The following is a 71,690-nucleotide window of genomic DNA, read 5'->3' as shown; positions in this document are numbered from 1 at the left end:
CCCAAAGAAATAAATGTCTTTTTCGGGAATAAAGCCTACCCACACAGAGGCTACGAGCTTCAGCCGGGGGAGAAAAAGGGCAGCACGGAGCCAGAGGCAAAAGTAGGGATCTGCTGCTGCCTCGTCCATTTCAGACCCACTGCTCATCACAAAAGGTTTTCATTTGGCCCCTGCTGTACGCCCACAGTCCCTGTTGGGCTGATCTCCCCAGGCAAGCAGTAAATTACGTGCCCCCACAGCCAGCCCCTCCGCTCCCCTGCCCATATGGTGACCCTCAGCACTGGTGAGCGGGGCTCAGGTGAGCCCAGGCTCTTGCCCTGAATGTCCCTGTGTCAGCTCCTTGGGTGATTTCAAGGTACATCATCACCGCTGCCTCCCAGAGGTGTTATTTGCCATCTGGAGCTGGGCACGCATTTCAGATGAAGACATTAGCCATCAGCAGGAATACTTCTCGGCAGACTCCAGTTGTTTACATTTGAAATGTAGCTTGGTCGCAAAAAGTGTCATAAAATAAAAATAGTGGTGCTTTCAAAACAAAATACTTCAGTTTTCTTTTGAAACAGTGTCCAGAAGTGAGAACAAGCTTCATTTATAGAAAGAATTTGAAAGGATTAAAAACTTAAAGCCAACAGAATATTTTCTGACTGACTCAGGACCAGATGGCTGAATAAGAAAAAATTTTAAATCAAATCAACCCCATGGCCTTCATTTCCTTCTTTTTATATCCAAAACAATTCAGATCGATCCTGTCCAGATTCAGTAAATCCCACTAAAAACAAAAACCCACCTTCCCACTCCCCCCTCACCAAAAGAGCCGTGGATCAGACGCAGTTTGTGTAAGGGACCTTAGCTGAGGTGCTCTCAAATCCCATTTCTCCCTCCCGGGTGCCCCATGGCTGATATTTGCAGAGCAGCGACACAGTTCCCATTGTTTCCATTTCTTTCTGTCTGGTTCTATGTGGTCTAAAACACATTTGGCCCTGAGTTTGGGGGGAAAACCCAGCATTTTACTCCAGGCTAATCTACTCCCTTTGCATGGAACACAACTGCTATACAAGGGTCTAATATCTATCCTAAAAGCCTTCCTGGCCCATTAGCCCTGATGTTGGCCACCCTCCCTTCAAAATTAAGCTTTGCAAGGACCTAGCTTACAGCTGGGCTTCGCTGTAAGCCACTCTAGATCCTGCAGAAGCCCAGCCCATTGTACCCGCACCCTGAGCAAACCTTCCCAGCACTCAGAGCACTGCAGAGCAGGTGCTCCAAGACAGGGAACGCATGCATGTTACGACTACAGTTTGAGACGTTTTTTTCCTCATTTTCTACAAAATGAAATCATTTTGACTCCAGGCTCTTTACAGCTGTCACATCTGAAACAGATTTTGCCACTTTTGTGTCCAAAGGCTGCCTTTGCAAAAGGAGACATAACACAAAAATCCCTAATAATGAGGAGGCAAATCATTTGTAAATTGAGCCATAGTATCTTTGGTTGTGACGTTAATTCAATTCTCTAACTGCCACACTTAGGCAGAAACATTCCCTACCTAGTTAGTGATCATAGAAAAAAACAGTAATAAGCATATAACAAGAAACCCCAGAAACAAATAACACCGGCCTTTTGCAGGGATTGTGTTTTGGAGCATTTGCATTTCAATGGGACAGAAAGCATTTTTTCTCAACTGTGCTTTGCCAAACTCTCTAGAGCACCCTTTTCTTTCTGTTTGATTAATCATTTCATGCTCAGAGTCTTTAAAAACACTGCTGCTTCTAGCAACCTGGTAAGCGTGCATCTCTTCAGATAAATGGTGAACATTAAAGCTCTCCTCTGGCTAGTTCTTTTCCTATTCTAGCTACTTCAGCTCCTAAACCTGCAAACATTAAACATGTTTTCTAGCTGGGTACAAAATGTGGTGGATTTGAAGGACTAAAGCAATGCAGGTCCCCTTGCCTCAACTGGGGCTGGGAAATTACGAAAGCCAATCTAATAAAAAGGTGAATTTTTCCAAGTGCGCAGCATGATTAAAAATCAGCCAATTAAAGTTTTGATTCAATATAAAACCTGAATGTTTCCAAATGCATAAAGCAGTTGACACCAGCCTGACATCTGCCCTTTCCCTGCAGCTCTCCATATGGAAAAGAAATCGACCTGCCTTCCCTGTGCTGCTCTGTAGCAGAGGAGCAGGGAGTGAGCTAAACCAAATTCACCAGCAAAGTCTTTGCCCCGAGCTTGGCTCCAACATGCAGACCTGCTTTGTTTCTGCACAGCTCCTGAGGCTGCTTCATAGCACATAAAAATACTGTACTGGGTCAAGCCATCTCATCCTATATGTTCATCTGTCTCTGACAGTGACAACAGGAGATGTTTGGGGAGAACATGAGCCCGGCCACTTTCTGCAGTCCCTTCTTTTTGTACCAACAAAGTGTCCACAAACACCAAGTATGGGATGCTGGAAGCACACCCATGCCCCATTGTTTTCGTGTCTGTTTATGGTGCTGCTGTATATGACTTTAAGAAAAAAAATTCCCCCTTTGAACCTGCTCATTTCACCACTTCTATTAAACTTCCTTTTGTTCTTACAACATGCTGCTTTACTGACCTCCACACTTTGTGAAAAAGGCGATTCTCACACGTCTACTAACCAGATTAACTCATGAGTCTGCACAAACATTCATTTGCAAAGCCCACAGGAACTGCTGTTGTTTTTCAAGAAACCCTCTGGGGTTTGCAATTCTCTTCAGTTTGGACAGCAGCATGGGAACATTGCCATCCCAGCAAGTTACCCAGGAGCTGTGCAGAGGAAAAATTTCTGTAGGAAGAGGTCTCTTAACAGACACAACATGAAACAAACTGCTATTCCATTCCATGTCCTTCTCCAGCAACCCCCTGCAGGTCTTCACCACACTGGGTAGGTAGGACTTGAGGAGCACCTGCATCACCCTGGCATATAATACACCTCTGTCATTCCCAGGGTCTTCCTGCCCTTCCACTGAGGGGATTCTAGGTCTGTTCTGGCTGAGCAGCATTTCCTGAAGCACTTGAACATCCAAGTACGAGGTCTCACTTCGTACATAACTGATCACAGCAATGAATATATTCTTTAAATAATTTATAAAAATTTCACACTAGGAAGGGAACAAGAGAACACAAATGGCAAATGCTAGTCCTGCTGCCCAGAAGGTACTCAGACACAGGCATGGTTCAGCACTGAGAGTGTGCCCAGGATAGGACATTGCTGCCTGCAGGAGGAGGAAGAGACATGTACTTATTCCTCCACCCTCTTCTGAAGCTCTGTAAGTCCTCCTTGGAAAAGGGAACTGGAGAAACAGGTCCATTTTGATGCTCTTTTATCTTGGAGAAGCCAAAGAGCTGGTACACCAAAGACACTAGACATCTCGTTTTTAATGAGGCCATTGATTCAGCTTCAAAAAGATATGTAAGAATTTTATTTTTAAAACTGAAGCCAGATCTGTTTCTGCCTTCACCTTTGTTGCTTTAATCTTAGCTGAAATATATTACAAGAAGAGCATTTCATAGACAGCAGCGAGTGAAGCCCAATTCAAGGGAAACCCATCTCTCTTTACAAGCAAACACCACCCGTCCTCTTTCAAACACATCACATTCCTTGTGGGGGGATCAGCGCTGGGAGCTGCACTCCTCACCTGCACGTGAGCCTTCAGCTGCAAGGAGGGTGGATAACAGGGCCCAAAACTCCGTGTAAAGCAGACCTACTCTTCTGGAGCATGCACAACTTTTATGTGCAAAGAACTGCTATAATACATGGTAATAACAATTGCATTGCAGCCCAGTATTATTTTAATCATAAGCCTGTTTTATAGTATTTTACATCCAGGTGATCTCTAATGACCTATTTCTCACGGAGCAGCTATATCCCACTCTTAGTGAAACCTCTTCTGTTTAACATCCATGCTGCAGGTTAATAAATGCCACAGTGTCATTTCCTCTATTTTCTGGTTTTAGCAAATGTCAAAGGGCAACCTCATAGCAAAAAACAAGCATAGAAAAGGGAAACAGCAGCTACCAATAATCTCAGAAAGGTTTACCATTCTTCATCCAAGTTCTTTTAGGTTTACTTTGTGTTCATGTTTACTTTGAAGAAATCAGAATTTATTATCACTGTCCATACCACACTTTGCACTGAACACCCCAGTGGCAACTTGCTGAACTAACAAATCTAGAAGAAATCCCTCATTTTTGACACCCCAAAGAATCAGATAGCCTCTCCTTTTCTGTAGACATACTATAATAGGAGTAGAAAAGTCAGTTTGATTCAAAGCTTGCCTTGAGAAATTCATAGGCCCATCTGGCATTTCTTTAAAAAAAAAAAAAAGTTTCTATTTTCAGTAGTATTAAAAAAAAAAAAAAAAAAAAAAAGAGAAACTATTAATTAACCATAATTCTCAGGTTACTGAGAGATTTATATAGGGAACATGAACTGTCCTTCCTCTCCTGCACTTTAGTCAAAACAGTATTATTAAAAAAATACATTACATGCATTAAAAAGGCACTGCATCCAAGGCAACGCACTGCAGGGTGACTGGGTTTTTGGAGTGAAAAGTTGAATGGGCAAAGATATTAGCAAAATTGCATTCAACCTAAAATAATTTAGGCTGAAGTACATCTGGGTGACAAATCACTGCCCCAAACTTACGAGCCCTACACACATAGCAGGAGTGAGCAGGCACTGCATCAGCCCACACATCCATGCAGCACCAAAGGCCTCCATCCTCACGTAGGAGGACTGTACATTTCTGGAAGCATTGCTACAGAGGGAATGGTTCTACACATAGTTTCAAAGCAAAAATCCAAACAGGCTGTTTGAATCACTCAGCTCCTATCACAGGGTCCCACACTGGGTCCATCCCTGCCAAGGATGCAAGTCCATGTACTGACCATCACTGCCTGAACATTTTGTAACCACAATTTGAGTAGGAGATGGCTGGTTGGTGAACAGTAGCAAGTCAGGCAGCACAGAAGGGAGGAGATAAGGCTCCACAGTGATAAACTGGCCCTGAAGCAAGGGCATCCCACGAGGCTGCTCCACCTACACACTGTCAGTCGTCCACCCCACCTGCAGGAAGGCTGCACCAAGACAAATGGGTGCAATGCAATCTCATGCAAGAGATGGGGGTTTTTGCCCATTTTCCATCCTGTATCCATTGTGGCAGGTTGAGGAGAGGCGTGTGATGGATGCTGCCCCAACCTCACAGCAGTGAGGCCTCCAGGCCTCGACCCACACAGGTCCCAATTAGCCAAAATTAGCCAGCTGTGGCCAGGGTTCGTCTTCCCTTAAACCCCTAACTGTGTGAAAGCAACAGCCCCTTTCTCCAAGTTGCCCACTCAAGCCTTTGTGGCTGTACACCCTTCCCAGGCAGCGTCCTCCGCTTTTATTTCCTCTCTTCGTGAGCCGTGCCAATCATTAAAGTCTTAGCAGCCCCATTATCATCCTGGGCAATTCTTAACTTAACTCATTAAGCTTTAAAGTTGTTGAACCGCAGGAGGAAAAGAGAAAAAAAAAAAGAAAAAAAAAAAAGAAAAACACCAACCAAGCAAATGCTTAAGCACAATAAAAGGATGTTAATGTTTTACCCCACTGACAATGACTGAATCTGTAGGACAATTATTATGGATATTTCCATGGGTTTAGTGTTACTTTTTACTGGCATGAGGTCCTCTGTGCAGCGACTAATTAAAAATGGAGTTTAATCTGCAGCCAATCTCAGAGGTTGATTTGAATTCTCCCACTGTGAACTTTCAAACATGGGAGCACGTCTGTTTGCACCGACAGGATCCAATATCCTGCCTTTGCAATGGACGTTTTACATTTTGGCAGGCTGCATGCCTATGATTATGCCAGACTGTGGCATTAATAATTCACCACCTGAACTAATCTTTCAGCATGAAACACAAGTAAAGACGACATTAAGTGCTGCTTGGATTCCCTTCCTCTGCTGTTCTCCTATTGTGTCTTCAGATTGTGCTTAATCTAGTGGGAATTTAGTACTAAATTAACAAAAAAAGACTTCTTAAGGGGTCAAACCCACATCAATTGCTCAAGAGAGAAAGCAGTCTTACCTGCTGAGTTTACATTAATACCATGATTTTTATTTTTATTCGAATCTCTGCATCAGAATGAGATAAATTGTGTTTAGATTAGGATGCACAAGATAGAGGAAATTTTAACCACTTCCTAGTGAACAGCTTACTAACATTTTCCCCTTCTTCCCCCACTCATGTGAAAAAGCAGGTTACCTGCAGAGACGAGAGCACAAGAGTAACGCTTTCTAGTTAAAAAGTAGTTTCTGCAGTGAAACAGAAGAGAAACCTCTTCTAGGAAACAAAATCATGCTGAAATACTTTTATATGGTTAAAAATAGCCTAGACCATTTCAGTATGCTCAGATAACTGTCAGTCCCACGTTCAGTTGGATGGGCTCAAGCAAGGGAGCCATAGAGCAGGTTCTCCTGAAGGCTTTTTGCAGTGGCACTGTTTCTGACATCTGCGTCCTCTGAACCTCAGGTGCCTTGAAAGCTTTAGCAAGCTACACACATTCCAGGTCTTCCCCTTCTCAGGGACTCTTATTTTCTTAATTTTAAATAAAAAGATAAAGTAACAGAGTAAAGGAAGATACTTCTGTCAAAACTGAGGTTATCTTTCAGAGCGTTTTGTAGAACATGCAGTTTTCCCCCATAGCCCTGCATACTTCCCCTTGCAGCCTTAATTGTTGCATCCCAAAAGCTATTACAAGGAAGGGAAAATACTGTGCTTTCTATTCCGAAGTAGCCTGTGTTGCTATTTTACACATATCCACAGTTCTGGTGCTGTTATCACATTAACACATCGAGATTCCAAGTAAGGTCAGCGCCTTCGTCAGCCTTTGTACAGTCAAGAGACAGTCCTTGTCCCAAAGACCTCAAAATATAAATAGATAAGACTGACAAAGGGAGAAAGAAAGAGAACATTTCTATCATTGTCACAGATAGGAAAAAGGAAGATAAAATGGTTTGCTGAAGGTCAGTGACACAGAGCTGAGGAAAGAACATTCTCAAGTCTCTGCCAGGCATCTTTACCCATGAAGCTGTCCAAAAAAAGGCTCCATTTGCTCTGGTGCTTCATTCAGGTCCCTGAGTGATACCCCAAAAGAGGAGCTGTAAGGAACCTTTGCAGACTCTCAGAGATGCTGAGTTCTCAAGAACTCCTGGAAGAGGTCCCAGCAGTACTGCCTGAAGTTTGCCCAAAGCCAGGCCCAGAACCAGAGGCTTGATATCCCAAGTTTGGAGCTGGCCCCTAGGAACACCAAAACTCGACAAAAACACAGCCCCAGAGCTGCTCCTCAGTGCCCATCAGCAGAAGAAACGGGATGCAGGGTTCAAGAAGTCATCCTCCAAGCAATTGGGGCAAGAAAATATGAAAGACTGGAGAGAGTGCAAGAGACTAAACTGACCTGCCTTGTGTCAACCACAGCACTGTGATGGGGAGAAGGTGCCCAGCTTAGGTTTTAATATATCAGCTTTTCTGGAGCATGTAAAAGACAGACTTTTCCAACAGGAAGGAGGAAGTTCACTACTATCCTTTTCACTTTGATAGGAAGTCAGGAAAAACAAAAACAAAACAAAACAAAAAAAAAAAAAAAAAAAAAAAAAAAAAAAAAAAAACAGACCTTATGGCATAAGCCATTCTGCAGAATAGTTTGTTCTTCAGCCCCATTTAGCGGCTGGTATATGCCCTGTCATCTTAGATTTCCCATCCTTTACTCATTTTGTCTGGATGTCAGAGAAAAAGCTCTCTCACAGGCTTCACGTCCCTGCATATCTCGTGGCAGCTGGCTCTGTGATTAACTGCGCTGTGTGGTGGCTCTCATCCCTGGCTAGGACATGCCAAGCAGGTAATATTAGAAGTCTTATGTTGAAACAGAGTTTAAGAGTGTGTTTAGTTAACCCAGGTTACAGTCTGCAGTTTCTCTCTGCTTTCTCTGCCTCCCCCCGAGCATAACCAGGCATAGAAATTTGCAGGTTTTTGGTTTTTCTTTTCTTTTTGAAGCCTTTGTCTTCACAGAGCTGTTAGATACACCACAGCAGGGACCTGTGCTGTAACACAAAGTAAGCAGCAGTGCAGAAAAAACTTGCAGCTGCATCACTAATGGCTTTCCACATGGAATCTACACACAGCATTGTGGCTGGACTGTAAGCTCTGACCCAGGTAAAGAAGCTTCATTGTAGAGTCAGACTGCAGTGAGTGTCTGGGCCAACACAGCCATGAGAGCCAGTCCCAGCTCAGGCTCTAGCTTCATCCCTGGCCCATAACACTCACACAGCGATGCTCTGACCTATAACAGCATCTTTAATTGCCACTATATCCCAGCTGACCAGAAGAGCCCATGTTTTACCCAAGCCTCTGACTCTTTCCAGTCCTACAACCCACAAATCACCTTGGCTTTGCCCCTGAGCTTCCCTTTGGAAACCAACACCTCCCCTGCTGTCTCCCCAAACCCAGTCCTTCCTGTAAACAACTGAGCACCGACTGTTAACGTAGCTCCTGCAGCCATCCGGAGCCATTACCAATGTTTAAAGAAAGCTTGAATTACTGATGGATGAGACACTCCAGCTCACAGTTGTCTTTGCTGCTGGCTGGTGTGTGGCTGTAACTCTGCTTGCACAGCCTGAAGAGGGTTGTGCTGAGCTCTTCCAGGAAGAATACAGAGCTATGGAGATCCTTGGTCTTTCCAGGGGGAAGGATCCTTCCAATGTGCATGGAACAAGGCCCAACCAAGACAGAAATAAGAAAGCTAAGAGAAACTAGTGCAGAGCCAAGATCAGAAATACAGCCTGGCTAAACAGGACAGATGTGTTGCCTACTACCAAATTGTCCATTCTTTACCCAGCTCTTGGAACACTTCACTTTTTTTCTTCCTTCCTCACATCTATTAACTTTCTGTTATCTATGGGAACTGTGGAGCAATGTCTTCCAGTTTCTTCCTCTCACATTTCTCTCCCCAAACACCCACAGCCAAGCTGGGCAGGTAACGGCAGCCCCACTAATTGGAACAGTTATGGGCATAGCTTGTCCTGCAAACCCACAGGGCAGCAGGTTCTTGGCACCCCATCCTGCCCGCAGACCCACACCTGTCCTGTGTCACAGCCGGGCTGCCCAGACCTGGAATCTAATCCCAGGAGGGAGGTTATTTTATCTTCAGAGAAAGGCAAACAGGATGGGCACTCATCGATCTTGAGAAAGAAACATTAGCCAAGGCAAACACACTGGGCTCTGAAGCAGCAGAATGTCCATGAGGTAATGCCCGGATTCACCCTGCCATCTCCTTTTACACTAAGGTTAGACTTGGAGGGAAAGCAAAGAGATGTGAGCACAGGACACAGAATCTCTATGCATTTACCAAACCTCTTCTAAATCAGCGCTGGTTCCTCACAACACAGAGTTCAGAGGTAGTACTGGCAGCCATCACACAGTGCTGTCAGACCTAGGAACCTACCACCAGCTGTCCAGGTTGTCTACCTGAGCTGGGTCCCCACATATCATGTGCATTGCCTTCTACTGCTTTGAGCCATTCAGCCACGCACGAGGATGCTTTCTCAGGGCCCACTGTAAAAAGGTTTCCCTCTTATTTATTCTGTGGTAGTTTCCCCAGTGAGATGGTGATCTGGCTGGAGAAGAGCCCAGGCATCTCCAGTTGCAGCCAGCTGTGGCTCAGCACGAGCCAAGACAAAGGCACCTTGGCAGGAGAGAGGAACAGCAGGACACCAACTTTCCCCCACATCACATGTGATTTTGTTCTAGAACTGATGCAAGAACTCCCACAGAGAAGCTCCCGCCGACAAGCTTACCTTTATCCAAGGCTATGAGACTGTATTTTTAGTTGTTGGCTCAGACCTTCTTACTTCTGGCCAAAGAGCAAGCAGGAGGCAACCCAGAAAGCCTGTTGTGACCAGCCTCATGCTGTCCCCTTCTGGAGCCAGCTGACAGCCATCCCAGATCGGAGTTTGGTCAGAGCAGCAATAGGATGACACGGGGACAGCAGGAAACGAAGCGCTCCAGGCTCAGCCACAAGGCCATCTATCAGTGGCTGAGAATTACTTTGCCCTCAAGAATGTTCTTTAGATAGGTGCTGTTCAAAACAACCTTTCAGCACTGGTCTTGGCTTCCCAATCCCATATCACAACACCTAGTGGCCAGCACACTCAAGCTAAGGAAACTGTTGTGACTGCAAACCCCAGCGTGCAGTGGCCAGGCTTGCAAGTACTCATGGAGAACCCAGGGGTCTCTGTTAGGATTACAATCAACTGAAGCATTTCTGCCCTTGATGAAGGCTTACACTATCCCAAACCCAGTAAAACAGAAGACGACCCATTACTCTTCTGCAAAACCTAGCTGCCAAGGAGCAGACAAAAAGCTCCCAGGAGCAGTCAGAAGAGAGGCTCTGATGCCTAGGTCACACCGCCCTGGCTGCAGCTTCAGCATTTTGAAGTCTCAGGTGCTTCCCAGGTCTAACTGGCAGAGATGGCACCAGGAGGAACCGTGGACCTTCCCCTGGAGCCAGTTTCTCTCGTCAGAGAAATGGGAAGAACAGACATAATTAAAAAGCATTGGGGGAGAACTTAATGGAAAGTCGGCAAAATGGGTGGTGGCTTTGTTTGAGCTGCAAGTCAAAGTTCTGTTTGATCTGCTCATTTACCAGAGCTAGTTCAGAGAGCTAACTACTGGCATGGACCTCAAAAGTTTATTTCCTTGCCAGTATTCACAGGCTTGTATTACCTCCTTTAACAATAACACCATAAAATTAGAGCTTTGTTAATGCCGAGTTCCACATTAATCCACAGAAGACAGTAAACAGACCTAACGTGACCATCCAGGCATTGACTAAAACAAACACCTCAGAGGATGCTGTAAGAAAGACTCACATTTAACAGCGCTCACCATCAGAGACGTGTCATTTTGTAATGATTTGCCTCATTAAGCCCAGCACGACAGACCTGCCTTCCCTGCTCGGATGCTTTCTGACACCCAAAACGGGTGCAGGTGGGAGGCAGCATGCATCCCACTGAGGCTCCCCTTGACCCAGCCTGCCTCCTGTTTTTGGTTAAGAACTTTCAGCAATTATTTTTAATGCCAAAACACAATGTTTCACAGCTGATAGGAGATCTGAACTATTCCAATGGGAAATTAGAATTTGTTTTAGAGGGCTTTCGATGGAAGTACGCATTCAGTAAGTGGGGGGTCTTCCCACCTCTCGTCTTTCCTGAAGAAGCAGAAGTTCATATTTCCCTTGGAAGTTTTAATTCTTTCAGTAAAATATAATTTGTTTTTAAGCTGGAAGTTTCAGCTGATTTGGCTGAAGTGGCATGTTGCTGCCTCTTGGGCTTTAATAGTTTAATTTTACTTTTTGGAAAAAAATAGAAAAAAAACTTACTTAAATGGGAGCCTTTGTTAGAAGAGGTTATTAAAAGTTTTGGAGAAACTTTTGTCTAATTGAAAATTGTTCTTAATAACACTGCATTCCATTTCAGATTTAATTTCTCACTATTTTATTTACTTTCTGCACCACAATCCCTAGTAGGAAATTTGAGCTAATCCCAACTTTGGAGATTTTAACAACCCTTTTTTTGAACATGCTATCAGAAATCTGTGAGAATCAGCTTTGATTTAACAGACCTCTGAAGTGCAAGCCTTTTAAATGGAAGAGTTCTCAAAAAAAATATCTCTGTTTAGTATCAGCTACTGGTAAATCTGCATTATCACTATTGATTCTGACAATTCTTCACATTTCTGTTGAAAGTGGAAAACATTTCTCAGCAATTATCAAGAAATATTTTTAAAAATAGACAAGTTTATGGAAGTGTATCTGATTCTTTTTTGTGTATATATATAAACAGGCCCACTTTTCCCTTTAAAAGTCCACAGAACATAAACAACTGACATAAAAGATTCCCACCCCAAAGCCATCCTATAGTGATTTTCCATTTCTGACCAGCTCTAGCAGCCACTCAAACCTAGCTGCACAGAGAAAAACAGAGAAAAGCTGTTCCAAGCCAGTGCCCCAGCCCATCTCTGCACCCCACAGCACCTGATCCCATCACTGCCTGGGCTGAGCAAGAAGCCACGGGACTCTGGCTTGGCTTAGCACAGTAGGAAGAAAAAAAAAGTCTTTCCTTTAGAACTTCTGTTTTTTCATAGCCTGCAAAAAAATAAAGACCTGAAATCAACCTAGCGATCCGACAGCAGCCAGCCTTACACTTTATTCACGTGCCACGGTGGAACCAGCCCAAGTGTAGCACCAGAGAGAAGGAGCCAGGAGTAATTCCCTGTGTTTATTTTCCCTTGGTGTGTGAAGCTGGCTGCCAGGCAGAATCACTTACCTCATGGGCACACGGCACCGCTGTGAGCCGGGCTGGGGGCAGAGAGGAAGGCTCCAACCTTTGATGCTCAGGGGTCTCACATCTTCCTTAAAACAGAAAGAAAAGAAAAAAAAAAAAAAAAAAAAAAAACAAAACACAACAATTTAGGTTCCCAGCTGAAAAACAAACAAACAAACATACATAAGTATGCCTACCGAAATGACCTACCTGACCCCTGTGGCTCTGAAGAGAAGCAAGATACCAAGTATAACAGAAGTTTCTTCCACAATAACCTATTTCCATCCAAAACGACATGCCCTATTAGAAGCCCTGGCATATCATCAGGCACTGCAGTGACTACAAAGGCTTCAATTCAGACATGGCTCTGAATAGCAGCCACATTTTGGAGGCCTGCGAAGGCTCTAGCAAGGCTCAGCATGCTGTCCTCTTCCCCCTTGGCAGCTCCACAGCAGCCACCTACAGGGCCTGAGCAATGGAGAAGGACTGCTGACCACTACCCACGCCCCAGCAGGGCAAATCACCCCTCCTGCACAGCTCAGAGCAACCAGCACCAGCCCACAGGAGCAGTACACATACCCCCCTCCCCAGGATCTTCTGCAGGGTTTGGCTGCTCAGAGCTCCTTGCTTCATCCTCACCTCCACAAACTGCTGATTTTCCCTCCTGTAGGAGCCCAAAAGAGGTTTCTCAAGTGTCTTTTGAAAGGCAGGCTGCTGAAGGGGCTTAGAGGCTCCTACAGCCAGCTCCAGGACGTGACACTGGTTGGTTTTTAGCGCAGGTTCTCTGCAAATCCATCCCAGAGAAAGAAATGAAGAATGAGAGGTTGGTAAAGGGGGAAAAAGCCCTTTACCTGACTGAGCACCTCAGCAGAAGAAAAAAAAAAAACAACTCAGAAAAGCTGTTCAGAAACGGCTCAGAAAGCTGTTCTGTACAAGAACTTCAAACTGGGCTGGGGACAGCTCACCAGCCCTCAAGCTCTGTGAAACTCACTGACTGCAACCCCTCTGCCTTTACCAGTGCCCCAGCCCCACTGGCAGTTATGTGCCCCCTGGCACCCCGCGGTGTCCCACAGCTCTTTAGGCAGCTGCATGGCTTTTCCCTCAAACAGCAGAGGCAGAAGCCCAGAAGAAGATGATGGCCTGAGGATTTCTTCATCTCACCTGTTGTTTTCCCACTTTTATAGTTATTGTAGAGCTTGCAAGTGCTCTGGGACTTGTGCTCCTAGCAATCACCTGCACTGTCACAAGGATGGGCTTTGGCTCCATGGTGAAACGGCCGAAGGGGGGCTGTGGCACATCCCGTCCAGCAGCACTTCACCCAGTATCACGCTGATCCGCCTCCACTTCGGTCTTCTATCAGTGAAAAAAATACATTGTGAGAGTGACATTAAAACCTCCAGAGCCAAACGAGGCTCCCATTGTGCTGCCCCACACCACGGGGACAGCAGCTGGCCCCAGCCAAAGCCATGCCCTCGTCCTGCAGCACTGGGGGCTCTGCGGGGTGGAGGCTGGATGGAGGTGCTGGGGATGCTGCTGGGCGGGGGTCTTGCAGAGGGCAGAGGTCTCCACATGCCCTTCCTTCCTCTCCAGTCAGTGCTTTTCATCCCAGCCTCTTTTTCAATGTAGAACATCTCACTGCCACAAGAAAACTTTTTTTTTTCTTTTTTCTTTTTTTTCCTTTTTTTTTCTCCCCGACAATGGTACTTGAAAGCCCTCAAAGCTGCCACTTTTCTGTGCTTTGGTTTTGTTCCCTTTTTTCTCCTGCTGGCTCTCTGTCCTGCCCTGCAGATGAGATGTCTGTTCTTCCCCCATAGCTACCCCACTTACCTCTGAAAAAGAGAGAAGAAAGCAGAAGAGAAGAACCTGAGAAAAGAAAAGCAGAAAAAAGACAGAATGGTTAAAATAAAAATAGGGGACAACTTGGGGCCAGGTCCCTTTTCCTAGTGTTATTCTTCCTCAGAATATTAGTAGTTTTTATCACTTTTTTTTTTCTCTTTGACAATTAATTTTGTCAGCTCTATCTAAGGTTGTTGTAGATGTAAATGGGGAACTAAGGCGTGGGCTGGCCAAAAAAAGAAAAACATATTTTTTTTAATTTCCATTTTCAGAACCAATCTTCATCCTCACAGCCAAGCAGTGCTTCACAATCCTTTCACTCTGAGATTTCTCCTAGGAGTTGGGGTCTCTGCTACTTTTCTGTAACTTTTGCTAACTGCATTTATTTTCCTGTTCGCACACATTAGGGTTCCCTTTACCTGGATGCAGAGCTGATCTCGCACACAAACTCCAGCCCACAGCCACCCTGCTGACCACAGCCAGGCTGCCAACGATGATCAGAGACCTGGTCTTCAAGAGGGCTGCAAATACTCCCCTAAGCAGCTAAATCACCTGCTCCAAGCCAGAGGAAGCCTGCCAGATTTAGCTTATTGGTTTATTGTGACTAGAAGAAACCCTGCAAGGAGGCAGGGCAGTGGTAGGACGCAGGGCAGGACATTTTCAGGCCAGCCCAAGATGCCCACACTGGCTGGGAAGAGGCTCTCGAGCCTTCTGGTCTGCCCACAGAGCCTTCGAGTGCTCTAACCCAGAGCGCTGGGGTATTTGAGATCTCAATTATTTATGTGTTCATGCTGTGGGTTAATGCTGACTGACACTAAAACACTGCCTAGATTTAGCTTCATAAAATTTTTATCCCCACTATGAACTGCAAGTCTTTCTCCAATTTCATTTAAAGGAAACAGAGTATTGAAAAGCCTACTGAGGAATTCATGAGCAACCAGCTACAACCTCACTATTCCTCCTAGCCAAATCCTGGGACTTGATTACCATGGCAACATATCATGATTTTAATTCCCTTCCTGATTGACCCTGCACACAGACTAGTACATCTGCTTGCTTTCCTAGGAGCTTGCCATGCACTTTGGGTGTAAGGTGCATGGTACTTGCTCCTTAGGGCCTGTGAGGGATCCAGGAACAGATGCTGTGTCCTTTTAGGGGTGAAACAACCAGAAAAGGTCAATAAAAATCAGCAAGCCCAATGCAGTCAATGCTGTTGATGCGCTGACCTTCGAGCATCACAGACATCCAGGTGTAGCCCGTGCAGTGGAAGCTCCTGGATGGAACAAGTTTGGGGTATTTTGTGGGGTTTTACTTATTGCAGCAATCAGGAGTGGCAGCTTCCACCACTGTGATGAGAACTGGATGAGAAGTGTCTACAAAGATGCAGCTTCTCCAGGGTTGACAAGTCTCTGCTTTTAGATTTGTCTTATTTCAGCAATCACTGCACTCAGAGGCATTTATAGGATTATTTTCTCCGTTTGTCTCACTAGGGCTGACACTGGAGATGCCTTTCCCAATCCATTCACTGTACCTACACAAATACAGCATCATCACTGAGAACAGACAAAGCTCAGTGTGTGCCCATGTTGGTGTCACCCTCAGAACGGTGATCTCAAGCACATAAAATCAATGGCTTGAGGTGGAAAACCCTCGTTCAGACTCAGAGCCCATCAGGGAGCCCCGGGTGTCACAGACATTTGGGTGCTCACTTCAATGCACTTCATACACAGAAAAAAATAATCAGAATTCCGATTCTCACATTAAAATCTGCATATAATAAAAGAAATGTGGGCACACGCTTCTTATGAAGCAGACACACAAACCATTGTGACCAGCACCGACAAAGCAGCTTTGTGCATCAGTCACTCATCCCTGCCCATGGAGAGGACCCTTGTGGTCTGGACCTGCCCTCTGAACTCCCTTAGCTTGTGTTATACATCCATATATATATTTATTAGCATGTTTTATATATAATATAAGTAATGCCCAATCTTGTTGCAGACACCCGGAGACTCACAACTCATTTAAGCACAGACAATACACAGGAGATTCACCTTTCTCTAAGCCCAGGAATGAAAGCCTCATTGAAAGGAGCAGATTGAAACCTTAGCAGTCCGGATGTAGCTACCAGACGGCATGTTCCTCCACCTCGAGAGATCCAGCCCTTCCTCCTGCTGAAGGGTTAAACTTTTGAACAGAAACCACAGTATTTTCCTTCTTTCTCCAAGCTATTTTATTTAGTTACCCTTTCATTATTGTTTTCCTTCTTCTAAAATAAAAGTAATCTAGGTAATCACAATCATAAAATGGACGTGAGCAAAATGGGTACTGCGGGGTTTATAAAATACAAATTTCCCTTTTCTGGGAAATACGGTCTCTTCTGCACTTAAACTTTTCAAGCCCTGCCCAGCTCCTAAGGTGGCATGGACCCCATAAGGCTCGTAAGCCCCTGAAGAGGAAATCACTTAAATATCCAGCCCTCCTCAGGACCCACTTCAGCACATGCAGGGGAGCTGCAGCCTGGTTTAAGCGTGGGCTTCAGCACTGCCTTGAACAGGGATGCTTTCTGCATAGGAGCAGGAAAAGGCCGTCATTAAGAATAAATTAATGAATGTCTAATAGATGAGCTGGGTACCGCTGAGCCTGCACAGCAATGCCGTCAGCAGGGGCGAATCGTGCAGCTCAGCTAAATGTGCTCGAGCCGAGGGACTGCCACCGGGCTGAAAATCTGACCTGCATGAGGTAACCCAGACACAAGCAGGAATCAGCTCCTTCGCCAACAAAGGAGCCCATTGGGTTTGGGTTTTCTTTCCTTTTTTTTTTTTTTTTTTTTTTTTTTTTAAACTCTTCTGAAAATGACCCAAGAAAAACCTTCCTTGATGTCAGCCAAGCAGTTACTGGCAAAATTTCACTGACACGAAAACAAGGAATCTTTCTTACAGGTTGAATGTATCCAAATTGCTCCAACCCAGTCAAGCCCTCTCTTTATTTTATTTTTTTTCCATTCCTTTATTTATTTTTGAACTGATAACTGTTCTGTGCATTTAAGTCAGCCAGAAAGGGGGAATTCCACTTTGATTTAGGAAAGGAAAACACCAGTTATTAGCTTGAGACATCATGTAATCTCCTCTAGAAATTAACTGCTATTTCCAAATGACTGGAAAATCCTCAGAGAAGGGCAGGTCTGAATTCTGGGTCTCCTAACCCCAGAGAAGCTCCTCAATACCCTGTGCAGTGGCAGGTAAACAGCTCAGAGTCTGCATTTATGTTGAAAAGCCACATCACTTCTTTCATTGTCTGTTTTCGATATTAGTGCTGGGGCTTGAACTATATAGCAGATGGTTGTGTTTGCAAATGAGGTATCCCAGATCTTCTTCAGTGTCTGAAATAGAATCCAATACACCCCAAATAATTACCTTAATGGCTTTTCAGGTGTATGGACCCCAACTTTTGCTGCACATCCTTCCAGAGCTGTTATTTTGCCCAGAACAATCAAGATTTTGGGGGGAAGATGCTGCTTTATAACCACTGATTTTATCAACAGCAAGAAGGAAATTCTCATTATTTTAAATGAATCTAACTCATTTTAAAATAAGTCCCATATTATTTACAAACTGGCAGATCCACCTTTATTTGTTACTGCTTCATAGAAATGGGGGAGATGGGCAAAAGTTCAGATTTTACCCTTCTGATCCTGCCCGGCGTGAGACGCTCTGGTTTCACACAGACGGCCACCTGCATATGAAGTAAGGAGCTCTGGGTTATCTGACGAACTTCCAGCCATAAATACTTACATCTCTGCTGCCTGATGTAGCCTCACAGTGTGATTGTTATTATCTCCCCATGCATGCTCAAAGCCACAGAGAATTCGCATGGTGCATGGTGGGCACCCATGGCATGCACACATGCAAAATCACGAGGGGAGGCATCTGTTCAAGGCCCTACAGCAACCCAGGCTGAGCCCAGTCCTTAATTTCCCAGGTGTACCCATATCACTGAGGATTGCGGGAGCTTCCTCTCCCTGTTTTCTTATGCTTGGAGCAGCTTTGACCAAGCTGCAGAAAGAGAGGTTGATGGAAGGGCTTGGGCTCGGTGCAAGCCTGAGCTGTCATCATGGGCTCCTTGCAGTCAGGGCAGAGAAGCTGCCACTGCCAGAAGATGGTACGGTTCACACTAAGGGAGCTGCCCAAAGCAGAAAAATTTCCATCCTACCTTACACACCACTGAAATTCAGTCTACATCTACAGAAGACTCACCTGCAGCAGCAGGTGAGCCAAGTCCACCTTGCCCTTTCCCTGTATCCGAGCTCTCCTGCTGGCTGTGGGCTACCCCACTCAGGTCCCTCTGTCCTGTCTCAGGGCAAGGATCATCCTGGTCTGACACGGGACAAGTGGCCTCACGGCAGGCAACAGCAGGAGCCTTCCAGGAAAGGATGTAGCCCCCTGCCAGTGCTAGGAGGAAGGTAAGACATTCTTCTGACCACAGCTTGCCAGGCTCCACAGCAGCTTGATGGGGCTTTGCTAAAGACATCTGTGATCTGGTTTTCTCCCCATGTTGACCCAAATCCACAGCCAAGTGCAGGATCGACTCCTGCGCACACACTTGTTGCAGACCTTGGTGAAACTCTAGGAAGACAGATGTATCACTGGCGGCCCTGTACAACGACGTACATTTTAATGCTAAGTACCATTTTTTTTTTAATGTGCTGATTTTTTGGCAACGTGACAGCAAAGTTAATCAGACCTTTCATTGCTTTAACCAGTTTTAAAGGATTTGTAATATTATACTCACTTATTAGAGAGCAGAAGGAAATTGTTTGTCTGATTCAGAATCCGTTATTTATTGTGCAGTAAGAGCACAATCACCTAATACAGTCAACAGCAGCATATTTTATCTGAGTTTTAGGGAGGTGGGAGTGGAAACCCACTATCCCATCCTACCAAGTGACATAAACCTACTGTGATCTCAGAAGCCACCTCCTGAATACTAAAGAGCTGAGACATAATGGCTTTTAAAGAATATAGTTTCCAATTAGGTCATTGGTTTCAAACACAGGGTGTACTAAATTAGTAACATTTGGTGGTAAATTTCTTTGAAGTTCTCATTAATCTTGGTCTTGGATTTGAACTTTTCTTGGCCATGTTCCTTATAGAATTTGGATCCCGGTTATGTCAAAACAACTGATTAGCCCCACAGTTTGAAGGCAAGGGGGATTAGGTAGGGCGGGTGTTAGATTTCATGAAAGGCCTATTTACCTAGTCGTTTAGCATGACCAAATGGGAGGGCAGCCAACAGGGGCGACGTGCTGGAAAAATTCCAGCGTTCCTGGCTCATTAGAGATCTCTGCAGCAAATGGTAGCGTTGCACTTGTGATAGCAGCCACTGTTCACATCCAGCTGCCTGCTGGGCCCAGGCGAGGGCCGAGGATTTCCCCTGCCCCATGAGGGCCCTGCTGCCTGGTCAGGCTGCCTGCTTCTTCATCTCTGGGGAGATCAGTGGAGGAAGCACTTCCCAGGAACATCTTCAGGTGGTGATGCTTCTTCTTCATGAAAGGCCCAAAGCAAAGTTCACCTGAAAAATCAGTCGAACTCTTTCCATCAATTGCAACACATTCAAAGCCAGGCTTCTGAATAGATCAGTCAACAAAACCAAGAACTGTTAAGAAGCTCACAGGGATGCTCTGACATGGCTTTTATCTAAAGAAGCAATAAGTTTAATTCCTGAATTAATGAACCAGAAGAAAATACATGGTGAGTCATGGCAGCGGCAAAGCTTGGGAAGTTCTCAATAGGACATGCTACAGTGAATCCAACCTGCAGCACACTTGTGTCCACGGTGCACATCTCCTTCCTGAGGGCTCCAATTAGTCAAGGAACAAAGGAGTACACCCGGAGGCCTTTCCACGAGATCACAGCCCGGTGACAGGGACCTGACAAGCAGAATACTCAGAAGTTTCATGAAGAAAAGTGCTCTCACTGGAGCATTCAGCGACTGAGAGCAGACCGAGAGCCAAGCTACTGTCTGTCCCCAGGGGACTTCTGATCTCGAGCCAAGACAGAGTGCCAGCCCCGGAGGGTGCAAGGCCAACACCACTTCCAGGTCAGGTGGATGCACGCTGCCTTGGCAGAGCTTCAAGCCCCGTCATCTCGTGCAGTTACCGCTCACTGCCATGGGACCAGAATGGGTAGAGCAGCATTTCCAGGTGGTAAAGCTGCACGAGACACCAGCCAGCTTTCACGCTGCTTGGCTGCTGTCAGCAGTGCCCTGTGAGCAATGCTTCTCCTGTTTGCCCTGCAGAATAGACCTGGTAGCCAGCGTGACTATGTGGCTTTGCAGCTGAAATGCACTGGGAAATTGGAACTGGTGCAGCAGAGGCAGTGCTTGCTACGGAGGACAGCACAAGTATTCAGCCCCAATGGCACAGTGTAAAACTAAGTGCAACTCATCTTGTTGGAAGGAAAAAATAATCCCGAGATTGTGATTTCACTTAAGAAAATGACTGGTTCAGCTCTAATTTTATATGAAATTCTTGCTTCCGTTTCTAGACAATCTACCTAAAACACTTCATCAGTGTTCAGGAAGTCCTCCCTCACACCAAAATGCCACGATTGTCTAAACCCAGACCTCGTTCTCACCAGCACCTAATACACACACTCAGCTTTCAGCATGGGTTCAGCCTCTTTGACTCCAGCAGGGACTCTTCTAACATAAATAACATGCCTACATATGCAGAGGTGTTTGCAGGATCATGGCCACACAATTAATACAGAACTAACTTTAATAAGCCTAATTAGGGTCATTCCCCGATGGTGCGAAAAGTAGCACTGATACCTTACTGGCTGGGGAGGGAGAAATCACAAGTCTGATCGACCACGTGTTACTTCCCACAACTTGGTGACCTCAGGGTACGACTTCAGAAATCCCTCCTATAAAACTGGAGCTACAGAAAAGCGACCTGGCTGCATTTAGATGGAGCCATGGAAAATACTCTCTTTTTTTTTTTTTTTTTTTTTCTCAGCAGTACACCTTGGCTCAGAACCATTTCTTCCACAGTTAGGAGCTCAGTAATATCCCTCACATAATGATGTCAAAGTATGGAAAAAAAAAAACAACAAAGGGGGAGAACCAGCGTGCAAGGGACTTTCTGGAAGAGCCATATCCTAAAGAAGTGGAGCATTTTAGTAGTGTTTAGCAGAAGTTACACAGAGAAGAAAGAGAACTTCGATGTGGCACTTGTTGTCCTGGGTCCTCCCCAGTGAGCCCACCAAACCTTGAGCTGTCCCTGAGCTTGCAAAGGAGGGGCTGGCAGAAAGCTGGGGGGTTCCCACACCTTGGGGAAGGAGGAGACGTGTCCTGGCCCGGTGCGGTCACCGATGCTCTGACACCCTTGGACACTGCACAGCCAGAGCAAGCAGGCAGCAAATGCACATGCTCTGCAAGAGGAGCTTGGAGTTTTCCAGGGGAAAGCATTTCCTCTGGTTCTTCTCCAATTAAAAATCACTCGGTGGCCTACAGCAGCTTCTCGTCTGGCATATCGTGAAACCACTATTTCAGCACAATTTACAGCCTTTTGGGGAGGGGAGAACATGGTTATTTAGTAACTTCCCTGCTCGCCCCTAGGAAGGTCAGATCCTTTTGTTCCTTGCCAGAACAGTGAAAGCCGTAAACTACAGGAGGGAGAGCACGCTGGGAGCCTGTGCTGCGAGTGCACGCACCTGGATAACCCCGCAAACAGCCGTGCACTGCAGGCAGGTCACACATGGAGAAGCAGAATATTAGGGGACCGAAGCATCAGAGCACAGTACGCAGCAGCAGTGCTGGAGGGCAATTTAAGAGCCAAGTGCTAGAACACAAAGTGCATGGATTAGGTGCGTTTTATTGAGATTTGGATGAAATCTGCCACTTGTAACCAAGCGTTCAGTAGACACCAGGAGAGGCTGATCCCTATTAATTTCCCCTCACCAGCCTTTTTCCTGTTAGGAGACAGAAAATAGCAAAGCAAGATTCAGCCTTGCATCCCCTCCACTGCTGGCACCTCTAAAGCACGGTGTGGTGCCCAGCCCTGCTGTCAGCGGCTCCCTCAGCTTGCAGAGTAGTGCGATGCTCATACGGGCTTATGGAAGGTTAAAACAATAAAACAAACAAAGAAAAACAACATTAAAACATAATAAGGAATGAGAATAACTTGCCAAGAAGCCCCTCCTAAAAGAAAATATTTGTTAACAACTTTTAAAATAATAAGGATTTTTAAGGGGCAAAAAGCTAGCAACATTATTTCCATGTTGTTTAGTACCAAAAGTTTTTCAGATATTTAATTATTGCTATTTTCACACACCCCAGGCAGGCTCGCATGACACAGATGCCGCACTCTGGGGGAGAAGCCACCTGAACAGGCAGAACATTGTTACACGACATTTTCCCACAACTTCTCAGAGCTTCCAGACAGTGGTTTGGGGAATAAGGTTAAAAAGTCCTCAGGGCTCAGAAAATCCACCAGTGAGAGAAGGAAACACCTTCCATTGTCACTACATATTTGTTAACATTTCATTTCACAAGAAATCAATACAGACCGAGCTGTTTCTGACAAAACCACAAAGGAACAATGGTCCAGTCAGACCACCCCAAGTTTTGTCACCCCACCGAAGTATAAAGCAAACACTTTCCCTCTGCCTCCCCTGTTTACTCTGAAAAATATTTGTCCAGGAAGAGCCAAAACTTATCTTCAGGAAGCTTGCAGGGGAAAGATAGCAGATGAGAAAATCGAGAGAAGAATTTGAATAGACCAAGCAAAGAAGGCGAAGCAGTGGTTCCCAGCATCATCTTCATCTCAGTTTGCTTGCTCAGCCTGACAATCAACATCTTATTATGCAGTCCTAACATTTCTCTGCAATTTAAACACGGCATCAGTAATGGTGTGTGATCTTCAAGGTCACTTTCTGAAGAGCTGTCTTTAGCCCAGTGGTCGCTAGCTATTTAGGAATAAAAATGACAATTTCACTAAAGCAAATTACATCCTAGAAGTGTAATACACTTCAGCAAGTGCAATGGAAATGATCAGACGGGGGATCTGGCTTGGAATGCATTAGCTCTCATGTGTATAAAGCAGGTTTCTGGTATGCAGAAACATTTCAGTGTAGCCTTCAGAAAAAACGTGTCCCCCTTTTTATTTTTTTATCTCCAAGTACATTGATTTATAATTATAGTACATTAAAAAAAGCACAATCCTTTGCTATTGTATATGCATGCACCAGTCTACCTAACATACATTTCCTTGGATCTTTTTTACCTTGTGGAAAAAAAAAACAAAACAAAACAAAAAACAAAAACAACAAAAAAAAACTTTATCCCTGCCACACATAGGCAAATATTACATCTTGTACATGAAATGCTCCTTTTACCTGTTGTGCCATTTATTTATTTTTCCATGCTCTTATCTGAAGAGAATCTTCTTCTTCTATACAGCCATGTGCTCCTTCTGCTTTAGCCAAAAATTATTTGGGCATCACCGTAGTTCCTGTGATGGCTAACCGATATCACCGAGGCTGGGCTGTGACATCACAGACCGAGCAGGTTCCTTTTGGGAATGGATGGATTTACCTACTCATGTTTAGGCAGTGCATGGAACAAGGTCCCTGTAAAGCCCTGTACATTTGATTGAGGAGGTAACTCAGTTAATATACATTACATACCACGGTGCATTACTGGAAAATTCTGAAATTTTCATGAAAGTCCAAGAACTGCAAAATAATTGCCAAGAATGTGTGCTTGCAGCTTGATATTGCTCCTCTGATTCTCGGATTCACATGAAGTCTTCAGGTCTGCTGGTATTTTTGATCAGAGCATCCCTCTCTCACAGGAGAAACCAGAATAACGCCACCTTTACACGTAAGTTTTAATTTAAGTCACTCTATTTAGCTCAGTCTGATCTCTCCTTGATGTGATACCCATAGAGAATGGTAGAGCCACTGCCTCAACACTGAGGAGGGAAACTTCCCACAAAACTAATCAGCTGGATCAAGTCTAGCAGCCAGCAGTATAGAGCAGTTTTCACCTAGGAGAAGCAGGGGAGACATCTGTGTAGGTCCTGTTCCCCGTTACGGGTGAGGCCATCCATGTCCTTGTAGCTGGCAGAGGAGCCCCGAGGCACCCAAGGGGCATTTGGGAGGAGCAGAGCAAACACCAGTGGCAATAAGCACTGTGACCAAGAGAGCAAGCAGCTCGTAGGATGTCTATGGTGACTACTGACCGGTGGCCACACTCTGCCAGCCTAACCACCACTGGGCGGTAATGTCAATTGCTTCCAATTGACTGGTCTTAAACCTTTAGAGCCAACTGACCAGCAGGACACACATGATTCAGGTGTGTCACTGTGATTTAAATCATCTTAATACGTCCCTAAATCTTCACGTGCTGCCCGTTGTTATGGTGTCAACTGTCCCCGCACTTTGAAAAATTCAAACATCCCAAAGCTGGGAACAGGACCAATTTGCCAAGAGCTCACAGACACGAGATTAAAACCTAAAACATTAAGAGCCTTCTGGGGTTTGGGTTTCCCCCCACTTCCTCTCTCACCGAAATCAGGAAGTGCAAAGAAGCAACTGTGAAAATAAAACTTAGTTTCTTTTCAGAAAGTTACTTGAACTTTTTGAACCTTCTGTTCCATTTCCATTTAGGGCAAAAATCCAAGATAGTTATTCCTGTACTTAAGCCAGGTTCGGTCATCCTTAGTAATTAAGGGCACTAGATCAAAAATGAAATTTATTGTACCAGTAACACAACCACAATGGACCTTCATAAAACTTAACCACATGGAGAAGTGGGTTGCCTGAGATCTGCCATTCAAGCAGGCTTTATTGCATTTATATATAGAATCATGAAAAATAAATTAAGAATGGGGATGACCCTTTGTCTACCTAGGGGCCCAGAAAAGATGTTTGCCTCTGATACAGTTTGAAAATTAGCATTTTATAGGGTCTGGGATGCCGCCTGACACAAAATACTTTAAAATTCTGTAAATAATGTAAGTAAATTAACAAGAGATAGTGACTGCAATGAATAAAACATAAGTTAAGTACCTTTCTGTTTCCCTTGAAGCCTGGAGGAAAAAAGTGACTAGATTCGGCTCTTTGGGAAAAAAAAAATTGCAAGTACTCATAGTGCTGGGAGGAGAATACACAGATAATTTAGAGAAACACCAAAAAGTCACTCTGAAGCATCTTTAATTCAAGTCTGAGGAAAGACAGTCTCTTATGGCAAGACCTTGGGGTGAGTGTTAGCTGCCTCCAGGACTGGCTGGCCCTACAGCCCTGAGGGCTCAAGACAGCCACCAAGGCCCGGCCTTCCCCTCTTCCTCATCCCTCTGCTCCCCTGCTGGGGTCTTTAGCAGATGTCCCTCCTCAGGAGGTCCTTCCTCTGAAGGTGAATGCTCCCGAGAGCTGCTTTCCAAGCCCAGCACCCTGCTCAGGGGCTGTCCCTCTGGGAGACTAAGCAGAGCGCAGGGACATCTTCACCATGAAGTCCTCTGCTGTCACTGCAGCAAGACAGAGCTCGCAGGGGCAGGGAAGAGCAGGGAAGCCCAGGGCTGGTGCTTCTTGCTCTGTTGTAATGTATGTGACTGTAGCTGATGTGCTTCAGGCTGAAGACCAAGACCACCACCAGTCCCGAGCCACTTCCCATGTTAGCCCAGGGCTCCCTCTGCTTCATGAAGTCCACCTGAGAGCCTGGACACGACTGAGCAGTCCTAGCAGGGCTCTGTCTGCAGCACGGCATGGCATTGTGTAGACTGTCCGGGTACAGAGGAGAGCTAGGCCCTCTCTTCGCACTGACTGAGGTACAGATGGGGCTGTCCACTTGCTTGCACAGCCCCCTCCGTCCTTTTAAAAAGAGAACCTCTTTTGGTATGACTTTGGACAAGAAAATGAGTTGCCTATTTGTGAAACAAAGCACTTGTCTCAAAGGAGATCTATGAGGTCAAACGCATTACAATCGGTGAGGCATTTGGTTTCACGACTCATATATTTGCATTTACACTTTGGATCTGGCCTTGAAGGCCTAATCCAATGTCCCTGGCTAAGCCAGAGCAGGAATCATGCAGCAGCACGCCTGCTCGGAGGCGCGAGCCTTATCAGATGGGCTAGAAATATGACAGCAAGAGCCTCTCCCAGGATGTTTTGGCTTGTGATCCGAGATGAACACCTGGAAGCAAACAGGAGCCTGGAACAGATTAAATGAATTGGCCAGACTTTCTCATCTTGTTAGCATGCTGCAGGCTTCATTTATGTTTTGGACAGGGTTTCAGAGTGCTTCTTTATTTGATTCAAACCAGATAGCCCATCACAAATCTAAAACTCCTGCTTGTATCAGCATCACCCAGATACTGTCCCTGCAGCAAAAGGTCTTTGTGACAAAGGCATCTCTAACAAATTCAAACGGCACACACAGACTGGGGCTTTGCTGCAGATAAAAGCTAGCAGAACGTTCCACATTGTCTCCTATCCTCTACCTTTTTCATCTCACTTCTTTGCTTCTAGTTTCACTGCCCCAGATCACAGGAAGATTCAAACTGTGACAGCTTCCAGAGACCGCATTAGGACATCCAGCTGCAACCAGTAAAAGGACAAACAATAACATCTCCTCGGAGAGCCCCAACCACAGCCACACCATGTGCCATGGCTGGGATGCAGCTGGTGCACTGCGTCGCACCAACCCAGCCAACAGCTTTTATTAATTTTCCTCTTGAGCAGCAACTTTCCTATCTCCCTATTTATGGAAGTGACTCAGAGGTCCCCGTGGAGATGAGGTTTTTGTAGCCATCTCCTGTCTTCAGGAGATGCACAGCAAGGACAAGGATGCCCAGATGACACCAGTGGTGACGTACACACTGCCATAACACTCTGCTCTGAGCCACCAGCCCTGTTCCACCCCCAGCTCTCATAAAAACTTTCAGGCAACACGACGTCTTGTAAGATTTAAGTGGATTGAAAATGTAGTTGGATGTCAATAATCAACCAAGGAAAGCATAATGCAGTGGAGGACCCAAGACCGCAACAGCACCAGCATGAGAAAGACAATGGTCATTGGCCCCAGAGGTCTTCACTTGTGCTGCTCCTAGACCACGGGGTTTCATCACTGGGGGAATCCCAGCCTGCCTTTTTGCATCCGCAGGTAACAAGAGCAAAATCCTTCAAGAGAAATTCAGCAGCTTCTCTTCCCCCTGCTGCTGCTGAGGACCCAACATCTCATCGATCGTTTCCACATGGTTCGTGCTGACAGTATGAAGCCATGCTCCGCACAGGCATTAAACTGCTAACATCAATTACCAAATCAAGAAAATGGAAGGATTTTATCAAGCACCGTTACTGTCGGATCTGCCTGTGTGCAAGGCCTTCCAGCAAGCATATAAATCATTGAGTTAAACTGTAGGGAGGTGCACTTGGCCCTGCGGTGGGGAGAGCTTTGCTCACAGGCAAGGGAAACGGTCCAGAGCCTGCGCCCAGCCAGCCCCTGGGGTCCTCTCAAGTCCTGCACTGCCCTGGGCTTGAAGCAGGAAGAATTTGGGTTCTACCCAAACTTTACCGTTGTCTGATCTGGGGCAAGGTACAACCCCATTTTGTGCCTTGATTCTTCTAATTTAAAATGGAAATGAGTCCACACAGCTTCTGAGAACTGCTTCAATCCATGGGGAAAGAAGAAACAACAACAGTAACAGAAACAAACAAGCAAAGGTCTTGCAGATGCCACAGTATCAGGAACTGACAACTGATTTTATTTCCTCTGTAAGAGCAGAAATCTACTCATCTCCCTAATCCATGACTTTTGGTCAGAGTAGCCACTGCTTAGGAGCTTTTCTCAGAGCATGGCAGAATTTAAAGCTCATGGCTTTACAAGCAGGCAGAATGGTTTTGCTTTTAAAACCAGTTTACACTGAAAAATGCCCAAATCATTTGCCTTCTGCAGCCTCTTATCATCCCCCTGCCTTCATATACCAACACTACCAATTTAGTTGTAGCTTTGTTCAAATGCTACAAAGCACCAGGCAGAAAGTTCCATCTGTGTCAGAAGTCCCCCACCTTTTAATATTTTTTAAAGGGAATTTGCAATTTAATACAAATCAAACCTGCCTCCCCTGGGCTGAGGGCTGGCTGGACAAATTGGGGTTAGCTGCTTGCATACTCTAAAGGAAGCAGAGCTGGACAGGGCTGCTCAACAGAGTGATTTGCCATTCCTGGGGCACAACCAGGCTGATCTACACCAGAAGCAGCTCCTGGAAGGGACCTGGCCTTCAGACACATCTGCAAAGCACCTGACGCTGCGCAAGGGACTGCAGGAACTGCAGGACCCAGAGGACAAGGTGGTGCATGGGAGAGAATTAATCAGCCTGCTCTGAAGAAGAAAGGGAAGAAAAGAGCTTGGCCCACATGATGAAAAATTTAAGAACCCACAGCCTGGCAGTTTCCTCCTGGGGAGAGTTAGAGCACAGCTGGAGGAGAGGCAGAGCTTTCCCTTTGCACATGTACTGCATAGAGGCTGCACCTAAACAAATTGCTGTTTTACTTGCCACAAGTCCTTTCCTCTCTCCAGAAGGGAAACAACCAAAAGATAAGGAAACCTTGCCTTTTCAGTTGACATTTTTGCTGAGTCTGAACTCACATTACTGCAGCACCCCAGCCTGAGCTAATCCCACTGCATCTCCCTCGTGCAGTGTCAGCATTAGCTACTCTGATTTTGTAGGAAAGAGGCTAAATTAGAGCATTTACTAGCCCTGGCATCCTTCCCTGTAGAACAGCCAACTCCCTGACCAAGGAGACTGCATAGTTATAGAAAGGAGAAGCAGCTCCTTTTCTTTGGGATTTCTCCTCTTTCCAACAGTTGGAGCGGGTGGGAGCATCGCCCCCCTGGTGGCTCTGTTCCCTGCAGGTAAGGCAGGGACAGTGCAGACATTGTACAGATACAGAGCTGGCAGCAGAAACCATGCAAGAAGAGCAGGCAGTGGCTGTATTCTCCCACCCTGCTGGCCAGGAGACCAGGGTGTCCCCTCCGCCACCTCGGGACATGAGCAAGGCTACCAGGGGAGCCCTGGCACCAGCCCCACTCCCTCGAGCACCACTGCTAAAACCCTAGCAAACTCAACAGCGGCTTCAGAAAACAGAAACCAGGGCAGGCAGCAGCACCCGTGGAACAAGCGGGGCTTTATCCAAACATCTGCACCTCCGCTCCCATCACCCATCAGGCCAAACAAAAACAAAGGCACAAGCTTTCCATTTTCTTCTTTTATTACCCACCTTAAAAAAATAAAACAAAACCCTGGTCAGCCCCAGGATTCCTATTTTTATGGAGACCATCCTGCCAGGCTATTGCTCCACAAGGACGTCATTAATGCCATTTACAGCTCGGCTAATAACCGGCCTCTCTGCTGCTCAGTAGGCGAGAGCTGTGGAAGAATCATTACAGAGGCGATCCCAGCAAAACCTAATTCTGCCTGGCCACACGCTGGCAGGGCCAAAGCGGCAATCTCTTGGCGTTCTGGCTGTAAAATCAAATTAAATTAAAGATCCCACTTCACCAACGGCCTAATGCTAATTTGTGTAGCATTTCCATTAAACAATGCTAGCTACAGAAAACATACACGAAAGCACTTCAACAATTTAACGGGGAACATTCCAGTAGGAAACATTATTAGATTTTCCTATTAAGCTGCTCAGGGCACACACTCGCTTAATAGACGTTAATTACATTAGCAAGGCTGCAAATTCAGCCCTGGTGGAATCTAAGTGACTTTTGCAAAATTGACTCAGTCCTGGAATTTCTGCCTTTTTTTTTTTTTTTTAAACCTTTTGTCACTACAGAGAGAAAATTGGAACCAAGCCACAGTGTCACCACTTTTTCAGCAGTGGCTTTAAACCACTTCAGCATACTGGTGGATTTTGCTTTCACATTGCCAGAGTGGAATTTTGACTAATTTCCCAGCTTGGCAAAATAATTGGAGAAAGCTCATGATATTTGATTAATGGCTTTTTTTTTTTTTTTTTTTAAACAGCAGAAAGAATATTTGATGTTAGAAACAGAAGAAAAAAAAAAAAGTTATTTCAGTTAGTATTTTTGTCAAGCCACTAAAGTATTTCATATTTCTTCTAAATGTGTTTGTGTTCTATTACATTCAATGGGGATTTAAATATACGCTTTGAGTTAACAAGGCATATAATGATTAGCTTAAATCAAGATCTAATTACAGAAGATTGTTGACAAATGGTTTCAGACAACATGTAAACGCAAGCCAAAGAGCACTCTGCTTGCACCCAAAAGAATTATTCTTTTCAAGATAATTAACTTTGGCCTGGACATATCATCCCTAGCATTTGTGCTCCAGACAGCTAACCTCAGCCACTTTTTGGAAGATTTGGAAGAATCTCCAGTTTTAATTGACTTCCAAGGGAGCCTAAACATAGATTTAGTCCTCCACAGCCACATCACTGAGCCATTACTTCTGTCTCAACAATTAATATTTTGGAGGTGCAGTTTCTGTTTGGTTTTGCTGTCCACCTTTACACTTTGCTCTTTTTCATTAATAAAAAACAAGAACATTGAAAAGCTCTGCAACTGCCTCAAAACTGACTGACTGCCGGGAGTAGGCCAGTGGCCAAGGCCAGGGCTGGGAGGCACTCCCAGACCCCCAGCCCCACGTGCACCTTAACCCCCGAGGGGATTTATGTCCCTACAAGCACAGGAAGGGCACTCCCACATGCAGCGCAATCTCCTAAATCTAAATTAGTCCTGCTGTATTTTAAATTCAATAAAGAGCTGATTACTCCAGGCCCTGAAACAGCCTTTCTGTTCACTTAAACTTTTCACTATTAGAAATAGTAAACACAGTATGCACTTTAAATATATCCGAAGCCTTATCCTAATCCCTTCCCTTGCTCTAAGCCTGTATGATTTCTAACACATGTGTTGCATTAATAATTAAGATGAATTTAAAGGAAGATTAGGCCTAATGCAAGACATGGGAGGTGCTGGAGCTAAGCACAGCGGCACAGGAAGGTAACGGCCCCACTTGAGCCATGGTTGCCCTACCCCTCCTGGAGGACACCCTCTGTATTCACCCTCACCTCAGCACTGTTGCTCCTGATTTAGGATCTCAGGGGAGCTTTCTCAGCCCCCAGAGGAGGAGATCAGCCCAGAGGTTTCATTAGCTGCCAGCCTGTCACTTCTGCAGCACCTGGGACCCAAAGCACAGCGCTTGCCAACAGCTCCCTGGTGCTAGGCCTCCGCTTCCACCAGCAGCACAGCACGACAGCCTCAGCACCACACGGGTGTTGTAGCAGGAATCCTCCAAAAGTAGGGCCCTGGGTGAGCATCCTGAAAGAGCATTCCCCTTCCTTCAGGGACTGGCAAACCTCCATAGCTCGTTACTGTAAATTAAACCCAGACGGGGGCACCTCCCAGCCCAGCTCAGCCAGTGACAGAGCAGTGTGGATGGAGCAGCTGGTGCTGCCCTGCTCCTCCTTTCTTCAAAAAAAGAGAGAAACAAAGACCTGTGTTTTGTTTTTGAAGAAACAAAGACATGCATTTTCCCCAGCTCTGCATCTCCAAGACCCATTGCTTCCTAGCCACCAGCCTCAGCAGCCAGGAACAACCACCTCTCCCCAAGCTCTCACAGTCCTCTCCTCCAAAAGGCTCTAAGTCCAGATCTTCTTGTGCACAAGGGTGCCTCATTTTGAGCTCTTCCAACGTGAAACCAGCAGGGTTTAACCCCCAAGGAGAATTTTGAAGCTGAGGTGCTGCTCTCTGCATGCCCAGCCACTTTGCTGTAGGATAACCCCATGCCTAGCAAGGAAGGACTCACGGTGCTGACTCCTGACCAGCTGGGTGGAGATGGAAAACCAAGAAGGGGAAAGAGGAGGTGTCCTAACATGGCAGTACTGGGTAGACCTAAAGTTTGAGGGAGTTTGGGGTAACTTTACTCCACTCAGTTGCTCTGAACTCTCACCAAGGGCTCCAGCTCAACGTCCCGGTGGCAGATTCACATTTGCACCTTTCTGAGCACACCAGAGAGGAACAGACATTTCCCTTCAGTGCACCAAGGAGGTGGAAACAAGACACTGCTTGTCTCGACGTAGGATTTCTGACGGCTTTAAAGCAGACAGACACAAACTGAAAGCCCCCATTAGCGATCCGTCACCTAGGCAATTGCTCATGTTCTGTCATTTTGGCTAAAGTGTCATTTAGAATAATTGGCCCTTTTCAGAGGCCAAATACTATTTATGAACCCTCCCTTAAAACTACATACAGCCAATAACATCTCCAGCATGAAGTCTTTTGGGCTTAAAACATCTAATTAAGCAGATGATAACATCAACACAACTTCTGCTCCACTCCAGGAGCTGTCAACACACAGGACTGACTTTTTTTGCAGTTTTTATCATGAGATCCATTATATCTGGCATTTCTCTTACATCGCTAGCACAAGGACTCATATGGTTATATATGCAACTCTCAGCTCTTTAATTTAACTCCATTTTCAGCATTAATGCTTGAAAGGAAAAAAAAAAAAAAAGACTCTAAAAATCATAACCCAAGTGTAATTGAGGCTTCAGAAGTAGAAGCTATTTCAAAGCAAAACAGAACCCCTCCCTGCCATCATGCCCTCATTTATGACAGCAAAGCTAGATTCAGAATCACTTAAGATATTACTCAGCTCAAGTGATGCATCAGGAACAAGGCTGCAGCTAATCCACTGAAAGCATCACTAAAACCCCAAAAGCACAGAGGGACCTTATCCCATCTCCCACGTCCTCCTGCATGCTAGGGCAGCTGAGCTTGGCTGAAGCCCTCCTCTAAGGAGACTGGTTGACTGCAATGATGCCAGGTGTTTTATCCATTGCCCCAAAAATAAGCATTAGGCAGAAAATGCACAGGCTCGGGCGCACTGCTGTACCAGCAGGTCAAAGGACTGGAAAGGAAAGAGAATCAGACTGGAGACAGGGCTGAGCAAGTTTTCCTGAGTAGCCTTCTGTGATGGGAAAGAAATCTTCTTATTGAGTAGCTGGTGGTACTGGGGATGGCAGAAGACAGATGCAGAAAGGAAAACACTTTGAAGTGCAGCTAAATAGCACAAGTGCTCTGCTCAGCCCAAGGAAAGCCTCAAGCCAAGCGCAGCCAGCAGCAGGCACGGGAGGGAAATTCAAGCCTGAAGAGGATGTTTAATTTGGGACAGCAGATTTGTTTTCCTCCAGCTGCAACCCAGACACTGTTTTTCACATTGCAAGATGTTTTCAGCTCTGCTCATGGCATACATGTACACAGATGAGGGACTTTGGACTGATGGCAGTGGCCCCCTGCTAAGGACAATTCCACCATTTTAAGGGCACTGAAGGCACAACTGAGGCTAGTTTTCTGTAGAAGGGACTATAACTGAAATACTTCTTATTCACCTCAGGAAAGGCATTTGCATCTATTCACTTCTAAATCCCCAAACCAAAGAGTCTCCTCCTGTAGATCAGGCAGATTCAAGGCCCACATCTGGTCGTCTTACAGACTGCTCTCTTCTCACTCGTACAAAGATAAGTCCTTCTTCCAGCAGGTAGCCCCATCTGAAACTGCTTTAACACAGTGAAAACTTGCCTCTGCCTTCCTTCTTAGTAAAACCCTTCCAAAATCTTCTGCACCTTTGGCTCATTCCTGGGAACAGCACCATTCTACATTTGTTTGTGTTTATGCTCTTGGCCTGCCAAGAAGCAACTCTGACACCTTTCTGCCCGTCAGCACCCCATAAAAATATTGGAGCATATCATAACCTCCAGCAACAGAAGCCGTCGCTAACCCATATGCAGTGCACACACCCATTTTTGTCGTTGGGTCCAGGATTTCCGGACTATCCTGGGGATGTTGGTGACCTGCCCATCGTTCCCTCTGCTTTCAGGTGTCAGGTACTGCTGAAGAGCAAGGCCAGATGCTCACCTCCCCGGCACGGAGCCCCATTAGCATGACCATCCGCATGCTTATATTCAGCCAAGGGCTGAACTCACCCGACCTCGCTTGGCGTATGAGATCCCAGCCCAGAGAGGTATGGCTGCAGGCCAGTAAGAAAACAGATGTCTGCTATAGACACCACTCATTGATACTTTACTCCCATTTATTATTTATCCAATACAGACTCCAGGTCAATTAGGGTTCTGTTTTTGTGAACTCTCTACTAACATTTTTAGAAACAAGGTCTGACTAAGAATAGCTGCTCAAGAGATGGAGAAATTCGCTTGCCAAGGGACATGCTGACTCTCGGTAGTTTCCTGCAGGAGGAAGATCATCTCAGTGGCAAAGCTCACTGGGAGCTCAGTGAGAGTCCAGAGTGAGTTCAGTCTTCAGGATCAATAGAAGCTGACAAATAGATTACGTGCCCAAGTATTAGCTTTCTGGGTACAGCACAGGGATGTTCTGAAGTCGGCCACTTTGACTGTTTCTAAGCCAGCTTTCCACCTTCTGAAGATCTCACAAGCAAGTTTTCTTCAATTACAATGGAGGGAAACAATCAAAAAATAATAGAAAACAAACAAATAAAAAACAATTGTGCTTTTAAGATCATAAAAGGACCTAAGAAGACATTGCAAAGATTGACCATATGAATATAGAAGTAACAGTTGGCAGAATGGAAAAGAAAAAGTCACCCCATGGGAGCAGGGAAGGCTTCAGCCATTGTTGCGAGCCCTCTCCATGGGGAAAAGCAAGGCTGGTGACCATATTTCCATATTTGACTAAGAGAGAGACATTGAATCGACTGTGGTCTTCTGACCAAGAGAGAAGCGGTTACTCATGTACATGCAAACACAGCAGGTCTCGAGTTACTCGTTTTGCAGCAGGAAGGAATTTCCTTGTTTGCTTTATCAGATCTGCCTTGGAAGGAGAAATCAACCATAAGGATATTTTGTTCCAGGTTCACCTCGATCCCACGAGATGCCCAAGGCAGGGACCTGATCTGGCTCCCCTCCGCTGCTGCTGGCCAGAGCAAAGTTCCCAGACTCTTCTGCACCAATTTGGTGTGTTGGGGAGGGCTAGGCTGGGGGAAATAGTGTTTTATTCCCTCCATGCTGCATACAGTAACTATACTCACCCAAAATAATTTATAGCAGCTCCCCAGAGATGCCCAATGGAAACCAAAATCAGCAGAGGTGTGCCCCACATCCCGTTTCTTCACTGCAATGCAGGGGTAAGGGCTGGGGAGCAGCCTGTGCAAATGCAGCCACAGGAGTATTATCAAATGACATTTTCCTTTACCCAGAGATAATTGATGATCAGGCCGTTAGAACAAAGATTAATGTCAAAGGGTCACAGAAGATAGTCTAGAAGGGACCTTGAGGTCATCTAAATCCATTCAACTGTCCCACAAAAGGTTCATGTCTGACAGATATTTGACCCCTTCAAAGTAAGTGGGAAGCTTCTGACCAATATTTTAAACAAAAATATTCCTTGGCCAACTATAAAATACTTCATCCATTTTTCTCAGATGGGAAAAAACTCTTAAGGCACTTTTTTCTAGGTATTTTCAAAACAGAGTCAAACTCTTAAGCATGCCCATCAAATGAAGCACTTCTGAATTCCAGATTGTTTCTAGCAAAATAATTCATCTTGGGGTAAACAGAACTCTGGAGGATTATTCTTTTCCTCTTTCCTGCCAAGAACTTCAAGCTGTTTTCATTAAAAAAAAAAAAGCTTATAATTGCCAGAGGAAAAAAAACAACACACACAACATAAACCCCACCAACACAAAACACACAGTTTTTTTGCACAAATCAAGGCTCATTCATTAAGAACAAGAGCTGATACGGGGATGTACTGTTGCACAATGCCCAGGTCTGCCTCCCGTGAGGCCATAAGGACACTCAATGAATTTGGTCAGAAGAGTTTTGGTGCAATGACCTCTCTCCTGCACACTTTTCCCTTGTTTCTGTCTTGGTGCCTTCCTGTGCTGAGCCAGGAAGAGATTTGCCTGCTAGCAGCGGGGATAAAGGGGGGTTAATGGACCTTCATCACCACTCTGCTGAACTTGACTGAAGGGTGCCACCTGAGCGTGCAGCTCTTGGAAGACGGATGTGAGAGTGCAATGCGGTGTTTCCCTCCCATAATTAGAATTTCATCATGTAATAATAATAGGTAGTGATTGATCGTGGCCCTTCACCGCTGCAGGATGTTGGTCGTTAGGAGAAACTGATTGATCACTGGAGCTGCTGCCATTTGGCCACGCAGAGCCCTTCCACTGCCTTTTAGAAGGGGAAGGGAAGTCTCTTTAAATAAATAAAACTTTAGGAGATCCCAGATCACTATCAGGAGACTCTTAGCCCCTTCCTACACTCATTGTCAGAGGCAGCAGAGCAGGAGGTTGCCAGAGAGCTGCCACAGAAAGGCATCATTCGGGTGCTGTGAGCCAACAGAGATCCTTTCTCCCCAAAGTCATCCTTCAGCTGGAGAGACACCGAGGTGGAGGACAGCAAGGACCATCCCGTTGGGCATCAGAAGGGCTCTTTCAGCCGATGGCCCTGGGACAGGACAGGCTTTCTGCTCTCTGACCACCCAGAAGAGCAGAGGTCCAGCCCTCAGATGGGATTTTTATCTGCTTGAATGCTGCAAACAAGCTGTGGGCTGAAAGGGCAGGAACCCACCTTTGTTACCAGCTTTGCCACATGCTTTCTGCATGTCCTTGGGTAAATTTATGTGTCCTTGGCTAAATCACTTCACCTCTTTGCGCAGCAAGGATGAAACTTCTGGGGTCTGAGCAGCATGGCTTCTGGGGACAAGGACTGACCAGGAGGCTGGGATGCTGCCCTTCCATCCCACAGGGTCTCAGTGGTGCTGGAGACCTCCTGGGACATCCTGCACCAGCCACAGAGACCTCAGTTTGAGGCTGCATCCCTTTCCATCCCCTTGAGAAAGCCAGCAGTTTCCCAGGTGACTTTAAGCACTGCTTGATGACAGTACATTAATAAACAGAGAGATCTGCTGTCTGACAGCGATTCAGCGCCCGTACCCTGCTAGCATCTGCCAGCAGTGTTGTCAAGCACCTAACTGCCTGTAATTGAGCTCTCAGAAGTATCTGCCCTGAGGTGAGCTGCGGAGAAATTTTACAAATGAAGATAATAGATGTTTATGTCACACACACGCAATGAGAAGCGGCAAGCTCCGATTGCTCTCTTGATAAATTCACCTTCAGCAGCGGCTGCAGCAGCTCTGTCTGCAGCTGAGTCGGGGTGTCTCCGGCAGCACCCGGTGCCTTGCCAAGAGGAGCGAGACTGCTTGCTGAGCCATGCCCAGAGCCGGGCACAGTCATCCGTGTAACACCATCTCTAACATCTTTATCCCACAAACATTCACAGATTTCCCCAGATTTCTAGACAGGATTCATTATCTGCAAGCATTCGTCAGAACATCTGGAGAAACATGGCCAGCTGCATCACTAATGCTAATCAATACAGCTCCCTTGAAGTTGACACAGCTATGCCAGCTTGCCCTTGCCAAGTATTAGTCAATCTATTCCAACGTACAAGCTCTTCCTGAACGTATTGTTTATTCCCAGGACACATCATTATTTACACTTTCAAATAAGAGAGCGAAGGTGGTGAGCAGCAAGAGAGATGCACGTGCACCCAGCTGCAATAGCCAAGCGCTGCCCCAGAATTAACGACGTCGACAGGGCAAGCTAGGGCGATGCCGGGAGCTCTCTGCTGCTTTCAGGAGAGAAACAAAACACAGGCGTGCAGGCAGGGTAAGCAGCTTGCCAAAAATCATCCAAACAATTCAGCAACAAGAACCAGACCTCCCAAAATGCGGGATTTTGTTTCCTCTTTTTAGATGACCTTCTAACAGGGTCGTGGACTTGTGAAGAACCGGAGAAATGAACAAAGCACCTGGAGTTTAAATGACTGAGGTAACTCTTGCAGAAGTGAGCAGTCCCAAAGCCCTGATTGCAGCTAGGCATCTAATTGCCAGCAGCGTTGGTGCAAGTAAATCACTTTTATATTTTCAAGATAGGGGCAGGCCGTAGGAACCTGGTTCCCATCAGCTTTCCGTAGGTGCCCAAGGTGCTTTTGAAAATGGGATCATACAGAACTGGGGATGGAGGTGGGAAAAGCTTCACTGTAAATCTTTTAGAGTGCCTGTGAAAAGCTGAGCGACACCCAGAAGATCAGTCTCCCACTGTTATCCTGCCTTGAGAAAGGCAGAAAGTGAAGCTGAGACCCTGAAAGCATTGCAGCTTCTGAATGTGGCTTTCTCCACCTGGAACATCCTACTGACTTGGACATCCACACAGACCCACGTAGGGTCTGTTGGCTTCATCTCTGAAGAGCTCCAAGTGAGCCTGTGTTTGTCCCTTCCAGTGGTGGCTCTTCACAGGCTCTGCCACAAAGAGCACACAGACACCTGGGGACACTTGGCCAGAATTTCAGATACTCTCCTCCCTCAGCAAGTCCAGTCCTTGCCCCCCAGCACCCCACATGTCAGCCCCTTGTTTCGAGAAGTCCCATGCAAGGCCCCTCACCCCAAGCACCCCATAGCACCGTGTGCTTGAACGACATCCCTCAGATTGTCTGCAGGCAGTTATTCACTGTTGATACACAAATACTGTATATTTTCCAGCACAACAGCTGAGTTTCCAAGCATGCTCTCAAACAAAGCACTATAAAGCAAATATACACAGAGGAAGTGTAATGAGATCCCTGTGCTGTTACCCCTCCAGGGCTGGATAATGCTAGCCCCACACATGGCACATGAATTTCCCGAAGCCTGACAGCCAGCTGGATTTCTTGTGCAACCTCTGTGGCCAGGCCAAGGTAGATGGAATACGAATCAAACCCCACCAGTCGCACAGGGCTGCTCAGGATGGAGCAGCAGCAAAGTACCTGCCTGCCCAGGAACTCCCTGCTGCCTTCTGAAGACTTGTGCTTTCCCTCGAAGCAGCTCCCACCCTGCTGCCAAGGCCCTGTTGCTCCACTGAAGACTCAGCTGCAGCGTGCGGAGCGAGGCTGGTATGCACCAAGCTGAGCATCTGGTCCTCCGCCCTGGAATTGGAATTTGGTGACAGAATAAAGCCTTACTCTGTGCTGACCCTGAACTGGGCGTGTCCCAGGACCCCCTGAGCATCAGGCAGCCCGCAGTGCAGCTGGAGATGCCGCACACCCACAGCTGCCCGTGGCTGCAGACCCAGCTTTCGGGGCAGCATCTGCTAACTCAGACGCTGCACTCCGGTGGAGCTGTCCTGCACGGGCTTGCTTGGTGCTGCTGGGCCCTAGATCTGTGCTTTGGAGCTTCCCCTAGCAAAGCTGCGTCTGGACTTGGCTTGTAGTTCACTTTTTCTTGTGATTAAAGAAATCCATGTGCAGCCTGACACTTCTGCAGTTGATTCTGGGTTAGTTCATCACTGAAGAGCAGTGACCAGAGGTTTGGACACAGCCCAGGGGTGACAGCACATCTCCATACCTGCTGGTAGACCCTCACCTGCCAGCCATCAGTGGGGTCAGGGGGCTGTCACCGCCCTGCCTGCTGCAGGGACACAGCCAGCCCTCCAGGTCCTCGCTCTGATCCCCACCGCCCCATCTGGCTGCCTTATGCTGGGTCAGGATTAGCAGAAGCATTAGTGCCACTCAATTTTCCAAAAAGTTGTTTTCTTAGTTTTTAGCTACACGGAAGATTCTGCAAAGCTGCATTTTCCATAGGAAACAATGAACATGCAGGGAGAAGTGAGTCACAAAAATCTCCTTTGGATTCTAGGGGAGTTTTGCTTGTCAGGCTTTAAAAAAAAAAAAATAATAATTCATTTTTGTTTAAGTGGAGGGGAGACTAAGACATAGACTGGAGCAGCTCTGCCTCTTCTACAGCAGGTCATTCACAGCATGGTCTCTCTTGAGCCCACCTTAAGATGTGCATCCCTGGGTCCAGACCAGGTTGTCTGGAGCCTTTTCCAGTTCTTAGCGGTGAGATCACGTGCCAGAGCCCTCCAGCTTTGTGGTCCGAAGCCACACGATCATGATGAACCTGCTCTCTTTTCCCTTCTCCTTTGTGAGCTCAGCTCGTGGAACTCAGCACAGGAGCCTGGCTGATCATCCAAGAGGACAGAGGTGAGAGGAAGAACATGGGAAATCCACACCAGCTGTATCCATATTCCACTTGAAGGCTGTTGGTGAAGCAGTAGGGAAATGCTGAGCTGCAGGTCACTTTTTTTTTTTTCCCAAAACAGCCAGAAGTGCTTTTTCAGTCCTGATGAAAGCTTCTGAGCTAGATATGGTTGACTAGCCAGAGCTCTTGATTATGCACTGTCTTAGTAGGCATGACCCACTGGGTTTCAGAAATCCTCTTGCATATGAAATACCCCTGAGCAACTGCAGCCCATGTGCAGGGCACAGAAAGGCAGGATCTGCAGCATCCCTTACCCGTTCTCCGTATCACTCCCCAGCGATCTGTTTATTGCCTCCAGCTTCCTCCCCAGCTCACCCTTTGAAGGCAGTGGAGCTCCGCCAGCTGAGGCCCTGCCTGCCCAGCCTTCCTGGCTGCACACTCCCTCCTGTTCTCCCCGAGGTGTCGGAGCAGTGCTCGCTGTCTGCCCAGGTCATCTGCCAGCCAAGTTACCTTGCAGCAACCCGGGCTGGCTGCACACTGCTGCTCCTCCCATGGGAGATAGATGCAGAGGGATTGCTCTCAGTGACCGTGAGCAGCAGGCTCTGCTTTTGCACTGCTTGGAAACAAAGAAGGTTTTTGTTGTTGTTTTTTGAGGTTCAGGGCAATATATGTAAAGCACCCAATAATTGGTTGCCTTTCTAGATTACCTAAATTTCCTTTGATGTGCAGCTGGGATTGGATGTTTCATGAGAAGAGGTGTTTACTTGTCACTTCAGGTTATGTTCTAGGTGTGCCTTGACAAGGGAAAAGACCCCAATGCACAGCTGAAGGAAGGCCAGGCAGAACAGCACCTCTCAATTGGATTCTGCTCTGTTCACCTGGGAGCAGCACACCAGAAAAGTCGGTCTCCAGCTCCTTGTTCTTGGAGCTGTCTGGGGTCAGAGATGGGCTGCTGGCTGCAAACTACATGTCTGATACAGTCTAAGGAAGTACTGAATGGGAGCATCCCGTGGAAATGCCCTCAGGTTGTACCGGGGGTGGATGTTAGGGAAATTCTTCACTGAAAGTATTGTTAAGCACTGGAACAGGCTGCCCAGGGAAGCGGTTGAGTCACCATCCCTGGAGGTATTTAAAAGATGTGTAGATGTGGAGCTTTAGGGACACAGTTCAGTGACAGGCTTGGCAGTGCTAGGTTAGTCGTTGGACTTGATCATCTTAGAGGTCTCTTCCCACCTAAGTGACTCTATCTTAAGGGCTTGCTCTAGGGACTTGGAAATAAGCTAAGCTTCAGAAAACAAATACTTAACAATAAAATAATACCAAGATGTTAACCAAAGCAGTAAACCAGGAAGACCAACACCTCCAAAAACCAGGACACCCATGCCTGGGTCAGAGCTACACACAACAGGTGGAGGAACCGAGCTTGAGGCTCTGCAACAGCCAGCATCTACAGGACGAGCTGGGGATGTGGTAGGAAACAGTGTGGAGTCAGACAGTCTGTGGGAGGCACATGACAAATTCCCTGTGAACTGCTGGAAAATGCCTTTAAAACAAACAACAGCACAGCCTGTGGACCCAGCTTGTGCCAGAAGAAGAAACAGGGGGGAACCTAGGGGAGCAGGGACAAGCTGGGGTCCTGAGGAAGATGTGGGGCAAATCCTACCAGGGCTGCTGGGGAGGGAGGCTACAGTCCTGCCATGAAATCCTGGCTGGACTCCCTGCCCCTCTCCAAGTGCAGTGCAGAACTATCCAGGGATGCTGGATATTAAAAGAAAAAGAAAATCCTTTGCTTCAATGCCAAAGACTTATATAAAAAATAATTCATGGTCAGATTAATGAGAGAGAAAAAGTCATTAGAAATCAAAAATGAGATAGTTCTGCTGTAGACATGAGTGATGGTGAGAAATAAATTATATTTGGCTGACATTACTTAATTAGTTGGAAACATGGTGCTTTCTTAAATTTGCTTCAGTGAAGCTTTTAAGCTTTTGACACATAAATTCCCAGCTAAATAACCTACATGTCAAGGCAGCCAGTTGCATCTCCTCTGCCAAGCCATTTTTGAGCATATTACTTTAAAATTTCATTCCTTTGTTCAGCGTTTGGGATGCTACTAGGGCATGGCACATAATTCCTGTCAGGAGCCCAACACCCAGCTCTGACTTTGTTCCTGAGGACAGCTGGTACTGATGTCTTCCCAGCCACTCCTGGTGGGTTGGGGAAAAGATCAATCCAAGACAAATGGTGATGGCTTCACTGCTGCAAGCAGCTTGAACAACAAGAAATACTTTGTGTTGCTGCAGTGCTTCTCATCAAGCACCTCAGAAGACTTTAATGAGCATGAATTAACTCACAATTATAGCTGACGGTATAAATGGTTGCAAATAATATTCCTCAAGGATGCTCTTCAGTTCTTAACTGAAGAGATGCAGAGATAGCAGCTGACTTCTGCAATCCTATTTATAAGCCCTTTCTCAGAAGGAAGGAGAAACTGTGGAGGCAGAAGTCTGGATCCAAAACTCATGCAAAACTGGATTGTGGTCTGTTGGAAAAGAAAGGAAAGCAGCAATAAACAGGGCACATAGCCTAGCAAGAAGCGTTTAGAAACAGGAAGGTAAACCAGCCTACTGCATCTCTGGTACCAGTCATTCCCTCTCCATGAATCAGTGTGTAGAGCCCTGCAGTTATCTGGAATTGCTGCCTTAAAATAATTATACCCCTTGCACAGGGGACTCCTGGCTGGCAGGAAGCTCTGAGGACTCGCAGAGGCCATGAAGTTTTATCCTAGCTGGAGGTACCAACACTAACATTTGACACAGGAATTCCTCTCTCTCTAATAAAGAGGCCATTAAACACGGTGCTGAACACTTGTCTTCCATAGAAGTCTTTGAATGATTTATAACTAATTCATCGTTATTATTACCTTTTTGAATATATGCATTAAGAAAAGAGTTAACACCATGATTCTTAACCACAGTTCTTAACCACAGAGAAAAATTGGAGGATAATAAAATGTAGCTTTAAATAAAGCTATTAATGGACAGATCTCATACCTAATTTTTTTTCCTCTTTTTGAAGGGAGAAAAAAAAAATCAGGAAGAGAAGCAAAGCAATTCCTATCACAATGTCATAGTGGCTAGGGAGCCAGGACCACCAAGGGCACAAGCCAGCTGGGAATGGGAGATGCACAGCATACACCACTCTCAAGGAAAACTTCCAAAAGTCCCTTCCTGAAGCCATGCCCAAAGCTTCCTCAAGCTTCAGGGTTACTTCCAGCACATCCCTGTAGTCCAAAACCCAATAAGCACGAGGCACTTACAAAGCCCACCAACCTTTTCAGTGGCTTTGTTGAAGTGGACTCAACTCTCCGAGTTCTACCAGCACCTTTTTGCCTCGGCAGGGCCTGCCCAGCTCTTTCCTTGGCCACCCGGCCCTCCACACCATGCTCGCAGAGGTAGCCCAGTCCCTTACAGCCCAGTTTTTCTCTGCTCTGTGCCTTCCCACCCTGGCATCCACACCTTCTCCAGGTGGCACTCTTGCAGAAGGCTTTCTGAGCTCTAGACCCCAAAGACCTTCACCAGAAAGGCAGTGTTCATGTACAACCTGGGGCCCTGGCTGATTGTTTCATCTGAAAGCTCACCACATTCTCCCACCCTCAGCCTGTTCTCACCTAGAGATAAAGTAAATCCACCCCAGTACTCAGCACCACTAGCAGCATCCTTTTAACGGTTGCCTCAGCCTCACCAACCTCTCCACCGAATCATTTGAGGTCTTCTAGAGCCTCCTTTTTTAGGGGAGGTCCCCAAAGCCACCACCAGACACTTCAGCCCACCTGCATGGCAAATGCTTTTCTGATCCAGTACCCAATCCCAGAAGCTGCACAGAAACCCTTATCTTTCAAACACCATCACCAAAACAGCATCTAAGGATAGGGCCCAGCCCAAAACAAGCAGGGAAACACATCCCAGTACCACAGGCCCAGCTGCAACTGGGAAGAGCCTGCAGGGAGATGCGGGGCAGACACCAAGCCCCACGTCACAGGGACTGACCTTCCCTTTCTGTCAGCACCAATCCCCCACTAAGGAAAAGCACCCACGCTCCTACCCCCAAAACAAGCCATTCCTGCATGACACAAGAGGAGCAACACGCTATGGCTGCTATAAAACCAGGCCCAAAGGCCAGGCCTACAGGCCCCGGCTTTGAACGCCATCAAGGTGAGGCCCCAGCAAGGTAACGAGTTACCCATGGCCCCATCGAGCCCAGGTCAGCTCACCACATCCAGCTGCACCACTTCATAGCTACAGGGGAGCTCTAAACTAAAATCTGCATATATATATATGCATATATATCCATACATATATATTAATGTATAACACCTGTAGAATTTAAGTGTTGCTGGAGTTTGGGAGCAGCTGGTTAAAATCCTGATGAGCTGGAGGCACCTGGGTCAAATTCATCCCTAATTTCTACATCGCACCTTGTGCTGGGTTCTGCCTCCTGTTCTAGGTCTTTGAAAAATGGGCAGAGAGATTCCCATCAATTCCTCTGCACCGGATGCAAGACTTGCTGAGAAAGATTAAAGTATTTTAATTCAGTTTAGTTCAGTGGCAATTGCTATGTTATGTAAATCTGCAAAGCTCTCTAGGTGCTACTCTGTATAGCACTGGCCTGGGACTCTTCTGAATTTAATGAGAGTGAATTTTTATGTCATAAGTGCTGAGTGTGTAGGGAGCAGTGGTGACTGCTGGCCCCAGAGGTTTGGAGCAGCATCACGGCAGGAGGTGCAATGCTTTAGGAAAGTAGCCAGGCACTGGAGAGGCTCCCCACCCTTGGGAAGGACCAAACTCATCCTCCGGCACTCCGACACAGGAGGACGCTGTCACCAACCACCAAACCCACCCAGCTCCCACTGTGGGGCTGAGGGCCAGCCCCCAGGTCCCCCTCCCCAGCACTGTGTTTGACAAGCATGTGTTGGGTGGGCTGCTCGCTGCCCTGCCTCCGGCTTCGGGGCTTTGCCATGGGGCCGGCACCACCAAACCCTGGGTGCCCGGGGAGGTGACCAAACTTCCGCCCCCACGCCTGCAATGAATACAACCGTGCCCATCGCTTGGTAAAATATACTTTTTATTTGTTCATACAAATAGTATGAATTATCAGAATTTCATTTTCCTAGAAACATCTTTCTCTGTGTAAAATTAATTTGTGTTGTTCGTACCACAAAATATTTGATTTACATTTTTTCAGACTTTTTTTTTTTCTTTCCATTTTGTTCTTTTTTTTTTTTTTTTTTTTTTTTTTAAACAAATTGGCTACTCTACAGTACCATGTTACAGACAACACATCACTAATACCTGTACTGCACTTCGGAATACAGGACTGAATGAAACTCAGCCATAAATTAATGTAACAATGTGAAGGAAAAACAAAAATGGGAAAAAAAATGGAAAAAAAAAAAAAAGAAGAAGAAAAAAAGAACTTCTAATCACACCTCCAAGCTTAACTTAAAAAAAAAAAAAAAAAAGATAAGTTTTGTTTTGTTTTGTTTTTTAATGATGACAATAGAACTGATTCCAGTATTAGCAACCAGATGTACGCCACGGGGAATTCACCTTTCTTGTCACATTGTTAGGTAAGGCCTTTATATTAGATGAAGTCTGCTACAGACTTCATTACAAAGGCCTAACGATTTGCTTAAGGTTACAAGAGTTATTATTCACCCTCTGTGTTTCTACTCTCCAACAAGATTGCTTCATGAGAGCTTTTTGCAGCAGGGCTTGATTATACAAATTAAGCCCATGCTCCGCCATACAGCTGAGGAAGGCATCAGGACATGAAGAAGCTGTTTCCAGGAAGAGAGAGGGGATGCTCAATGGTCCAGCATTAAACACCAGGCACGCACACGTGCCCCAGAGGGATCCATGGGCAAGGAAGCCATCAAAGTGGTGACTGCGTGGAAGGACGTGGCCAGCGCAGCCACAGCTGGGAGCTCGCCCCGGGCTCGTGGAGAGGACGAGCGTCTTCCACACGTTGCATAGTAGGAAGACTGAGGGTTTGAGAACCCCAAGTCACTCTTTTCCACCAGGAAGCATTTACTTAGCACCCCACCCAAGCCCTGCAGCACCTTCCCCTGGGCCACCCAGCACCGCAGGGTTTTGTGATGTGCTGGTGTATCCATCACCTGACTGGGGAGCAGGGCCGGGGGCCTGGCTGGGCACCAAAACACCCCAAATGTGCATAGATCCATCCACCACCCTGGGTTCCCAGCTGCGTTTTGGAGGACAGGGTGGTGTGTGTGCTCCCTCAACCTGCGTGGCACAGCAGGTCCCACGCTCATGTTGGTGACCTCCGGCAGCAGGACCGCATCGGTCCTAAAGTGTTGCTTTGGTGCTAGAAATGGCTCGGGGTACAAAGGAGAGGATTCGCCCCACCTTCTTTTTGTAGGAAGACTCGTTTGGAGGCAAAGCCCAAGGAGGAAGCTGATCCAGCTCACAGCAGGTTTACTACGAGGCTCAGCCTCATCGTGCTCAGCATCTCCCATTCCTCCAGGGCACACCGGAGCTCAGCACCCCCCTGTGAGCCCACGCACGCCTCACCAGCACTGCTGGGTGCCGGGTGGGCTGAGCCGAGCCCAGAGCCCTGAGGTTCAACCAAAGCCCCGAAGGGCAGCGCTCTGCCCGCACACCTCTGCAACCACTGGGTCTGCTCCGGGCTGCATGCACCTGAGCAGGACCAGGACCAGACCCAGCCCGGCTCAAAAGAACCTTTTCACCACCAAACAGCCACAGCAAACAGCACCAACGGGCTGGCAGGAGCAAGGAGGCTGCAGAAGTAAATGGACTACCTGGGAAATCTCAGCACGTGCGCAGGCACTGCCGGAGCAACGCCGCCTGCAACCGGCACGGAGCGCGGCACCTACACACACACACACACACATTTTCACATTTGTCCTGCAGTAAAGATTTCAAATGCATAGAGGGGTTGTGGGAAAGAGCCTCCTTGCCACCGGGCAAGGAGAAGCAGGCTGAGGGGCCGGCTCTGCCCACACCACAGGCTCTGGGGCCTCTCTGCAAGGGGCTGTATGGCTTGGGGTGCCCCACGCAGGCACCCGGGCTGCAGGGAGGTGTGCGGCTGCCCCCCGCCCATCCCACAATACCCCTCCGGGACGAGGGAGCAGAGACCGGGACACCGGAATAGGGAAAGCAAGTGTTTATAAAGGCCAGATACCCGTAACAAAAATAAATTTGTGCTTTCCCTCCCCTCCCGCCCTTTCTTTTTTTTTTTCTTTTTTTTTTTTTCGATTTTTTAAATACAAATATTCTTTAGGAAAAATGGAAGCACCGTCTGTTACAAACCAAACCAAAAAGGGGAGAAAATGGGAGGAAAAAAAAAAGAAAGGAGAGACGTATTAGAATTAAACAGGGTGGAATGTTAAACAGGTTACGGGCTACCATTCTAGCCAGTGCGGTTAGGCAGCTTAGTGAATTAATTGCTTAGGAATTAAAAATAAATTATTATAAAATAGATTTCTGTACATTTTACATACATATATATCTCTTTATATACGCAAACCGTGCTGGGCAAGTAATTACAGGGGACTTTCCCACACCAGCCTCAGTCCCAGCCGAAGTCCTGCCCCGTCATCTGGTAGAACTTCATGTTGAAAGGCCGGTAGAAGTCCCGCAGCCTCTGCACCACCTCCTGGTCGATGTCGGGGTGGGTCCTGCCTTTCGTTTTCCCCAGGCAGTGGGGTTTGCTGCTGCCCTCCGCCTTCTTCAGGCAGGGGAAGCCCTTGGTTTTGTTGAAGTAGAAGTGTTTGTCGGTGATGATCCTCTTGAGGCCCAGAAAGTCCTGGACCCTGCCCAGCTCCCCCGCGGGGTCGCTGATCAGCCTCTCCCCGCTGACGAAGAGGATCTGCCCGATGGGGAAGTAGAGGAGCCAGTTCTCCAGGTGCTTGGCGTAGATGCCGATCTGGATGGCGCTCCACGAGGTGTCGATCAGGCCCGTAGTCCTGTTTTTGAAGGTCAGGCTCTCAAAGGTGGGGATATCGGGCTTCTTGGAGAGCGTCTGGGTGTAGTCCGAGATGGCTCTGGTCACGGGGTCCCGCACCACCACGATGAGCTTCGTGCCCTTGGACATGGAGGAGATGCGGGCCGGGGCCTCCTTGGTGACAAAGTAGCTGGGGGTCTTCTCCATGGTGATCTGCCCCTCCAGGGTCCTGGGCATGAGGTCCCTGCAGCAGAACACAACACACGGGTTACAGCAGGGAACAGCAGGGAAAATACACATAATACATGCAAACATGCATACAGATACACACAGATTCACGATTTTCCTCCCTAAAATGCCTGCGTGGGTCATCCGGCTTGTACTGATAAATCCATTTTCCAGTGATTTAGAGGCTGGGGAGGGATTATTATTATTAAAGGCTACTGTTAGAAACCCAACTGAGCAGTCTCCCCGGGCTGGGTGAGTCAGGCCACACGTACGTGGCTGCATGTACCATGCCCGTTCCCAGCTGATGATCCAGCCAGGATGAGTCCACAGCGGCATTTTGCATGGCTCAGGTCAACAGCAGAGAGCTCCCAGCCCAGAGCTCATTTTCCCCACGGTAACGAGAAGAAGGGCTTAGCAGAAGCCAGGAGTTCACCAAAGCACATCCACCCTGCTTTCCCTTAGCATCCCAAACACAACATTTTTCCCAATTCAGGCGAGATGGTGCAATTTGTCCCCAGCATGTGCCTAGCTTGTCACCTAGCTACCTTGGTCCCCTACACCCAGCAGAGTATTTCCCTAACAAGCACAAGAAGGAGCATCAAGAGCTGCTGGTGGCATCTTCAGCATGTCCCAGTCCTGCACCCAGTGAGGACAACCTCTCCCCTCTCTCCTCCACCGCCACGCTGGCTGGGATACGGCACATGAGCATGGAAAACTCAGCTCCCAGGCAGGATGCAACCTCACAAAACACCCTTGAAGCCCAAATCCTTGAGCAATCCCACCACATTGCCCTGGCTATTTGTAATTAACCACACGGGGAAAAACTGGAGATCTTGCAGAAATGGTGGAAGTGGCTCAAAGCAAAAAGTAATTTTTTCCTAACAGCCATGGACAAGCCTAAATATTTTAGACCTTCTGCCAGTTCTTTCCCTTTATACCCAATGGGGCTCATTTGCTGTGAGCCGGTTCAAAAAGGCAAGAGGGGAGTTTGTCACAAAATTAAAGCTATAAAACTTGATTAAGTTCTCAAAGCATCCACCCATCGCAGAGAAACGACCGGTGAGCGTGTGAGCTGCCAGCCTGGAGGAGCGTTTCCCCCGCCCATGCTGCACACAGCCACCGCTTGTTCCCCTTTGCTTAATAAGAAGCCAAGGGGGAAGAAATGTGACCCATCTGATCTGATGGCAAATAATAGGAAAATCCAGAATGAGTGGTTTGATTGAACCATAAAGTGTTGTGTGCCTATTAAATTTAGACAGTAGCCGTTCACACACTGGCTATTTGATGCAGATTGTGCCTGGCATTCTGCTTCATCTCCTGGCAGTACCTTCACACCGTGTCCCTACTGACAAGGGCTGGGTGACCACACACACCTCCAGCCCCCACATCGTGCAGGAGGGGAGCTCTGTGCAGCCCAGACCCCCCCCCATTCGGCACAGGCCCCTGGTGGGCGATGAGCCCCGCACCAGCTCCACCTGGGTGACCGGGAGAGGCGGTGGTGGACCCCAAGCAAAGGGGCCCCAGGGGCAGCAGCATCCCCTAGAGCTGCTGTTTCACACAACGCAGAGCATCACACACAGACACAACTCGTGTCCGGTCCACCCGGCTCCTGGGGTGTGAGAGCTTCTGGAAACCGGGAGCTGGCGCCCGCTGGCAAGCGGTGACTGAAATAAAACTGACAGATCCCTCAGCTTTCTGGAGAATTTGGCAAACTGGTCGCGCCTTCAGAGAGCGCCAGTCATTAATGTTCAGAGAGCAACTCTTAAATCTAACGTGGGCTGGCGTGGATTTTGACAGACTCCTCATTACGCCGTGTCTCTTTTTATGGCCACATTAAATCTGAGTGGTACATCCTGCGCTGGCCACCGAGCACTCCCCAGCTTGATTTAAGGGGTTGGTGTCAACCTGTGAAGTCCTTCAGGGCTTGGGACCTGCCAGGAGAGGGAAACGCTCCCCAGGACGTGCCCAGGACACTCAGGCTGCACCGAAGCCCTTAGCAGCAGCAGGTCCATCGTACAGGGCCCGGACATCGCCACCGACTTCCCCTCCAGGGCTGCTGCAACCAGCATTTACCAGGCTCCTGGGAATGATGCAAGGCTTAGTTTTTTTTTTTCTCCTTGCACAAGAGAGGCCTTGGGTAGGGCTGGGCCCCAGAGCCCTGGGAAAGAGGAGGAAATTGCTGGGGGTGGAGGTGCGGAGTCAGGCGATCTGGTTGGGAAACTCTTAATTAGCGCTTCGGGAACCCAGAGGAGCCAGAAGTGGAAGTCAGGAGGGAGCAGCTCCTCGTCTGGGAGGCATCCACTGGTGGCAGTTCCCTCGCAGAGCCACCAGCACCTGAAGCCCTGCTCCTGATCCGTGCCTGAGGCCAACCAAGGGGTCTTGTTGCAGAAAGCTGAGCACACTCGGTTCTGTCCATCCCCAGCCCTCCCACAAGTGGGGTTTTTGGAGAGGAGCTGAATTCCTGGCACGTGCAGAACATCTCGCTGCTGACCCAGCAGGGCGAGAGAAGCCAAAGCACACTGACGCTGCTACCGCCCTCCGGCCAGCATGGGTTAGGGGAGCAGGGATAGAAACGGGGCCTTCAACCCCAAACCAAGAACAGGATCCATCACACCCGGCCCCTCCAGCACTCCCCTTCCTCCACCCAGAGGTGCGGGGCAGAGCCCCCTGTTAAGGTCCTGGGGGCTCTCGGGCACTGCCTTGCTGGAAACGTGGCTGCACAACAACAGAGAGCAGAGAGCGAAGCCAAATGCTGTGACCCGTGGACGCGGTTTGAACACCTGACAGCGTCACATCCAGGAAAGCAAAGTTTCACTGCACGGGCCTGCCTGCAGCACGGAGCTTTCCCAGGGCTGCCGAAATCTCCCACAGAGGCAGCACCCGTCCTGCTGGCAGCCAGAGACAGCAGAGCCTCGGGGACAGGAGGAGCGGGAAGGTTTTGCTGCTCTGAACTCACGCAGGCGGAAAAGTCACCACGAGGGGATTGTTCCCAGTCACACCACACCTGGAGAAGGGCAAAATTGGAGAATTTGGAGAATGGAGAAGGGCAGAGCACTGCACTCTGGCACAACGTGCACACTGCAGGCAGTGCTGGGAGCAGGAGCAGGAGCAGGAGCAGGCTCCAGCCCGCAACGTGTCTGCTCCTGAGGCTGCCAGACACCAGGGGCAGCGCCAAAGGGAGGGGAACACGGAGCTGTAAGGGCTGGAGGAGCTGCAGCCACGGAGAGAAGGGCAGGATCAGCAAGATCCCAGCACGGTGCAGGACCCCCAGGGCAGCTCCTGAGCGCTGCGGGGCCCCTGCTTTCCACCCTGCTTTCCACGGAGGCTTCACAGACACGTCACAGACCTGGCGGCTTCGTGGTGCAAGGCAGGGGTGCCGAGACGCAGCCGCTGTCTGTACGGGAGAGGAAAGGGAGGCGAGGAGGGAGTCGGGCTGTGGGAAGCGGCCACCTGAGCGCAGACAAAGCTGCGGCACCAGCCGGGACGGCGCTGGATGGAGACGAGCTGCAGCAGATAGCAGGGTGGAAAATGAAGGCGGCATGAGAAGCTTGGCACGCCGTCCCTCCTGCCTTGTTATCCTCCTGCCTTCTGGCAATCTGGGATTCAAAAACCTCTGGAGCCAGCGCGTGCACCCGAATCATCCTGTTTCATATTGACTGGGAACTGTCTGAGCCTTTTAAGCCCTTTCAGCCTTGAGAACATCCCACAGCAGAGAGTCCCAGAGCCCTGCCTTTGAACCCTCTCCCTGCGTCCCCGCTTGGGAAGGGACGAGCTGCTGCTCTGTGGGCACAGGAGAGGAATGCCAGGGTGCCAGGCACCAAACCCCCACACCCCTGAGCACCACACACAGCACCTGAGGTCCCAGGGAAGGACGGAGAGGCGGGGGGATCATGGCCATGAACTGCCCCCAGGCAGGGAGCAGAGCCCCTCACTCCAAACACACCGAGACAGAGGAAAAGCTTCTCCCCTAATGAGTATTTCCCCCGCAAAGCCTGCACCCTTCGTAGGCGCAGTGATAGGCTTAGCCTAAAGATGGATTGGCCTACTTTACCTATTAACCACTTAGGGTAACCCAATAAAGGCTCTCCCCATTCAAACACCCCTAATCCCCAGCCCTGCGCAGCTCCGAAGCCCGCAGTAGGACGGGATGCTAAAATACACCCTGCTGGCTCGGAGGGGCTCGGGGCGGGGGGGGAGGATTTGTAATTTTTTAAGTGCAAACTTCCCTAATGTGAAAACCGGACCCAGGGCAAGCTGAATTTACAGCGTGGGGATGACAGGTGGCCCCGGGGTAATCCAATCCTGCAGCCTAATGCCCTCGGTGGCAGCTTTGGTCTGCGCAGAGGGGCTGCGGGCTAATCTGCGGCCGCCTCGCCGCCGGCGGCAGGTAGGACAGACGGGCAGGAAGGACAGACGGATGTACGGGACAGACCGCAGCCTCCCGGGGAGGGGAGCAGCACCCCAGGGGATGCACTGGAGCCCAGCAGGACCGGCAGCATCGCCCAACTGGGAATCCCACCGCGGGGAGGGATGGCCGCTCCCCTATACCCGCCCGCATGGCAGTGAGCCACCTCCGCTACCTGTGGGCATGGCTATGGCTGCTTGTGCCCCCAGGGATGTCTGCCACCTCCTGCCACCCAAAAAAAAACGCTGTGGGGGCTGTTGGAGCCCCAGGCCCCAAGGTGTGGCCGTGCTGGCCCAGCCTGGGGGCAGAGGTGGCCCCCCAGCCACCTGCCCGTATGGAGGTCACCGTCAGGCCGCCCAGCAGGGACCCGGTGAGCCCAGGTGCTCCTGCCCCCAGCCACAAGTCCCGGAGCCAAGCGGATTATGATTTCTCCTCCCTGGGGAGGGATTGGGGCTGGGTCCGTCCTTTGTGCTACCCAGGAACCGGAGGTGCCCTCGCAGCATCGCTCTGGGAGCCGCGTGGATGCTGCGCTTGGCAAGGAAGCGAGCGCTGCCCCAAACCTCCCTGGCACAGGAGCCACCCTCCCCCAAAACAGTGCTCACAGCACCCCAGCGAAACAAAGCTGGGGGCAGAGGGGAGGTGCAAGGCTCCCTGTGCACCGGTAGGGTTCAAATGGGGGTGCCCCAAGCTGCAGCGAAGGCTCGCTCTGGTCTCAAACCACCCCCAGACCCCTGAGCTGCCTCAGTTTCCCTCTGCAAGGACAACAAAACCTCACTCCAGAGGGCGAGGGCTAGCTGTGCGCAGGGAATTCTAAACCCATGAGAAGCATCGTAAAATTTAGGACAGATCACCAACATTTCGGGATGCCAAAAAGCTCCCTGCAGGCTCCAGGGCAGACCAGGCAGCATCTGCACAAGCCCTGTGGCAGATACAGCGGGAACAGCTTTTTGTGCAGGATTTTTAGGCTTTCCCCCACAACTGTGCCTTAGAAGCAAGGAAAATAGAGGAAAGGTGGGGAAGAGAAGCAAGTCAAGCTATTTTGGACACCAGCCACGTTTACACCGAGCTCAGCCCTGTAATCCAGGAGCGTTTGCTTGGCCGCACAGCGGTGCGCAGGCAGAGCAGCCAGCCTATTTCTGGCCACGCTCTACCCAAATTCCTGACTGGTGTTTCGAGAAAAGAAAAAGTCATTTCTTCCCAGAAAACCAAAATTTGGAAAGCTGACAGTTTCTGGGGAAAGTGCCCCCAGATTCTCGCAACAGGCAGTCTGAAAAACCACACGGATTAGTCCGAAAGCGTATGGCAAGAAAGGTGAGCAGAAATGGAAAAAGCGAGCACAAAAACTCTTCTCTCAGCCTGGAGGGAGATTTTTAGCCCCCAGGTGAGGTGAGCAGCCGAGGCAGCCCAGCACACACGGAGGGACAATTTGGAGCAACTGATGAACCTGGCGTGGCTTTTGTCACTTTTCTAACTTGTGGGTTGCCTGGGATGCTGAAAGCAAACGAGCCTGATGGTACCAGATCAGAAAATCTTTACAGAAACGAATACAGAAGATGAGGCAAGACGAAGCCTCCCACGCTGATGCTCTGCAGCCCATGCACGCTGTCCCATCCCATCCCTGTTCCCCAGGGCTCTTCGGGTCCCTGGCCCTGCTCAGCTCGGGGTCCCCCAAAGCCCCATCCTGTCTGCCTGCTGCCTTGAATCAAACACACTTTTGAGAAGGGCTTCACTGCCGTTCCCCTTGCCATTCCCATTTTCTATCCCCCTGCTTCTCAGCTCCCTATAAATAAATAAATTTAGGCCAAGTGAGATCGGTCAGAGCTGCAGATGGGCAGGAAGGGACGGGCTGGCAGCGAGCAGCTCTGCCTGCCACCGCTCTGCCAGGGTGACACTCGGTTGGTGCACGTCTCTGAGGCAGCACGAGGCTGTCGGACAGCAGGACAAACACAAAAAAATGTGAGCGGGGCAAGGATTGCGCTAACACTGCCGGCTTCATTCCCTGTCAGCACCCGATAGCAAGCGAAGGTCTGGGAAGCAAAAACCCAGAGCATCACCAGCATCGCGTCCCAGGACCACCACACTGGACCTGTCCCGGTCCCATTCTGCCCCTCTCAGCAGCAGCAGAACCGCTCCCGTCCCAGTCCCATGGGGATGTAGCACGGGAGGGCTCCGAAGGCTCCGTCCCCAGCTCCCTCCGTGGGTACCGCAGCACCCGGACACCATCGGCTGGTATTTACCCCCGGCTTTCAACCAGCTTTGTGGAGCTTAAACTATGCACCGCTATCTCCGTTATCGCTGGACAGCAAACCCCCTCGTACTGGTTACGAGAAAGCAAACGCCGAAAGGAGCAGGATTATCGTGAGGCTCCTTAAAGCCCAGGCTGAGCTTTGCAGCAGATAGGAACAGCGCCGAGATAAGAGCCTGGTCCCGAGCACACCGGGGCAAACAGCAGGGCTGAGCCTCCCCACAAGTCTGAGCCTTTATGGCTGCTTTTCCCTAAAGCTGGACCATAAAACCATCAAGCCCCAGAAATACTGCTCTAAAGCAAGGACCTGACAAGCCCGGGGAAAGAACGGAGGAGTAATAAAGCCTTTTAATGGCATCACGGAGCCTGCCACCGGCAGCGAGGCGCGCTGGCTTCGACACTTGGCTTGCTGGTGCCAGCAGATCCGTCCGGGAAAGGAGGAAGATGATGAGGAGGAAGAAACCAAGAGAGGAGAGGCAACAGCAAATGCCTGTTCAAGGCCAGGAGCACTTGCTGCTTTCTTAGTTGACACATCTGATTTTTCTTAGCCCGATTTCCCCATCTCGGGCTGCCCTGTCCTCCCACCGAGGACCGGTACGGTAGCACGCGGCCTCTCCTCTTTTTATTAGCAGCGGTGAGAGCAACATGTGCGCCTTTGTCTCGAGCGGGGAGCCCGATGTTTGGGTTGGCAAATTATACAACAATAAAAGGGAACGGCTGGGGAGCAGCCCCGGCCTTTTTGAAAGGGGTGTAACTCTATCCAGCTCCCTCAAACACTCGCCACGACGCTTACACAAACCAGATGATGGGAATTAATGAACTTCGGGGGTGAGGAAGGGGGAGATGAAGAAGGGAAAGGGGAAAATAATACGTGGGCATGAAAGCTGTGGTTTTTCTCACCCTCCTCGCTCCCTGCCCTCAGATCTCTCAGGTCCCCGTCACCTGTTGCAGACTTTGGGCAGTAGGGGAGCAGAGGAAGGCAGCAGCACGTGAAGGCTCCCCAGCGAGGAGCTCCTTCCATGGGCTCTGACGGGATGGAAAGGTGGCGTCCTCACGTCCTGGTGTCCACCACCACCTGGGAACAGACTCCAGCCACGGAGTCTGACCTCAGTTCCTTCGATGAGGATGAAAAACCCCAACAAATGCTGGGGAGAAGGGGGAAGAGGGGCACCAGCAGCTGGTCCTTCCCACTGCGTGCAGGCAGAGCCCCAAGGAGGGGATAGGGCAATGCGGCCACACCGTACAGCTGAAGACTACAGGGGAGGGAATAACCCAGAGCAGCACTGCTCCTGGGCTGGGCAAAGCCACTGTTGGCTCTAACCATGGCCACGGGAGGGCTCGGGCAGCCCCCAAGCAGTGCTCCTGCCTCCACCAAGTTCAGCTCAGGACCCTCCTGGCCCTGGAGCGGTTTGTCTGTGCTTTGGCAGCTCCCTCACCCATCTCACAGACTTGCAGGGAGCACAGCCCGCCCCAGCTCCTTGCTCGCTCGTGGTGCACCAGCACCTGGCCTCGTGCCCCAGCCCTGCATCCCGCTGACAAACGCTCCCCAAGAACTTTCCCTCCGCCTTTGCTGGAGCCAGGCGAGATATTCATCAAGTCCACCAGTTCATTATACAGGTTCTGCTCTTTATGTAAACAGCAAAGCCTCTTTCTGTCCCCCCGTCGTACTTAAAAGCTCTGGACTTCCACTAAATAATGATCTTCGCTGAGGGGAGAGGGGCGGCGCTTTACATATCAAAGGGCTGCTTTGGAGGGATTTACAATAATTTAAGATGAAGTGGTAAATATTCCATTCACTTCACTTTATCTCCAGTAATAATTATAATCCTATTAGCGAAGTCCCAAGAAAGTGATTGCATTATCAGCTAGCGAGCATCTATGTGGGTTTCTTGGAGGGGGAAGGCCATAGGCAGGGAGAGGAGAAAAAGCAACAAAAGATGCGATTGCCAGCACCTCCCTCCCCCCAGCAGGATTTGGTCTCCATTGTCCCGATGCTTCAATGAGTGCTTTGCTCTGAAAATAAGAGCTTTTGAGTGCAGAAAGGGGGTGGGGCTGCAATGAGCATCTTACTCCTCCCGGTCAAGCCCGGTCCCTTTCAGGGCCACCAGGTCCCCCCGCTGCCGCCCCGGGCACAAAGGGCTCTGGTTCCTCTTCCTGGCGGGCACGGCGCCCCCATTAAAAGCTAATTGCTGTTTCTGGGTGAGTTCTTCAGAATATCGCACAGCAGCACCGGACTTCGCTGCCCACTGCTCGAGTCATGTGAGATTAGAGTAATCTGTCTCCATTTCAAAAAAAAAAAAAAGAAAAAGAAAACCACTGTTTTTGTTTAAAAGAAGAGCAGGGAGGGGGCAGCTCTGTGAAACACGTGATTTAAGGGGGGAAAACAACCCCAAACCCAGCAGGAAACACGACTGAGCTAACTGGCAAACTGGGACTGGGGCTTTATTGCAGCAGAGCACAGGCCAGCTGCCCCCGGCCAAGCATTTTACTCCTGCGTGACGTTCCCTCCAGGTACACCCCACCAAAAGGTTTAACTGCGATTTATCCCAGCTCTAGTGCTCCAACTGCACCCCCGCAGCCTCCTTCCCTCTCCTCGGGCACCACGAGGCCTCCCTGCCTCCACCAGCAGCTCCTGCACCCAGCGCACGGGGGGCTCAGGTCCGCAGCCCAAGAGAGCCGTGCAGGCACAGGTCTGGAACAAGCCAAGGCTACTTTCATGGTGTCCAGGAGCCCAGGGCAAAGCAGCAGTTACATTTCCTTCTATAAATTAGGCAAAAAGGGAGGAAAAGGAGGCAGGGTTTGAGGCATCTGCAGAGTTTCAGCACTCCCAACACGCTCCCTGGGCAAGGTAAATTCTCCCAGCTGCCTGGCTTCTGGCTCTTATACTGCATGAACCTAGAGGACCAGCCATTTCCCTTCCCTCAGAGATTCACAGCCCTGAGTTGCGTTATGTTTACTGAGCCTATGCGACCTAAAGGTTCAGTAGATCCACTCATATATTCACAGCAACACAGCGATGCTCCTGGAGCACCTCGCAGGGACCGCTGGTCTAACACAGCCTGGTGCCACGACGCTGCCGTGAGCTCAACATCTGGGCAGCACAGATTCCCCCCGTCCGTGGGACACCCTCTCCTCATTCCTGGAGAAGCACGTCCCTGCAGCAAAGGAATCAAACTCCACCGGGTTAAGCCCCACGCACATGAGGATTTTGGGGAACACGGTTTGTTGGCTTTCAGCTGGTGTCCCTGAACCCCCAGGTCTTTCAGGAATTTGATGTCCAACCCAAGCAGCACGGTGGCTAACAGCAGCTGAACATCCCAGCACCAGCAGCAGAGCAGAGCATCCTCCTGGCCGCCCCAAAGGGACACGCTGCAGGGCCAGATCCCGAGACTTGCCCCCAGCATGGGGCCTCCCATCCCCTGCTAGGACACCTGGAGGAATTCCCTATCCCCACCACATCCCTGTAACCCCGTAAGCCCATGGGAGGTCATTGACCAGCCTCATCCCTAAAGGCTTTCTCCAGGGGCCTGTCATGCTGGTGGTGGGGAGCCCAGCGAGCAGAGCACGTCTTGTTTTGGACCCAAGAGGTGTGGTTTGTGTATTTAATGCAGGAGAAAAGGGTCACTTCATGTAACCCCCCATCACTTGTAGGGCCGCTACACACCATGGCAGCATTTCTGCAGGCACACTGCAACAGGGAGAGCTCCCCCAGAACAGAAGAGCTCAGTTCAAGGGAAGCAACGCCTGCGTGGGTCCATCTTAGGGCGGCACTCTGTAGGGTTTATGTGGAGATGGATTTTTATGCTTGTAAATCCACAGGGGAAGCCAACGCTTCTGCACCCCTTCCCTCTCCCTGGAACAGCCAGGGCACCACGTTTCACCTGCTCTGAATTCGCTACAGAGAGGAAAAAAACTAAAGGCCAGAAAGCACAGAGCCACCCCCTAACTAAACGCGGCACAAGTCAACAGCCCCCAGACAAAACCAACGCAGCGAGATATGGGCAGGACCCGCGCTCCCCTCTCGCCACGTTCATAAATCACAGCCCCGCTGAGAGGTCTTTTGTGTTTCTCCCCCAAGACCTAAATTAATGCCCTAATGTGCGTGCCTGCACAGGCAGGTAACAAGTCACACCGATAATGCTGCCTTTTGTTCGGCGCCCGTGCGAGCGGCCTCCCATTTGCACAGGGAGGGCTCTCCTGGCCTCCTCCACACACACAGCCCCCGTGAAGCCCAGCCCTCCTGTGATTAGGAGCAAAGCCCCCGATAAAGCCCCTTGCTGCCCGGGAGGCACCCTCAGTGATCCGTCCCTCTGTGGGGTGGGCAAAAAGCCCCGAAAGGGACAGGTGATGGTGGCAGCTGTGTGAGCTCTGCTCCTCTTCCTCACCATGGGGGCTGCAGAGCAGAGAAAGGAGAGGAGAAACTGCTCTGTTCATCCAGAGCTCTCCTCCAGGCACAGGGAGTCCTTGGAGCATCCTCCACAGAGCAGCTCGGCCCCTGTGCAGCCTGCAGGAGTGTAGCTCTTGGGGTGGCAAGGCCAGGACAGGCTTCAGAGCAGCCTGAGGACAGATATACATCTGCCTAAAGGGCTGCAGGTCTTTAAAAAGCCACACGACATCTCCAGGAATCCACCTTCTGTGCCTAATGGGATACTGTGGGCAAAAAAGTAAGTGACCAGCACTGTCTGAACAGTAGAGGTCTTGGAAACAACAGCTCACAAAGCAGCCAGCTTTCCATTTGCACCATCAACCCTTGAAAGAGTTATTTTTTCTGTCCTTTTTGCTATGAGCCATGTACGTATGCATGCTCATAACATGGTCCGAGTGATGCTGGGAAGCTGCTGCCAGCCCCCAGCTGTGTGCCTCTGATGGTTCTTCAGCAGCACCTGAACCACATGCGGGTGGCACTGGGGATCACCCACAATTGCTTCAAGGGAACGGGACTGCTTCAAAGGTAACAGGACCCCCTGTGACCGTCAGAGGACAGGTTACCATCCCGGTGTTACTGCAGCGATGAACAAACTCAAAGAGCAGTTACACAGGACGGTGCCAACCAAGCAAGCACACCCCACACACACAGGCCCAGCTCTCCTGCTCCCTGCTGTCCAGCAGCAGCTCACATTTCTAACACGTTTTGACATCCTCACAGGATGGCGCAGACCTGCTCCAAACCATTTCTACCTTACAGCAGATGGGGACAGGGCAGTACGGGCCCCCCAGCTCCAGCTGGCCCTGTCGAGTCCTTCAGGAACCCTAAATTGGTTTAGGCTTACTCCACACCGAGCCACCCGAGCCATTTCCCGAGGTCTCCAGCCTCCATCCCAGCCCAAGCAGCTGTTCTGTTCCTCACTAAAGGAGGTGAGGCTTGCAGCGGGCACAGGGCAGGTGGCACCGACGTGACCGCAGCCGGCAGCCATCTGGCCACGGGCCTGGCCTGCGCAGCCCACCTCAGGGCGAGCTGTGTGTGCCACCCGCCGAACAGCAGGCCTGGATCACACCGGTGATCCTCTCAGCACTGATCCCTAAACGCATCTGAACACAAATGGGATTGCTGCCTCACCTCGTTCCTTAATGGATTTGCCATGACAGCCATTAAGGTGTAGCCGGGGCCTGGGAGATGAAGCAGTTGTAAACAGAGCAGGCTGTGAGGGACAACACGTGTCCGAGATGGGATCCTCCTCCCACAGCGTCTCCAGTCGGGCCAGTGGGGCCCTCCTCAGTGCCTCCCCACCCCTCTCACCCCTCACAGCAAACACCGGAGACAGACAATGAAATTAAATTCCAGGCTGAAAGAGGAACGTGCCCACGGAGGCAATGGAGGCGGCGGTGCCGCTGTGCCACGAGGTGGGTCCCGGTGGCGCTGCGGAGCCCAGGGCAGAGCAGAAGGAAACACAAACAGCCCTGGGAAGGAGAGAGATTCCCAGCGGAGCAGGGAGACAGGCTCCAATTAGGGGAACAAGAAGGAGCAGGTCTGGCTGCAGCCGCCCCTCCTGCCCCAGTCATTACGTGGGATGGAGATTGGTCACCAGCAGGCAGCCAAGCGCAGTCGAGAGCTCCTTAAAGAGCAGACTCAGCTGGTGGAGATGCTCTGCTGCAAGTACAGCAGACGCAAAGCACTACTTCTAATTAAAAAGGTATTCCCATAATTAGAGACTGCGCGTTGCCATACCGATAATTTGATCTCGTCCAACACACTCGCTCGGGCTGGGTTTGGGAGGGTTCTCCCTGCTGAGAGCTCGGTCCTTGCCTCGTAACCCTGCCGGCTTCACACCCTGCTGGCTCTGAGGGCAGGTTTGCAGCTACGGTGGCAACCAGAGAGGACCTCGTGGGGCAGAATCACCACGCCAAAACCCAACATCTGCCTCCAGCATTCCTGAAAGGAGCAGGTCCACCCCAGCAGCAAGGTCCTGGAGAAATGCATGCACAAACCAACCCCAGCCCTTGCTGCTAGGAGCCCATCTCCTTCCAAAGCCGGCTGCAGGGCCGAATTATCCCCCGGTCCACCAGCCCCTCGGCACAAAGAGCCCAGTGGGCTGGTATGCTGAGGCCTTGGAGCACAACCCAAGTGAAATGACTTTTCCCTGAACACCGAGGAGTCTGAATGGGCACCATTGTCATTCAGATGAAACCGAGTGTCAGATTAACAAATCAATGGGCATAAGAGATATAAAATGGGTTACCATTGAAGTCTTTCAAATACCCAAACATATGGATGAACCAAATGTGAATTGTAATTGACTCACCCGCACCTTTGATCTCTACACCCTTGGGTTCCCAAAGAGACAGCCGGGCCCCCTCGGACCAGGACTGAAGTAATTCGGGACTCCATTGTGAGCCCTCACAAAGCCCCTTCTCGCTGCCTCCAGCTCCTGGAGGTAGACACAGCCCGGTGCCTGCCAACTGAGACAAGCCACTTCTGGCCCAGAGAGCCACGGAGCTGGGGAAGGGCAACCTCAGCACCCAAATGCAACCTCTCACGTGGAGCCCGTCACCTCGAGCACCTCTTCCCACCAGCCCTGGTGGTGGCCACCAGCACAGGGGTCCACGTAGTCGTGCACTAGTAGGTGCCGCGGTGCAGCAGCAGAAGGGAAGCAAGGCGTGCAGTGATGCTGCTGCCCTACTCCTGGAGCCGGCTGTGGGGCCTGGTGGGGTTTTTTGAGGATTCCCCTATACAAAGCCAAGGATCAGACTCGGTGGACGTGTGTGGTGTACTCATGTTCTTCAAAACCCAGCCTGATCTGCACGTGCTGAAAGCTGCTCTGCTCTTCTCCAACTGTCTCGGCGCCTGACAGCACAGACGGCCTCAGCCTGATGAAGAGATACAGCTTTTAGTTTTCCTGGGATGTTTCTGCAGCGCCATCAAAAGTAACCCGCAGTATGAACTCAGCCTTATCCCTAAATGTTTACTTTTGGGGTTTTCGATGAGTTTTGCCCCTTTTTGGATAGATGTAAGGGTTTAAAAATAAAAAGAGCATCGGTTTTGATACTGTCCGAATTTCAGCCCTGCTGGAGTCACCCAGCAAGCACTTGTTTGGCTCCAGTTTCATGCCTCGTTACAAACTTCAGGTTGCTGTAGCTTTTCCAGGAAACCCAGCCTGGCTCACTCCTCCACCTCCACACCCCACGGAAACCAGCTTTCCACGGAGCACTTCTCCCATCACCACAGGGAGAAATAAAAACTTATGCAAGTGGGTTATTGCTGCACTGAGCCTCGCAGCAACAGGAGTCCTGCAACGCCTGTTGCTGAAGGCGAATCCCCGAATCCCTGCATCCTTCCCAGTACCAGGCATGGATGGGGAAGGCAGAGATGCCGCACACATCCCTTCCTCCAGCACCACAAGAAGACTGGGATCGATGGGGGAACTGGGCAAGGCGGGGAGCCCAGGAGCAGGCAGGCTTGGCTCTGCCCCCATGGTTTTTCGGCTCAGCCCCAGGCCTGCAGCTGCTCACCACAACTGGTGACCTGCGCTGGGACGGCCGAGCGTGACAACTGCAGGGCTCGCCGCGGAGAAACCGAGCGAGGCAACAGCCATGGCGAGGAAGGCGGGCGAGAGGAAACTCCTGCGCTCCTAATCTGCTTTAGGACCGCGTGAGCTCGCTGTTTATATATAGCTTAATTAATTATTACACTGCATTTAGCAGCCTGACCTTGAAACCGTCTCTGGGGGGAGCCACGGTGCAGCGAGGGCGGGTGGCCGAGGCGTCGGGGTGCGCCGAGACACCGGGCCGGGCCGCTCCTCCCCGCGCCGAGCTGGCCGGGCAGCGCCGCGCCAGCCTGTAATTAAGAGGCTTCGGAGCAGACAGCAGCTCCCGGCCCCTCTCAGCTCGCAGCAAACCCAGCGTGAAACACTAACCTGCTATTCCACTTCTGCTTTGGCACGGCCCGTATCTTCTCCCGAGGTTTCGCTCGCTGCTCAGCACCCCCTGGCAGCTACTCCCTCCGCTTTACAGAACTCCATGCAGACAGCCCAGGGCTTGTTAGATAGCAGAGCTGCTGAGGAGGGAATTTAAAGAACAGGAACAACTCCACGCTTTGCATTAAGCTGCAACAAGCTTGTGCATGGCCCTGGGGAAGGCGGCAGGAGGTGGGATCTGCTGATCCCTCTCTGTCCCCATCCATCTCCTCGAGCAGGGCGATGCTCTGGCTGCTTGGCTGTTGCGTGGCTCAGCTCGCAGTGATGCCACCCAGAGCCACGACGATGCCAGGGCAAACGCTCGGGGATGTTCAGATGCTCACAAACCCATTTGGGCTCCAATCTGTGGGCACTCAGGGGTCAGGCACTGTGTTGAGCATCCTCTGCACAAGGACATGGGGCAGGGGGAGCTGCTGGGGCCCCTGCAGCTCCTCCAGCCTCACGAACGAGCCAGCTCAGGACACCGCTGGCACTGACGGGCTGTGACACACCTGCTGTTTACTCCAACACCTCCCGCGCTCCTTCCAAGCCTAATACATCTTTAAAATATAAGCTGTGTGAGTGCCAGAGCTGCAGGCAGTGCCAGTTTTTAAACAAACATTTAATAGCCCGATGAAGAGGCAGGGAACTTGATGAACACAGCGCCGGGGTTTTGTCCTCCCCCTAGTGACGGGAAGGTCTCGGCAGCGCCGGGCTCAGCCCCCTGCACATCAACACGAGGAACCCCAAATCCTGCTGCGATCCCAACCTCAGCACCGTGCCAACATGCTCTGCTTTTCCTGCCTTCAGCCGTCCTCCCACCACCTCTCAGCACTTCTCCAATGACTTCCTCCGCCTCCACCAGCGCGCCGCCGGCTGTCCCGTTTTCCAACACGTTTGGGTTCGGTACCTCGGAGGGGCTGGAACACAGAGCTGCTTTCTGGGGGCTTTAGCAACGTTAATCACTGGGATGGATTTTGCCCAAGAGGACGCATGTGCTGCTGGAGAAATGTTTTCTGAATTCGCCATCGCATGGATGCACGCCGGGGGCCTGATCCTGTTTGGACAGCATTGAACACAGGGAAATTTCAAAGCCCAGCTCCTGCAGAGCAGCAGCTCCTGCCCAGGCCACCAGCACAGGGCTGAGGTCCCATCCCCTCCCCAGAGCCAGATCCAGGCAGGAGAAGCACACTTTGTACCAGGATCAGCATTCCCACACCAGCTGTACTCGGTGCCACAGGACCACTGCTGCAGCAGCGCAGGATTTGCCCTCGCATTCACATTCAGCAAGGGATGTATAAAATATGTACGTCCTCCTATAACGCTGTGCACAGGCACAGAAAATAAAATCCCATGCACGATCCTTGCTCTCTGCTCACACAGGCAGGAACGGGCCTGCCAGCCCCCAGGAGAGGCTCCTGTGCACCACAGGGCACTGCAGTGGGTTTTCAGAAGCCCCCACAGCACCCCCTGCACTGGCTGGCTGGGTTACAGCCCTGACCTCGTGAATTTTAGCAGCAAGGTGGCTGCAGAGTGGCCCCAGGCTGGCCTTGTGAGTGGGAACCACTGGCCCAAGCTGTAGGAAGTCACCTGGAGAACAGGGGTAACCGGCTGGCACAAAATCATTTTGGGGTCAGATGCCCCACTGCCGTGATGCCCTTAAAGGCAGTGCTCAGTGTCCCTCAGCAGGGATGTTCCCATCTCCATCCCTTTTCTGTAGGAGAGGAGAAAACCAAACAGAGTCTGAACAAGACTGGTTCCAGGGCACTTCTGAGGAGGATTTAGCAGAACACACCATTTTTCTCTAAGTCACGTTCTCCCCTTCCCTGCTGCCCACCACGTGACGGGGCACCACCACGCTCACGTACAACAGCAGAAATACCAAGTGCAACATTCAGTTACTTGAAGTCAGCGTGAGGTCTTCTTGCCAGCACTTTCACATCTATTTTCCTCAAACTCTCCGACCAGCAGCACCAAAATCCCCTGCCACCCAAACCTCCGAGCCTCTCCACACAACTCCTGAAGGAGCCCGGGCGCCGGCAGGGCCGGGACACCAGATTTGGGACGGCAGCCATCGAGGAGGCCGGCTCACAGCGCCCCGCACAAGCACAGCGCACACAACCCCGCAGCACCCCACGTTCTCCTCCTTGGTCCTCAGCTGTTACAAAGCGCAGAAGCCACCCCAGGGAACGTTTGAAGCCAACGTGGCACCAGCAGCCGTCGTCTCCCTCCTGTGACCTTCTCAGACCGAGCTCCGCGGCACATCGCACCCCACAGGCAGGAGGAGCTCAGAGGGACCCTTTGGTGCCCCACGGCAGCAACCCCAACGGCGACCAGCATCACCCCCAGCCCCACACTGACCCCACGGATGAATTTCCCCACCGGAGCCCTCCTCCCCTTCATGTTAGCCCGGACGAGGGCCGCATTGACTCAGCCGCCTCCCGGCCGCCGCTGGTGACAGCCGCCGGGCCGCTCTCCTCTCCGCCGCGCTCAGCGTTGCTCACGAGCTAATTAAGAAACTCCCCACCAGCTGCTGAAAGCCCTGAAATTGCACTGGCGTGGGCAAGCCCGGCACACTCATCGGCAGCAAGCCCCAACCCGGCGCAGCACTTAGTCACTCGCAGCCGAGGCAGAGGCGTCCCCTCCGGTCACTGCCCACGTGGTGACAACAGGTAGCACCGATAGCCCCTGACCCCCTAATTACAGCGCTGCACTAACGAGCCCTGCTGTTTGTTGTTGGAGCCCACGTGTGAAGTGTCCCTGCACCGCCCCGGCCCATTCATTATCCCCGTGACCCATTGATCACCCACGGTCACACCGGCAGAAGAGGTGAACGCTGGCGCTGAAAGATCACTTAATTAGGCTTCTTGCCACTCGGGATGGATTAATAGCACCGAATCCAGGCTCGGGCAGACGGAGCAGTTTAGCAAGCGAGGCCTGACGGGGAGACAAGTTCAGGACCTGGGCAGGTCTGAGACGCAGCTCGGAAGAACGGCAGTTTAGGTTGAGTTTTTACAGCCACCACATCTGGGGCTCGCTGGATGCTTTTAAAAGCACAGCCTCGACTGGAAGCGCCCAGAGGTATCCAAAGCACAGCACGTTACAGAGATCTGCCCACTTGAACGAGAAAAAAAATAACCTAAAACTCCCCAGGCCGGAGCCCAGCCCGCGGGTTTTTCTTCCCACCATTCTCATGCCAAGAAGGAGCCGAGCGCTCCCCGGCACGGCGCTGCGCTAACACGATTAGCCAAGCAGATCCACCAGCCAAATAAGTCACCCCCAACGCATGGCCAACGTTGAAAAGTTCAGCAGCTCAACAGGTGAGGCCATGAAACCCGATCGCGGCAGACAATGTCGTCCCCCCCAGCGTCGTGCTGGGAAGAACTTGTCACGTGCGTCATATCGGGCAACATGCTTGAAACGGAGCGGCGCGCTGAAACCCCAGCAACACGAATAATCTTTGCCATCTGTTTGAACAACTCAACCCTCCTCAGATCTGGAGGAATGAGCCCATGCAAACACAAGGGCCTTGCTGACTGATTATAGCAGCCCAGCCCTTCTTTTTTGGGGCCGTTTGCTTCCGAACTTGGCCCGGCGACCAAAGGCGACGGCGGTGGGAGCGGCCGAGGGGGCACAGCCAGCCCCGCTCCTGGGCACGAGGCAAGGGGGACCACGAAAAGTCAGCAGGGCACAACGCACGGCCAACAGTTGTTTTTTTTCTATGATATATTTTTACCTCAAGTAGATAAAATCTCAACGGGACGCTGCTTGGCAAAGCCACCCTGGAGAACACGACTGTCCCTTGGGACGCGCTGGTTCCAACCGCGTGTGGCTCCTGGGAGCGCGCTGGAGGAACCGCTCCTCACTCAGCCACGGGGGCTTTACGTGGAGCTCCCCTGGGAGAAGCGGGCCTGGTCCCGAGCTTCCTGGGGCCAAGGAGCTGCGGGACACCCCGCAGAAACAAAGCGGGGAGCTTACAAATACCGGGCTGTGGTGGGACAGCGGGGTGGCTGCAAAGCGTGGTGGCAAGCGGGATGCGGGTGTTTGACTTGCTGCCACTGTAAATTTGGGATTTTTACAGCCAAACACAGGGGGTAAAATTCTGCCTCGCTCACGATTTACCCTCAGTTTAGCAGAGCTTTCACCCCTCCGAGCCATCCGCTGCCTTATCCTTGCTCCGCTCCCAGCAACGCCCTGCTCAGCCCCACCCTGGGGCTAAAAGGAGGCTCCTGGGGGGAAAAAACAAATACAAAAACAAATACAAAAACAAAACCCCCAAAATACAACAAATAAGGACATTTTCCCTTTCTTCAACAATTGCCACGAAGCAGCAATTTGCACTTTAAGGTCCCCTCTGCTTATTTAGCTGGTTGGGGAGTGTAAGAAACGCATGCCTGAAGCTGCTCACTGCTCGCAGCCGGGCCTGATCCTGCTGACCCTACCCAGCTGGGCGTTTCGGCACAGAGAAAGAAGGAAAAAAAAAGGAAAAAGAAAAAAAAAAAAAAAAAAGAGAGAAAGCAGTCTGCGCCCTGCAGCCGGCGTGCCCGGGGGTCCTGGCGGAGGGCGCAGACTGGTCGATAAATCAGCGAGGGGGAGCGGGGCTGGGAACGCTCAGCCGCGGCAGGACCGGGTGCCACAGCCCATCGGGCCCTAAGTGAGAAATAAAGGAAAAAAAAAAAGCCTAAACACGTAACCCTAATGACACCGTGTTTTTTTTTTTCCGTACATTAATTACAGGACAAAAGGCTTTCATGTCCCGACTGTATTAAAAGCGCATCGTTATTGCGCGAAACGGGAAGAGATGCAAAGGAAAGCCGAACGAGCGACTTCCCAGGCTGGGGAGAAGCAAATCCCCCCCCCAGCCCCTCCAGCAGCTTCCAGGGGCTGTCGGGGGCCGCTCGCCCGCCCGGACGGGCACACACGCGGCTGAGCTGCCGCAGCCCCGCTGCTGCGCAGGGAAACTTCGTGAGTGCCCCAGATCCCGGGCGCTACTTACAATTAGTTTGCAGTAGGGGCTGGATCCCTTTCTCCTCTGTCATGGTAAATATTTTCCCTGCAAGCAGTTAACATGCTGCATTCATTACCGGGGGGGCAACCCCGCAACGTGCAGACCGAAGTTGTTTCCATTGGATTCGCAGCTAACTCGCTATCGAAAATCTATTTCAGTTTTACTTCTTCTCCCTCTGCTTTTTAGGAACAGCGGTCAGCACCCCCTGATGCCGTTTTGCCTTCCAAACAAATGGGAAGAAAACAAATTCTGCTTTAAACTCCTCCACTTAACGGCAAATGGAGCAAGGAAAAAAAGTTTGCAGTCCCTCATTTGAAAGTTACTGTACGTGAAAGCTGTAGCACGGCGCAGCACTTACAGCGCTGTGGGTAGTCACAAATACCCCCGAAAACAAGTTTTCATCAAGCCCCACGAGCAAATTTGAGATGATTCTGTCTCTCATAAATCTGCAGAAACTTTCCTTTGGGATACTTCGTTGCAGGGCAGCAACAACTTTTTAAAGAGAAAAAAAAATGCAAAACAAAAAAAAAAAACAAAAAAAAAAAACAACCCAAGAAAACCTCCCAGCAAATCTGACCAGATTTAACTAAATGCCTGTGGAATAAAATCTCCTTTCCATAAGGTGTGGGTCAAAACTTGCATCTTCATCTTTTCAAAGCCAGGCAATGGGGTTAAACTGCAACAACCGGGCACTCACACTGCCCCAGGTCCAAAGTTCAGCCCAGCCAATTTGTGCAAAAGCATCTGAAAAACGGGGACAAGGCTCGCCCAGTGCGGTGCACGGCCACTGGCACGGCAGATATTTTACAGCATTTTTTTTTATCGAATTTTATTGGGCCATTAATAAGCAAACACAAACGCCTCTCCTTATTGCCATTAAGATAATAAATAAAAGCCTCACTGGGGCTCGTGGAAATCGGCGTGCTCTCGAGGAGCGCGGAGGAGCCGATTCACTGGAGGCAGGAGGAGTTTGGGGCTGGGCAGCGCCCGATTTCTAACGCTGAAATTCAGAGAAACAAACTCCTGTGCTTAATTCAAAGCAAAGCTAGAAATAACGCGAGCACTCGTCCGTTGATTTGAGCCAATTCCTCTCCCCGTGTGTTGGGCACTGAGACATTTATTGAGCCTCCCTCGCTCCCCGACCCCGGTGCCGGCTGAGCGCCGGGGGCTCGGACCCGAGGAGCGGCCAGGTTTCGGGGCGAGCAGCCCTCCACAGAGCCTCTGCTCAGCCCTGGGGCTGGGGAAATTGGGCCCGTGCTGCTCCAGTCGGGGCAGCTGAGCCCGAGAAGGGGTTTAGGAAGTTAAGGGCAACTTCGATGGCAGCTCCTCCGAATGTAAGCGCGAGGGGTGCCCTCCGCACGGGGACTGGCGGCCGCTGCGCCTGGGCCAACAGATTGGTGCCATCGTGAGCGTTATTCCCTCCTTCTCCCCTTCCACCTCCTTCTTGTAAAAGATTAATCAACCATTTTACGGTCTAATTTAGGTGCCTAATTAAAAACAGAGTTCAACACCTACAACACCATTTCGCTAATAAACCCTGACAGCTCCTCAGCTCTGCAGCACACAAGCCCTCCTTTCAAAACCATTTTTGCAGGGAAATATTTTTTTCCCAAACGCACCGAGATTTTCCCTGCGGCTGCTCCGGGACGACCCGCCGCATCCTCCACCCAAATCCTCCAATTTCCTAAAACGAAAGCGCTCCCAGGAACGCCTCCTGCCCGGCCAGACCCCAACCCGCACCCCCTGACCACCAGCCGAGGGCTGGCACCGTCCGAAACCCGCGACGAACCCCCGAGGGTGGCAGCTCCTGGGGCTCAGCACCGCTCGGCTGCCACCCGGCCACAAGATTTGGGTCGCTGCTCCCCTACACACAGCCAGCGGAGACCGAATTAAAGCTGAATTAAAGCCGAATTAAAGCCTAATTAAAACACGGAGGCGCCGGGGGGGGACGCGAAGGCGCTGCCGTCGGGGCTGCGCATCCCCCCCGCACCCTGCGGGCTCCCGCACGGGGGCATCTGCGGGAAGCGGTGCCGCGATTTTTGAGCTTTTTAATGTTTTTTATGTTTTTAATACCACTTTTAACGCCTCGCCCGCCGCCGGCCGCTTCCCCGGCCCCTTCTCCTGTCCCCTCTATGAAATTCCCCCCCCCGGGGGTCCCGCCCCGGCCGCGCTCCGAGGGTGCGGGAAACGGAGGCGCCGGCAAATATATAATAAAGATAATTAAAATAATAAAAAATAATAATAAAAAATAAAGCCCCGGGAGCGCAGCGAGACGAGCGGCAGGGAAGGAAAAAAAAAAAAAAAAATTAAAAAAAGCGTTTCTGTGTGATTCCAGGACTGAGCGCGCTGCCAGCGCGAACCGCGCACCGAGGGTAACGGGGCCAGCGGGCTCAGGGCTCTTTTTGGGGTGATTTTGGGGTTTTTCCTGGAGGCGGGGGAGCGATCCCGTGCCGTGCCGTGCCCTACCTGTACCAGGCGAGGCCCCGCTCGTAGTTGCGGTCGAAGAAATGGGGCTCGGCGCCGACGGCGCGCACGTCGGGGTGCACCCGCAGGAACTCCAGCAGCGCCCGCGTCCCCCCCTTCTTCACGCCGATGATGACGGCCTGCGGCAGCCGCTTGCTGCCGGTGCCGTCGGTGAGGCTGGAGATGGGGCGGGCGGCCTCGGGCAGCCCCGGGGGAGGAGGAGGAGGAGGGGGGGGGGGCCGGGCCGCCCCCCGACGGACCCCGCGGCTCCGGGGAGCCCCCGGGGGCCGCCAGCCCGGCGCAGGAGCCGCCGCAGGAGTAGAAGAGGCAGAGCCAGAGGCCGAGCATGGCGCCCAGCAGCAGCAGCCGCCGCCGCAGCACCGAGGGCACCGCGCCGGGCACGTCGAGGCGCCGCTTCAGGGGCTGCCCCATGTGCCCGCGGCCGCGCGCGGCTGCATGGCTGGGGCGGCTCGGCTCGGCTCGGGGCCGCCCGGCTCGGCTCGGATCTGCCCGGCCCGGCCCGGCCTCAGCGCGGCCCCGCGGCCGCCGCCCGCCCGCCCCCTCGGCGCCCCCCGCCCGGCCCCGGCCCCGGCCCCGCTCTCGGCGGCGCCGCCGCGGGCAGCGCGGAGCCAAGGCGGAGGGGCGGGGGAC

The 71,690-nt window shown here is 50.0% G+C and overlaps 1 protein-coding gene across 1 annotated transcript; it reads right to left on the bottom strand.

The window, feature by feature from the left end:
- Positions 1–47,925: 47,925 nt before the first annotated feature.
- Positions 47,926–71,471, bottom strand: LOC311216916 (heparan sulfate glucosamine 3-O-sulfotransferase 3B1-like; the record flags this gene model as incomplete). The annotated part of the gene is given in 3 exon segments (XM_084298555.1): positions 47,926–48,544; positions 71,043–71,276; positions 71,278–71,471. Coding segments are annotated over 3 exon segments (1,047 nt in total).
- Positions 71,472–71,690: the final 219 nt, after the last annotated feature.

The sequence above is a fragment of the Netta rufina genome, assembly GCF_964035555.1.
Source record: "Netta rufina genome assembly, chromosome: 19".
Taxonomy (NCBI): Eukaryota; Metazoa; Chordata; class Aves; order Anseriformes; family Anatidae; genus Netta; species Netta rufina.
This window is presented reverse-complemented; position numbering and strand designations above follow the sequence as displayed.